This window comes from Molothrus aeneus, unplaced genomic scaffold (genome assembly GCF_037042795.1).
Source record: "Molothrus aeneus isolate 106 unplaced genomic scaffold, BPBGC_Maene_1.0 scaffold_79, whole genome shotgun sequence".
Lineage (NCBI taxonomy): Eukaryota > Metazoa > Chordata > Aves > Passeriformes > Icteridae > Molothrus > Molothrus aeneus.
In genome coordinates, this window is record NW_027099231.1 from 363,101 (window position 1) to 434,107 (window position 71,007).

A 71,007-nucleotide genomic window follows, 5' to 3' on the forward strand; every position below is an offset into this window, starting at 1 on the left:
GAACAGAGTATTTAACACTTTGAAATTCATCCAGTCACTGACCAGAAAACTGTGCTCGTATATACCGATAAAGGTTGCGTGTGCCCGAGAACTGCTCGTGCCGCTGTAAAAATTGATAACAACGATGTTATTTTGTCTAGCAGAAATCATTTTAATTTTTGTCTTTGTAATTCGTTAAGATTACCGAGTGCGGTTTTCGTACTTGGCCCGAGTGACATCCCACCAGTTGATTAAAACCAATTACACAATGTATCACAGACTATCACTTACTCCTATTGGAATGGACCTTACATTGGTACAACAATTAATTAAGCACCAAGACCTACTGGGGATCTTGAAGAAAAACGCAAGAAAGCGGAGAGAACTGTCCAACACGATACAAAAGGAAATAACCGTAATTCTGCAAAGAATAAAACAAAATGCAGATCATCACCGGTGGCATGTGATCTTTGGGTGGTCACCAACTGCAAATGCAATCTTTAATAAGTTGTGTCATCCCGTTGTAGTTTTGTTAATATTAGTTAGAAGAAGTTTAAGATTATCCATTATACAGCTAATTTGGAATTAGAGAACGCTACAGCGAGTAGCTGCATTAACCTCCTTATCAAACGTACACGGTAAAGCACTAAAGTACACTTATTGTCATAGGAATTTGCATGAAGTAAAAGAATTTACTTCTTCCTTTTAGGAAAGGGGGGAATGAGGCAGAGTGGAAATTTTCCAGGGTAGAAATCCATTTTGATTTAGATCAAATGTACATTTTTGAGTTGAGTCTGTGCTTAGAAAACATAGCCATTTAGCCTGACTGCAAAGCTGAGGCTCAGAGAAACTACTTCAGAGAAGGACAGAGATAAGGGGTGGGGGAGACAGAAGGTGATAGAGAGAGACAGAGAGACTGCTGTGAGAGCAGGTCAACCTGACCTAGGAATTCTTTCCGATAAAGAAAAACTAGCAGAAAATATAACGCAAAATTCGTAAAAATTAATACATACGAACCTATTGTGAAATTGTATGCATATGTATTTGAGAGGGGGATAAAAAGAGACCTGAAGTTCCCCGAGGTACACATGTCATTTTAGGGGAACGATACTCATATGCGTCCAGGGCTGTAATAAACATACAGGCTTTACAACTTTCACCAAAGTTGTGGAGTTTTGATTATCTCCGCAAAACACCGGCGTTCAGCAGCCCGTGCCCCCGAGCGGCCGGCAGGCTCCTGAAATTTCATATTGCGCAGGATGCCTCCGAGATCCAAGCTGCCACCTGTGCCAAGTCAAGCTGGTTTGAGAGTCCCAAGCGCCTCCTGCAATCTGCCATCAGGAACCTGCCCTGGTGAGTTTCGTTTACCTGGGAAAGGGGCAGCGTTGGTGTTCAGGGGGGCGGCCCTGAGCGGCCGGCTGGGTCCTGAACTTCCGCATTGCGCAGGATGCCTCCCAGACCCAAGCTGGTCCCAGTGCCCACTTGAGCTGCATTTAGAGGGCCAAGTGCCTCCTGCCATCTGCCATCATGAACCTGGCCTGGTGAGTTATGCTTACCTGTGTAAAGGGCTGACATTGGTGTTCATGGCTCAGGGGCCCTTAGTGGCCAGCAGACTCCTGAAATTGTGCATTGCGCAGGATGCCTCCCAGACCCGAGCTGGAATCTGTGCCAACTCAAGCTGGTTTTAGAGTCCCAAGCGCCTCCTGCAATTTGTCACCAGGAACCTGGCCTGGTGAGTTTTCTTCTTCTGGGAAAGGGCCAGCCTTGTCGTTCAGGGGCCGCGGTCCGGTGCGGCCGGCCAGCTCCGTAAATTCCGCATCGCGCAGGATGCCTCCTAGGCCCAAGCCGCCACCACCGCAAAGTCAGGCCGGTTTGACAGTGCCAAGCGTCTCTGCAATCTGCCACCAGGAACCTGGGATGGTGAGTTTTCCTATTCTAGGAAAGGGCTGGTGTTTTTTTCGGAAGGCCTGTGGTTGGAAGTGGCCTGCTGCCTGCTTAAATTCCGCACTGTGAAATATGCCTCCCAGACCCAAGCTGCCACCTGTGCCGATTCGGGCTACTTTTAGAGGGCCAAGTACCTCCTGCAATCTGATATCAGGAACCTGGACTGCTGAGTTTTGTTTGCCAGGGAAAAGGGCCAGTGGGTTTTTTTGGGGCCTAAGGCCTTGAGTGGCCTTCTAGCTGCTGAAATTCCACATTGCGCAGGATGCCTCCGAGACTCAAGCTGCCACGACCGCTAAGTCAGGCTGCGTAGACAGTGCCAAGCGCCTCCTGCAATCTGCCATCAGGAACCTGGCCCGGTGAGTTTCTTCTCTGAGAATATGCCGGCGTTGTTGTTTGGGGGCCTGCGGCCCGGAGCGGCCGGCCGCCTGCTGAAATTCAGCATTGCGCAGAATGCCTCCCAGACCCAAGCTGCCACCACTGCAAAGTCAGGCTGCGTAGGCAGTGCCATGTACCTCCTGCAAACTGACTTCAGGAACCTGGACTGGTAAGTTTTGTTTTCCAGGGAAAAGGGACGGAGTTATTGTTCGGGGGCCTGCGGCCCAGAGTGCCAGGCTGCCTGCTGAAAGTCTGCATTGCCAAATATGCCTCCCAGACCCAAGCTGGCACCAGTGCCAACTCCTGCTGCTTTGACAATGGCACGTGTCTCCTGAAATCTCCCATCAGGAACCTGGGTTGGTGAGTTACGCTTACCTGCGTAAAGGGCCGGCATCGGTGTTCAGGGCCAGGGCCCCCTAGCGGCCGGCTGGCTCCTGAAATTCCGCATTTCGCAGGATGCCTCCCAGAACCAAGGTGCCACCTGTGCCCAGTCGAGCTGGTTTGAGAGTCCCAAGCACCTCCTGCAATCTGCCATCAGGAGCCTGGGCAGCCGTGTTTTGCTTACTTGGGAAAAGCGTCAGCGCTAGCATTCAGAGGCCCGTGGCCTGGAGCGGCCGGCCGGCTCCTGAAATTCCAGCATTGCGCAGGATGCCTCCCAGACCCAAGCTGCCACCACCCCAAAGTCAGACTGGTTTGAGGGTCCCAAGTGGCTCCAGCAATCTTCCATCAGGAACCTTGACTGCTGAGTTATGCTTACCTGTGTAAAGGGCTGGCATTTGTGTTCAGGGCTCACGGGCCGGCTGGCTACTGACATTCTGCATTGCGCAGGTGCCTCCTAGACCTGAGCTGGAACCAGTGCCCACTCGAGCTGGCTTGACAGCGCCAAGTGGTTTCTGCAATCTGCCATCTGAAACCTGGGACGGTGAGTCTTAATTCCCAGGGAAAAGGGCTAGCGCGGGTGTTCAGGGGCCAGCGGTCCAGAGAGGCGGGCTCTCTGCTGAAATTCCGCATTGCGCGGGATACCTCCCAGACCCAAGCTGGTCCCAGTGCCCACTCGAGCTGCATTTAGAGAGCCAAGTGTCTCCTGCAATCTGCCATCAGGAACCTGGGCCGGTCAGTTTTGTTTGCCAGGGAAAAGGGTCAGCGTTGGTTTCAGGGACCTAAGGCCCGGAGCGGCCGGCCGCCTGCTGAAGTTCCACATTGCGCAGGATGCCTCCCAGACCCAAGCTGCCACCGCCGCAAAGTCAGGCTGCTTTGACAGTGCCAAGTCCCTCCTTCAAACTGACATCGCTAACCTGGGCCGGTGAATTTTGCGTACCTGGGAAAATGGACGGCGTTGTTATTCGGGGGCCTCTGGCCTGAAGCGACAGTCTGACCGCTGAAGTTCCACATTGCGCAGGATGCCTCCCAGACCCAAGCTGCCACCACCGCAAAGTCAGGCTGGTTTAACAGTTCTAACTGCCTCCTGCAAGCTGACCTAACGAATCTGGTCCGGTGAGTTTTGTTTCTCAGGGAAAAGGGCCGGCGTTTTTGTTCTGGGGCTCTGTGGGCCCGAGCGGCCGTCTGGCTGCTGAAATTGCGCATTGCACAGCATGCCTCCTCGATCTCAGCTGGAATCTCTGCCAACTCGAGCTGATTTGAGAGTCCCAAGCGCATCCTGCAATCTGCCATCAGGAACCTGGGATGGTCAGTTTTGTTTGCTGGAGAAAAGGGCCAGCATTTGGTTTCATGGGCACTAAGGCCTGGTGTGGCCCACTGCTTGCTGTAATTCCCTGTTGCACAGGATGCCTCCAACACCTAAGCTGGCACCGCTTGCAACTCGAGGTGGTTTGACAGTGCCAAGTGGCTCCTGTAATCTGACATCAGGAACATGGGACAATGAGTTTTGTTTTCCAGGGAAAAGGCCTGGCTTTGATGTTTGGGGGCCTGTGGCTGGAGCAGCCGTCTGGCTCCTGAAATTCCGCATTGCGCAAGACGCCTCACAGACCTAAGCTGCCACCACCACAAAGTCAGGCTGCTTTGACAGTGCTAAGTGCCTGCTTCAAACTGCCACCAGGAACCTGGGCTGGGGAGTTTTCTTCTCCCGGGAAAGGGCCGGCGTTGTTTTTTGGGGGCCTGTGGCCCAGAGCGGCCGGCTGGCTCCTGAAATTCTGCATTGTGCAGGATGCCTCCCAGACCCAAGCTGCCACCACCGCAAAGTCAGGCTGCTTTGACGGTACGAAGGGCCTCCTTCAAGTGGACCTTAGGACCCCAGGCTCGTGAATGTTGTTTGCCAGGGAATTGGGCCAGCGTTTTTTTTCAGGTGCCTCAGGCCCGGAGCGTCCGGCCGCCTGCTGAAATTCTGCATTGCGCAGGATGCCTCCAGGACCTAAGCTGGCACCACTTGCAGCTCCGGCTGGTTTGTGTGTCTTAAGGTGTTCCTGCAATTTGCCATCAGGAACCTGGTCTGGTGAGTTTTGTTTTCCAGGGAAAAGGGCTGGCTTTGGTCTATGGGGGCTTGCGGTCCGGAGCGGCCGTCCAGATCCTTAAATTCCGCATTGTGCGAGATGTCTTACAGACCCAAGCTGGCACCAGTGAAAACTCGGCCTGCATTAACAGTTCCAAGTGCCACCTGAAACCAGCACCAGGAACTGGGGCTGGTTAGATTTGTTAACATATGAAAAGGGCCAGCGTTTTTGTTAAGGGCCCAGGTGCCACGAGCGGCCAGCCGGCTTCTGAAATTCAGCATTGCGCAGGATGCCTCTCAAGCCCATGCTGCCACCACTGCAAAATCAGGCTGCGTAGTCAGTGCCAAGTGTCTCCTACAATCTGCCATCAGGAACCTAGTCCGGTCAGTTTTGTTTGCCAGGGAAAAGGGCCGGTGTTTGTGTTCACAGGTGTCTGTGGCCCGGAGCGGCCGGCTGCCTGGTGAAATTCTACTTTGCGAAATATGCCTCCCAGAGCCAAGCTGGCACCAGTGCCAACTCAAGGTACTTTGGTAGTGCCAAGTGCCTCTTGCAATCTGCCTTCAGGAACCTGGAGTAGTTAGTTTTGTTTGCCAGGGAAAAGGGCCAGCACTGGTGTTCAGAGGCCTGTGGCCCAGAGCGGCCAGCTGCATGCTAAAAACCGTGCATTGCGCCAAATATCTCCCAGACACAAGCTGCCACCATCGCAAAGTCAGGCTTGCCTTGTGAGTCTTAAGTGCCTCCTGCAAACCTTCCCCAGTTGTCCCTCCTTGTTAAGGGTTTTGATTGAGGGAAAAATTTCTGTTTTTTTCATCGCTGGAGGGATTGAAATTGAGGAGAACCCTTCTTTTCACAATATCTTTGCAGAATAAATTAAAGGGCAGAATTTGTTTATTTGTCATTTTATCAGTTTCAGTGGACCTAACTGCCCTGGTTTCTCATTTTTACACGTTCACTTGAAGGAAGCTCTGTCTTTTTCAGCATTTTTTAGGATGTAAATATTCATTTCTGGGCACTTCTTTCTGTGCCTTTGGACCAGCTATCTCAGAGGAGGGTGAGCCTGGCATGTACTTAACCCATACACTGCCAAGGAGGTTTTTTTTCTTTTTCTTATTTTTGTTTCTAATGTAGATAGGCCTAAGTAGGAGTCCCAAGGAGACTTAGACTATTTATATCATTAGTGTTCTTCTCCTCCCTACTTAGTCACACTTGATGTTCTACTTAGTAATCACCAAGGAATAATTATGTGAGTTAACAGCAAATAACTCAATTTATCTAGCTATGTAACTTTAACACAAAGTTTTATGTCTTACCAGTTTTCTGTTCTTCTCCTCTGAGTAGTTGCTGCAAAAAAGAAAGCACTGCTATTTTTCTGAAGAGTTTTCTTCTATAACAAACACTTTACTCCCCTTGAATTTGAGTCAGAGGAGCCAAACAGCTGTAGCTGCTCTGAGGGCTTTTATACCCGGTGGGATTAGCCCCCTCCCTTTTCCCGGGCATCATGGGAACGAGAGGCGGGCACCATCAGGGGTATATTAACCCCAGCTTTTGCTGAGGGGCTTCAGTCCCTTTCTGGGGTGTGCTGGGATAACAGCTCTCCCGTTACTTCAGTGAAGAGGCTCTTTCAGCTTATCTCAGCCTGTTTTCAGCAGGTGTTTCTGGGCATCTAAAGCAACAGAAGCTTGGAAGATACTGTGAAGAAAACAGCATGGAATACAGGGAGTATTTAAGTTCATGATTTTGGGTATTGCATTTAGGGGTGGTAAAATGCATTTGCAATTTCTGGTTTTGTTCTTATTTTGGTTTTTTTATTATTTTTAGGAGGAGCATAGCTTTCAGAGATTCCAGGTTGTGCCAAGCATAGCACTTCTTTCAGCAGATTCATCGTGTCACAAGAGGAATCTGCCCAGTGTCAAAAATGATGTTTGAGAGTGAGGCTTCAGATGAGTTGAGAGTTGTGACTAGGAGAGGGAGGGTGAGCAGGTATCCAGTTAGGAGTTATTGGGGGGCAGGGGGGTTTGCAGGCAGCAGGGTGAGAAAGGGTGTTTATTTGAGGGCCCCCCCACACAAGGCTTTTCAGAAGCATAGCAGAGGCATTCCCATGTTTTCCTCACACAAGGTCATCCACTGCACTCACAGGAATGCCATTTAACTTTGCTTTTCTCTAACCCAGGTGCCACTGATAATAAAGGTCACACCCTTGGAATCAGGATGAAGGTGGAGCCTGAAGGAGCCAGGCACACTCAGGAGAGGGCAAGTAGCTGACTTGCTGGGATTTGGCCCACATAACTCATACATTGGTTTTGGTTTTCTTTATTGTAGCTGACCGAGAGAGGCTAAGAGGCGATCACGGGGCCCTCCGAGGCAGACTCATTTCAGGTGCAACGTGGATTCACATCACCAATCATCCAAAAGATAAGTCAGGGGCCACGGCCCGGAGATGGGAGAGTAGCGGGTTGGGAGTTCTTGGGATAGATTGAAAAATTAGCAGAGGGAAAAGCAATCTTCTCCAAAAGGCCTCTTAGGACAGCTCAAGGGAGAGACTCCACATTTGATGGCAGCGTGCAGGTGGGCAGGGCAGAGCAGTTCCGGTCCATGTCATGTTGTCCGGTGTACCGTGTTACTTAGTGTGTCTTTGGGGTCCCTTTGGTCAGATATCTCTCCCTTTTCCCCTTGAGGCTCTCACCACAAGCCTAATGTGTCATGTTTAACGTCCCCCGGTTTGTCGCGTTCGGTGTCACGGGTGTCTGCACGCGTTTGTGCCGGAGCTGCTCTGCCCTGCCGCATAACCTGCTGCAACAGGAGAAGTCCCGGGGACTTGGAATTTGTAATGTGGGGTGTAGTTGGACTCTAGGTGGGATTTGTCGATGGACACAAGATATCTGGAGCTCTTAAGTTATCCCGCAGCCCTTTGACTTTTGTCCTAACTCTTTTTCAGATTCAGATAGATTAAATCTATGCCAGAGGTACCCATCCCGGGTGAGGGGTTTCTCCCAAGCAGGTGAGGCACCATTTGTCTCTGCCGAGGAAGTGTAAATGGTGTCTGTGTTACAGCACTGTTCTTTGTCTTTCTTTTTAGGAAGTCAAAGCAGAGAGCAGCAGTCAAGGCTGAGTGGGCAAGGTGAGCATTGAGTAGCGTACAGAAGCAGTGGTTATTGCTCAAGTCTCACTCTCTGGTGCAACTACAAGCATCCATTCTCGTTTGTGCGATTTAGGCAATCGACTCGGCGTATGTCCGGCCCCTGTCACCAACCGGCCGATGCACCGGGTTTCCTGCAAATATGAGCTCCATGGAAGTATTACAGGACTCTGTGATGATGAAGCCTTCAAATTTTCTATTTCACGGTCCCATCCGAGGAGCCCTCGGGAGCGGCCGAGGAGTTGCGGTGAGCGGAGGAGGTAGGGAGGAGGGGGGAGGCTCAACTCAGGTCACAGCAATGGCAAATCACCTCGTCTCCACTTTACCCAGGCGCACCCTGCGACAACGGCGTCGGCCTCCAAGCGAGCCCGAAGCGTGCAGCCCGAGGAGCCGAGCATTCTTAGGAGAAGGGTGAGTAGCAGACTTGTCGTGTTTTGGCTGCCATGCTGCTAAGATCGTGCACTCACGTTTGGTTTCCTTTCTCTTGGCAGACTAAGAGAACAATAGCCCGTGTCAGCAGGGACTTCCCAGACGGTGCATCCGCTTCCTATCGAAGCTGACACGCATCGGCACACCCACCCGTCCGAGAGATAAGTAGAGGGCTGCAACCCACATAGGGGCTGAAAGTGGGGTGCTGGGTTGGGACTCTCTGGGGGGGGGGGGGGGTGTTGAGTCAGCTCTGGAGATGAGGGTAGCCAAGAAGTGGGCCCTTAGGCCCATAAAAGGAAAGTCTCACTTTTGATCACAGTGCTGAGGTGCACAGGGCAGAGCAATCCCGACGTGTATCGTGTCACTTGTCTATCGTGCATTATGTGTTGTTTGCATATCTCGGGTCTTTTACCTTAGGCCTTTGAGGGGCCTAGCAGAAACCCTGGCATCATTCTTAGCATCTGTGATCTCAGCATTCCTTGCCCCGGCACCCAGGCCATAGATGCGATTCTGATACCTGTCTGAGCTCCGCAATCAAAAGTTCTCTCTTTGGAAGCATCCAGTCAGATGTCTTGTCTTGTCAGGTCTTTTTCTGAGCTGTATGGATAGCTATGCCCTGCCAGGATCCATTATGGTGGATTAGGACTTGTAAGAATCTGAGGTTAGGGAGAGGATTCTGACCATAGGATTCCTGGGCATTCATCTTTGCAGTTCTTGAAATAAATCATTCAGTTAGGATCTTCTTCCTCCAGGGTTCTCTGAGCCTCACCATCTCACCATCGGTCTCACCTCGATCATCTCCTTTTGCATTCTCTCAGTCCTTGCAGCCATTTTCCTCTCCAAGGGATTTCCGTCCGTGTCTCGTGCCCATTGTTTGTCACGTCCCGTCCGTCCCGCGTCACCGGTGTACGCACGCATTTGTGCCGGAGCTGCTCTGCCCTGCCGCATAGCCTGGTGCAGTAGGAGAAGTCCCGGGGACTTGATGTTTGTAATGTGGGGTGTAGTTGGACTCTAGGTGGGATTTGTAGATGGACACAAGATATCTGGAGCTCTTAAGTTATCCTGCAGCTCTTTGACTTTCGTCCTAACTTTCTTTCAGGTGCAGAAGGATAAAATCCAGGGCAGAACCCCCCATCCCGGGTGAGGGGATTCCCCCGAGCAGGTGAGGCACCATTTGTCTCTGCTGAGGAAGTGTAAATGGTGATTGTGTTACAGCTCTGTTCTTTGTCTTTCTTTTTAGGAAGTAAGTCCAGACACCAGTAGTCAAGGTGAGCAGTGGAGAGAAGTAGTTGTTATTGCTCCGGTCTCAGTGTCTGGTGCAGCTCTAAGTTTCCATTCTCTTTTTTGTGCTTTAGGCAATCCACTCGGAGCCTGCCGAGCTCCCGTCACCAGCCGGCCGATGCACCGGGTTCCCTGCACGTGTGAGCCCTGTGGATGCGTTACAGGACCTGGTGATGAAGCCCAGAACTTTTCTATTTAAAGGTGCCATCCAGGTGGCCTTGGGCACCTGCCAAGGAGTTGGGGTGAGTCGGGGAAGTAGGGAGGAGGAGTGATGGTCCCCTCAGGTTTCAGCCATGCCAAATCACCTCATCTCCTCTTAACCCAGGCACCCTCTGTGACGACGGCTTCGGTCTCCGAGCGTGCCCGAAGCATGCGGCCCGAGCAGCTGAGCATTCTTCGGAGAAGGGTGAGTAGCAGACTTGTGGGTTTTGGCCGATGGGCTGCCGAGATTGGGCACTGATGTTTGGTTTTCTTTAATACAGCTGTCTAAGAGACACCAGCCCGGTGCCAGCAGGAGCTTCCCGGCTGACGAGGTGGCCTTTCTTCGCACCCGAGACTGGCATCCCCAGATGTGCGAGAGATAAGTAGAGGGCCACGACCCACAGAGGGGATGAAAGCAGGGTGCTGGTTTGGGAATTACTGGGAGGGGTTTTTGTTTCCCCTTTGGAGGTGGCGGTGTCCCTGAAGCGGCCCCTTAGGCCCCATAAAAGCAAAGCCTGACTTTGGATCACAGTGCTGAGGTGCGCAGGGCAGAGCAGTCCCGGCGTGTATTGTGTCACTTGTCTTTTGTGTATTATGTGTTGTTTGCATATGTCATGTCTTTTCCCTGAGCCCTTTGAGGGGCCTGTCAGAAACCCTGGTATCTTGTTAGCATCTGTGATCTCTGCATTCCTCGGCCTGGCACCCAGGCCATAGAACTTTTGACTCGGGATCTCAGACAGGCATCAGACTCTCTTGTCTCTTTAGAAGCATCCGGTCGGATGTCTTTTCAGGTCTTGTTCTGAGCTGTATGGACAGCTATGCCCCGCCAGGATCCATTATGGCGGACAAGGACTTGAAAGAACATGAGTACAGGTAGAGGCTTCTGGCCGTAGGATTCTCGGGCATCCATCTTTGCAGTTCTTGGAATAAATCATTCAGTTAGCGTCTTCTTCCTCCAGGTTTCTCTGAGCCTCATCAGCTCACCATCGGTCTCCCCTCGGTCATCTCCTTTTGCATTCTCTCAGTCCTCGCAGCCATTTTCCTTGCCAGGAGATTTCTGTCCGTGTTGTGTCCCCGTTGTTTGTCATGTCCTGTCTGTCCTGTGTCACGGGTGTGCGCACACACATTTGTGCCGGAGCTGCTCTGCCCTGCCGCATAGCCTGGTGCAATAGGAGAAGTCCCGGGGACCTGGACTTTGTAATGTGGGGTGTAGTTGGACTCTAGGTGGGATTTGTAGATGGACACAGGATATCTGGAGCTCTTAAGAGCCAGACTGTTGCAGGATAACTTGTCCTAACTTTTTTTTCAGATTCAGATGGCTTAAATGTGTGCCAGAGGGCCCCATCCTGGGTGAGTGGTTTCCCCCAACCAGGTGAGGCACCGTTTATCTCTGCAGCAGAAGTGTATGTGGTGACTCTGTTACAGCTCTGTTCTTTGTCTTTCTTTTTAGGAAGTAAATCTGGGTACCAGCAGTCAAGGTGAGCAGTGGAGAGAAGTAGTTGTTATTGCTCAGCTCTCAGTGTCTGGTGCAGCTCTAAGTTTCCATTCTCTTTTTTTGTGGTTTAGGCAATCCACTCGGAGCCTGCCGAGCCCCCGTCACCAGCCGGCCGATGCACCGGGTTCCCTGCACGTGTGAGCCCTGTGGATGCGTTACAGGACCTGGTGATGAAGCCCAGAACTTTTCTATTTAAAGGTGCCATCCAGGTGGCCTTGGGCACCTGCCAAGGAGTTGGGGTGAGTCGGGGAAGTAGGGAGGAGGAGTGATGGTCCCCTCAGGTTTCAGCCATGCCAAATCACCTCATCTCCTCTTAACCCAGGCACCCCCTGTGACGACGGCCTCGGTCTCCGAGCGTGCCCGAAGCGTGCGGCCCGAGCAGCTGAGCGTTCTTCGGAGAAGGGTGAGTAGCAGACTTGTGGGGTTTTGGCCGATGGGCTGCCGAGATTGGGCACTGATGTTTGGTTTTCTTTAATACAGCTGTCTAAGAGACACCAGCCCGGTGCCAGCAGGAGCTTCCCAGCTGACGAGGTGGCCTTTCTTCGCACCCGAGACCGGCATCCCCAGATGTGCGAGAGATAAGTAGAGGGCCACGACCCACAGAGGGGATGAAAGCAGGGTGCTGGTTTGGGAATTACTGGGAGGGGTTTTTGTTTCCCCTTTGGAGGTGGCGGTGTCCCTTAGGCCCCATAAAAGCAAAGCCTGACTTTGGATCACAGTGCTGAGGTGCGCAGGGCAGAGCAGTCCTGGTGTGTATTGTGTCACTTGTCTTTTGTGTTTTATGTGTTGTTTGCATATGTCATGTCTTTTACCTTAGGCCTTTGAGGGGCCAGTCAGAAACCCTGGCATCATTGTTAGCATCTGTGCTCTCTGCATTCCTCGGCCTGGCACCCAGGCCATAGAACTTTTGACTCGGGATCTCAGACAGGCATCAGACTCTCTTGTCTCTTTAGAAGCATCCGGTCGGATGTCTTTTCAGGTCTTGTTCTGAGCTGTATGGACAGCTCTGCCCCACCAGCATCCATTATGGCGGACTTGGACTTGAAAGAACGTGAGGGCAGGTAGAGGCTTCTGGCCGTAGGATTCTCGGGCATCCATCTTTGCAGTTCTTGGAATAAATCATTCAGTTAGCATCTTCTTCCTCCAGGTTTCTCTGAGCCTCATCAGCTCACCATCGGTCTCCCCTCGGTCATCTCCTTTTGCATTCTCTCAGTCCTCGCAGCCATTTTCCTTGCCAGGAGATTTCTGTCCGTGTTGTGTCCCCGTTGTTTGTCACGTCCTGTCCTGTGTCACGGGTGTCTGCACACACATTTGTGCCGGAGCTGCTCTGCCCTGCCGCATAGCGTGGTGCAATAGGAGAAGTCCCGGGGACTTGAAGTTTGTAATGTGGGGTGTAGTTGGACTCTAGGTGGGATTTGTAGATGGACACAGGATATCTGGAGCTCTTAAGTTATCCTGCAGCCCTTTGACTTTAGTCCTAACTTTCTTTCAGATGCAGATGGATAAAATCCAGGGCAGAGCCCCCCATCCCAGGTGAGGGGATTGCCCTGAGCAGGTCAGTCACTGTTTGTTTCTGCAGAGGGAGCATAAATGGTGGCTGTTACAGCAGTGTTCTTTGTCTCTCTTTTTAGGAAGTCAAGGCCGAGTGGGTGAGGTGAGCATTGAGTAGCGTACAGAAGCAGTTGTTATTGCTGATGTCTCAGTTTTTGTGCAGTAGTAAGCATCTCCTCTTGTTTTTGTTGTCTTTTAGCTGGTCCACTTGCCATCTATCCTGGCCGAGCATATCCGTGCCAGGTGTGTGCAGGCTTAAGGTATTGTTGTGGCATCCTTGTCAGATTTGGGAGGTTGTGTTTTCACATTATCTCAGCAAATTTTCTGCTTTGTTTCTTTGCAGGTGCTGTCGCTGCCCTAGGCACGCCAAGGAACAGAGGAGGGCAGGTGAGTCGGAGTTTAGGCAGGCTGACTCCTAGGTGAGCGTTACACAGCAGCATGCTAAGCGTGTACCTTTTCTTTTCGCCGGTATCTTCCGGGCACCCTCTGGAGTCAAATCAAGATTTGAGGTGAGCCGGGGCAGTGGTGCGGAGGAGTCCCGGGGATTACTGTTTTTGAGGGCAATAGTCAGGTTTTCTGTTTTGTCTTAGGTACCCTGAGGAGGCTCGTAGCCAAAGCTTGGAAACGGCAGCACCGAAGCACACACGGAGAGCATCTCAACGTCCACGTCCGACCGAGGATGGATTTTGTCCGCTCCTCTTCCAAAAGCTAAGTGTCGGGGCCAGTGGCTGGGACAAGGGGAATAGCCTTTACTCTCACAGGAGGCAATTTGATGTCAGCTTAGTGGAGAGGTCTGTAGTGGGGCGGGCTCTCTGGAAGTAAAGGGAGAGGGTTTCCCCTCAGCCTCGCCAGAGCCTTTGCCGGGCAGGGCAGTTCCGACCCATCTCCACGTTTTCGCGTACTTTGTGTCGTCCGCCTCCCTCGACTCGACGTCGTCACGGATCTTTCCCCCGAGGAGCTCGCCTTCATGTCCGGAGCTACGGCCACGGTCACCCGGCAGTCGGCTTCCTTCTCTAGGCTCGCCGAGCCTCTCGAGCATCCTCTTAATTGCTGTGGCACTAACTTGTTTTAACGAGTTCCGTTTCATCATCACGTGCTCTCGTCATAGGGCTTTCTTTCCTTTGGCATCATCAGCCTCTGGCTCATCTTGCGTTAGGAATCTCGGGTCCCTACGGGGACAGTGCCAGGCAGTTGTCACTCGTCTCTGTGTTATGTCGTCTGTGTCTATGTTATGTCGTCTGTGTCTGTGTTATGTAGTCTGTGTCCATTGTCTTACGTGTCACAGGCCTTTGTCACGTCTCGATGCTTTATTGGCACTATTCCGTGCCACATTGCCCATATTCTAGTCACGTTCCTTTCCGGATATCCCTTATTCCGGCATCTTTACATTTTTACTCTTTGAGACAGGAATGTCTCAAAGGGACAAGATGTTCTCATCCGTCTTCCTTCTCACTACCGGCTTTGGTAGTGCCTTTTTTTCCACGCCATTCTCTTGGACTTCGCTTGGAGGAAGCGTCTTACACCCTCCTCACGTGACTGCAGAAGTTCTATAGGTTCTATCTTCTCAAAGGGTATAGGGCTCAAGAATTAGTATCTTCCAGAGAGTTACCTCAAGTCCTGGCTTATACTGTATGTGCTTACATTGCTTGTACCTATGCTGGCTTATACTGTATGTACTTATATTGTGTGTACCTATGTTGGCTTATACTGTATGTACTTACACTCCATGTACACTTGCACTGTATGCGTCGGCTTATATCGTGTGTACTTACGTTGTACCACTTATGGTCGGAGCTGCCCTGCCCTGGCACATAGTCACAGTTAGGTAGAACAGTTATAAAAACTTGACTGTTCATCTGTCTTTTATGGGATTTTGGGTAGAAAATTTATTGGTCCAGAGCGGGGACAAGTCCTAGCTGTCAGCCACTCATTGACCGCTTCCTGTCGTCTCACAGGTCCCCGAGGCTGCCGATTTCCCCAGAATCTACCATTTGACGTCGAGGAGCGGCAGCCAGAAGAAGCGTGGAAGCGCGTTCTTCAGCGTCTCGAGTAAGAGCCACAGGGAACGTTTAAATGGGAGGAGTGCGTGAGCATGTGTCTGTGTCTGTCTGTCTGCTCATCTCTGAGTGTGTGAGCGCATGCTGACTGGATTTAACCGTGTGACTTTTGCTTTTCAGGTTTTTCAACTCATTTGTAAATTTAGAGTAAAAAATCCCTAGCCTGGTTCCCCACCGCCACCCCCGGCTGGGTTTTTTTTTTCTTTTTTTTTTGCCCCCCGGCTGGGTTTTTTCCCCGGTCCCGGTCGGTCTGCGAGGCGACGTTCATCGCCAACGTTTGGGCGCGCACCGTCCAGGGACTGGGTATTTCGTCAGGCAGGAGGATTTTTTGGAGGCTCCTGGGAACCATGTTCCTGAGGACCAAGGATTGCTGGGGTGTAATTTAGCAGTTGTGAGGGGAGGGACGGTGAGTTTGTGTGTAATGTGACGGGGGTGTTAATGGTAGATGAGTGCTGTTTTTTGTGTGCTTTTGTTGTTTTGGGTGTCCTGTAACAATAAATCCACAAGTAATGAAAATAGAAAAAGGTTATAATCTTGTGTTAATGTGTGTGTTGTGTTGTATTGCTCTGTATTGCAGTGTGAGCACAGGGTGAACTCTCTCCTCCTTGCTGTGACACCTGGGCTGGCAGGGATGACACAGTGACCTCTGCCAGCCCATGCTGCCTGTGCCATCACCTGGCACTGACGTGTTTGATGAAAATCCTTTCGCTGGGATTTTTCTCCTGAGAAGCCTCAGAACAGAAATGGAACCAATAACAATCTGGTGGCTGTGGAGTGTGGGCTGGAGATGGTTTAGCAACAGGGGCATCTTGGGTTGGTCTCCTGTGCATTGTTTCTACTTGATGACCAGTCATGGTCCAGCGGTGTCGGGGCTGTGATCAGTCCCAGGTTTTTATTATTCATTCCTTTCCAGCTTTCTGATGTCTCCTTGCTCTTTTAGTGTAGTTCTACTATCTCATTTTCTTTTAATATAATAGAGATCATAAAATAATATTTCAGCCTTCTGAAAGGGGGAGTCAAGATTCTTATCTCCTCCCTTGTCCTGGAGGACCCTCAAACACCACCACAATCAGCGGCCGAGCGGGTTTGTGCGAGCCCCTCAGGAACCCTCGGCCGGTCCTGAGTCGGCAGCCCCGGCACGGCCGAGAGCGGGGAGACACTCTCTGTGCCCCGAGGGTACTGAGGGCACCTGGGCTGGGGGGAGACACTCTCTGTGTGTGCCCCGAGGGTGCTGAGGGCACCTGGGCTGGTCGCCTTTGCAGCACAAGAGACACCAGAGACAGCGGTAGATGATAAAGGGCCGACTCTTAGCAGGGGTTAATGCAAGGTTTTATTAGGAGTCCCATAGGAGCTCCTGCACCTCAGGGGGCTCCTGCCGAGAGTCCCGGGAGATGTGCCAAGGTTACATTTGAAGGGAGGTGGAAACCGACAGTAGATAACATCCTACCAACCATTAAGTGACCCTAAGGGATGGATGCTGGGGGATAGACATATAGGACAGCGTATGGGGCAAGGCCTGGGGGGCTGACCCCTAGCCTGTGGCTAATCACTTGAGGACTTGGACCGAAACTTCTGGATGGAGGGAATGGGAGGCTGAGTGATTGACAGAGAGCCAGGGTCGGGGTTTGGGGATGATCTCATCCCGGGAGAGGGATAACACAGGTAAAGGGAGGGGGGTACAGTTTGGGATAAACCATTTGGGAAAAATATGAGGATACAAAACAAAATTACTTCAAAGTATTACAAAGTATAAAAATGCACTACAGCAGGTTTGGGCAGCACCAAATAAAATGTAATAAAATGCTTTAAAAATAGAAAAATTAAAAATAAAAATAAATAAAATAACAAAATTAATTAAAAATAAATAATAAAAAAACCAAACTGTAAAGTGCTGTAAAGTGCCGTACAAGTTCCATAAAATGTAGTGCCGTAATGCAAGACCCTCAAACACCACCACAATCACCAGCTTAAATTGGTCTGGGCAGCACCAAATAAAATAAAATAAAAAGCTTTAAAAATAGAAAAATTAAAAATAAAAATTAAATTAAAAACGAAATGAAAAAAATAAATGCTTTAAAAATAGAAAAATTAGAAATAAAAAATAAAAATAAAATAAAAAAATAAAATGCTTTAAAAAGAGAAAAATTAAAAATAAAAATTAAATAAAAATAAAATTTAAAAAGTGCTTTAAAAATAGAAAAATTAAAAATAACAATTAAATAAAAAATAAAATTAAATAAATAAAATAAATGCTTTAAAAATATAAAAATTAAAAATAAAAATTTAATACAAACAAAATTAAAAAATATAATAAATGCTTTAAAAATAGAAAAAATAAATATAAAAATTAAATTAAAAATTAATAAAATTAAAGGGTTTAAAAAAAGAAAAATTAAAAATAGAAATAAAAAACTAAAATTAAAAAATAAAAAAAGGTTTCAAAATATAAAATTAAAAATAAAAAGTAAATTAAAAATAAAATTTAACAATAAAGAAGCTTTGAAAATAGAAAAATTTAAAAAATAAATGCTTTAAAAATAAAAAAAATAAGAATAAAAATAAATAAAAAATAAAATTTAAAAAATCAAAACCTTTGAAAATAGAAAATTTTAAAAATAAAAATTAAATAAAAAACAAAATTAAAAAATAAATGCTTTAAAAATAGAAAAAATAAATATAAAAATTAAAAAACCCCCAAAATTAAAAAATAAATGCTTTAAAAAGACAAAAATTAAAAAAAGAAAAATAAATAAAAAACGAAATTAAAAAAATAAATGCTTTAAAAATAGAAAGCTTAAAAATAAAATTAAAAAAATTAAAAGCGTTAAAAATAGAAAAATTAAAAGTAAAAACAAATTAAAAAAATTTAAAAAAGGTTAAAAAATAGAAAAATTAAAAATTAAATAAAAAAATTTTAAAAATCAAATAAATGCTTTTAAAATAGAAAAATTAAAAATAAACATTCAATAAAAAACAAAATTAAAAAATAGAATAAATGTTTTAAAAATAAAAGAATTAAATATAAAAATTAAATAAAAAATTAATAAAATAAAATGCTTTTAAAATAGAAAAATTAAAAATAAAAACAAATTTAAAAAATTTTAAAAAGGCTTTAAAAATAGAAAAATTAAAACTTAAAAAAAAAAAATTAAAAATCAGATAAATGCTTTAAAAATAGAAAAATAAACATTCAATAAAAAACAAAATTAAAAAATATAATAAATGTTTTAAAAATAAAATAATTAAATATAAAAATTAAATAAAAAAATAATAAAATAAAATGCTTTTAAAATAGAAAAATTAAAAATAAAAACAAATTTAAAAAATTTTAAAAAGGCTTTAAAAATAGAAAAATTAAAACTTAAATAAAAAAATTAAAAATCAAATAAATGCTTTAAAAATAGAAAAATAAACATTCAATAAAAAACAAAATTAAAAAATATAATAAATCCTTTAAAATAAAAAAATGAATTATAAAAATTAAATAAAAATTAACAAAATAAAAATCTTTAAAAATAGAAAAATGAAAAATAAAAATAAAAAAAAATTAAAACAGTAGTTTAAAAAGAGAAAAATTAAAAAAAAAAAAATTAAAAAAACCCGCTTTAATAATAGAAAAATTCAAAATTAAATATAAATATTTAATAAATAAAATAAATGTTTTAAAAATAAAAAAAATTAAAAAAATTTAAAAAATAAATATGTTTAAAAATAAAAATAAATAAAAAATAAAAAATACAAAGGCTTAAAAATAGAAAAATAAAAATTAAATAAAAAACAAAATTAAAAAATAAATGCTTTAAAAAAAGAAAAATTAAATTTAATAATAATATTTTAAAAAATTTTAAAAATAAAATAAAAAGCTTTAAAAATAGGAAAATAAAAAAACCAAAAAAATTAAAAAAATAAAATAAAAAGCTTTAAAAATAGAAAAATTTAAAAAACCCCAAAATTAATAAAATAAAATAAATTAAAAATACATGAAATACAAAATAAAAACTCTAAAGTGCTGTAAAGTGCCGTAAAATTTCCATAAAACGTCTTAAAACTGCCGTAAAGCGCGACTGTCGTAAAAGGTGCCGTAAAGCGCGACTGTCGTAAAAGGTGCCGTAAAGGGCGGCTGTCGTAAAAGGTGCGGTAAAGCGCGACTGTCGTAAAAGGTGCCGTAAAGCGCGACTGTCGCAAAAGTATCGTAAAAGGCGCCGTAAAGCGCGACTGTCGTAAAAGGCGCCGTAAAGCGCGACTGTCGTAAAAGGTGCCGTAAAGCGCGACTGTCGTAAAACTGCCGTAAAGCGCGACTGTCGTAAAAGGTGCCGTAAAGCGCGACTGTCGCAAAAGTGTCGTAAAAAGGTGCCGTAAAGCGCGACTGTCGCAAAAGGTGCCGTAAAGCGCGACTGTCGTAAAAGTGTCGTAAAAAGGCGCCGTAAAGCGCGACTGTCGTAAAAGGTGCCGTAAAGCGCGACTGTCATAAAACTGCCGTAAAGCGCGACTGTCGCAAAAGGTGCCGTAAAGCGCGACTGTCGTAAAGGTGCCGTAAAGCGCGACTGTCGCAAAAGTGTCGTAAAGCGCGACTGTCGTAAAAGGTGCCGTAAAGCGCGACTGTCGCAAAAGGTGCCGTAAAGCGCGACTGTCGCAAAAGTGTCGTAAAAGGTGCCGTAAAGTGCGACTGTCGCAAAAGTGTCGTGAAAGGTGCCGTAAAGCGCGACTGTCGTAAAAGGTGCGTTTTTTTCGACAGTCGCGCTTTACGACACTACCTTTTATGGAACTTTTACGGTACTTTACAGTACTTTACGGATTTTATTTGGTTTTTTAATTATTTTTAATTAATTTTTTTTAAATTTAATTTTTATTTAATATTTTTAAATTTTCCTATTTTTAAAGCTTTTTTTAATCTTTTTTTTAGTTTTAATTTTTCTATTTTAAAGCATTTATTTTATTTTTTAATTTTCCTTTTTATTTAATTTTTAGTTTAAATTTTTATATTTTTAAAGCATTTAAAAATTTTTCTATTTTTCTTTTTTTCTTAATTTTTAGTTTTGAGGTTTTTTTTAAAGCTTTTTTTCTTATTATTTTTGATTTAAGTTTTATTTTTGATTTATCTATTTTTAAAGGTTTTTATTTTATTTTTTAATTTTTTAATTTTAATTTTTTTTATTTTTTTAAAAGCATTTATTTTTTTTAATTTTATTTTTTAGTTTTTGGTTTTCATTTTTTATTTATAAACTATTTATTTTATTTTTTTAATTTTATTTTTTATTTCATATTTATTTTTGCTTTATCTTTTTTTAAAGCATTTATTTTATTTTTTTAGTTTTTATTTATTTTTATTTTTGATTTTTCTATTTTTAAAGCTTTTTATTTTATCTTTTAATTTTATTTTTAATTTCATTTTTTGTTTTAATTTTTTTATTTTTAAAGCATTTATTTTTTCAATTTTATTTTTTATTTCATTTTTATTTTTTGCTTTTTTCTATTTTTAAAGCTTTTTAAAAATTTTATTATTTATTTAATTTTTAGTTTTGATTTTTTTATTTTTAAAGCTTTTTTTAATTTTTTAGTTAATTTTAATTTTTGATCTTTCTATTTTTAAAGCTTTTTTAAATTTTTTATTTAATTTTTTATTTCTTTTTTAGTTTTAATTTTTTATTTTTAAACTTTTTATTTTATCTTTTTAATATTATATTTTCTTTCATTTTTATGTTTTGCTTTTTCCATTTTTAAAGCATTTATTTTATTTTTTTAATTTTATTTTTTATTTAATTTTTGTTTTGATTTTTTTATTTTTAAACAATTTTTTTAAATTAATTTTTATTTTTGATCTTTCTATTTTTAAAGCTTTTTAATTTTTTTTTTTCATTTTTAGTTTTAATTTTTTTATTTTTAAACATTTATTTTATTTTTTAATTTTATTTTTTATTTCATTTTTAGTTTTAATTTTTTATTTTTAAACTATTTATTTTATTTTTAAAATTTTCTTATTTATTTAATTTTTAGTTTTGATTTTTTTATTTTTAAAGCATTTTTATTATTTTTTATTTAATTTTTATTTTTGATCTTTCTGTTTTTAAAGATTTTTTTTTATTTAATTTTTTTAAATTTTTCTATTTTTAAAGCTTTTCTTTATTATTTAATTTTATTTTATATTTCACTTTTAGTTTTAATTTTTTATTTTTAAACTATTTATTTTATCTTTTTAATATTATATTTTCTTTCATTTTTATTTTTTGCTTTTTCTATTTTTAAAGCTTTTATTTTATTTTTTTAATTTTCCTTTTTATTTAATTTTTAGTTTTGATATTTTTATTTTTAAAACATTTTTTATTTTTTATTTTTTATTAATTTTTATTTTTGATCTTTCTATTTTTAAAGCTCTTTTTATTTTTTATTTAATTTTTAGTTTTAATTTTTTTATTTTTAAACATTTATTTTATTTTTCAATTTTATTTTTTATTTCATTTTTAGTTTTAATTTTTTATTTTTAAACTATTTATTTTATTTTTTTAATTTTCTTTTTTATTTAATTTTTAGTTTTATTTTTTTATTTTTAAAGCATTTTTTTATTATTTTTAATTTAATTTTTATTTTTGATCTTTCTGTTTTTAAAGATTTTTTATTTTTTATTTAATTTTAAAAATTTTTTCTATTTTCAAAGCTTTTATTTTATTTTTTAATTTAATTTTTTATTTTTAAACTATTTATTTTATCTTTTTAATTTTCTTTTTTATTTAATTTTTATTTTTTGCTTTTTCTGTTTTTAAAGCTTTTATTTTATTTGTAAAATTTTCCTTTTTATTTAATTTTTAGTTTTGATTTTTTTATTTTTAAACATTTTTTATTTTTTATTTTTTATTTAATTTTTATTTTTGATCTTTCTATTTTTAAAGCTCTTTTTATTTTTTATTTAATTTTTAGTTTTAATTTTTTTATTTTTAAACATTTATTTTATTTTTTAATTTTCTTTTTTATTTATTTTTAGTTTTAATTTTTTCTAATTTTAAAGCATTTCTTTAATTTTTTAAATTTTTTTTTTAATTTTTAGTTTTAATTTTTCTGTTTTTAAAGCTTTTTATTTTTTAAATTTTCTATTTTTTTATTTTCCCAGTTTTAAAGCATTTATTTTATTTTTTATTTTATTTTTTATTTAATTTTTATTTTTAATTTTTCTATTTTTAAAGCTTTTTTTTTTATTTTATTTGGTGCTGCCCAGACCAACTCAAGCTGGTGATTGGGGTGGTGTTTGAGGGTCTTGCAGTTACCCCGATTAATAGGTAGAGATGATGTTTGGAGGCCACAGTGTTACAGGTAGGGGTTAAACTGTTTTTTAGGGTCTTTCAGGTGATTTTTCAGGGATTTTTAGGGATATTTTAGGGTTTTTTTTTCAGGAGTTTTTTAGGAATTCTCTGGAAATGTTTAGGATACCTTTAGGGCTTTTTCAATAATTTTTAGGGTGTTTTAATGACTGTTTTACCCGGGCGCCCCAGCCACGCAAGGCACCCCATGCCAGCGCCGCGGCGCTCCAGCCCAGGCTCCCGTCAGCGCCGCCCGTGGTCGCTTCCCCTCTCCTGCCGCCGCCGCTGCATGGCGGGCCGAGCCGCGCCTTCCCCACCGCACCCTCCTGCTTCAGAGCTGCTGGATGGCATGGCTCCGCCGCCTCCTGCAACCACGGACGTCCCGGCGTTCCCTTCCACGGCCGCAGCCGCGGCCCCGTTCCCGTAGCTCCGCCGCCTCCCGCACGCCCTGTCCTGCCCGCCGCCATGATGACTGCCCGCACTGCGGTAGTGACAGAACCCACGCATGCGCAGTTGCTACAACCCCAGCACCAGCGATATCACTCCGCGCCGACTCATGGAACCACAGCGCTGCTTCCGGGATCAGCCGCACGCATGCGCAGTTCTATCTCCACGGCCCCGCCGCCAACCCCCACTGCGTTCACCACAGCTTTGGTACAGCCCGGTCCCGGTTCCGAGCCGCTGCATGCCGCTGTCCGGCCACAGCCGGCATCCCTGTGCCCTTTCACGCCACTTCTGCCACCACTGTGTTTATACACGGCACCACAGCAGGCAAAAACTGCAGCGCCTTGCATGTATCCCTCCGCGCCTCACAGAAAGGTGGTTCACATGTCCTTTAATATCATATGTGCAAATATTTCCAGTCTGCATTCTGCCTTATCAGAAGGCTAATTAATTGCTTTATTATACTATATTACATTACATCTAAACCCAATCTGCCAAGTACTCAACCCCGCACACAACTCATGACTGTCACCCAACAGTCCCAACACGCACACACACTTGGCCCCGACAGGCCAAGGAAACAAAACACCATCACTTTGGGTAAACAATCTCCATGCTGCATTCTACTTCGGCACAAACACAGGCACAGTAAATGAGATAAGAATTGTTTTTCCTTCCTCTGAGGTTCAGAGAATGTGAATCCCAGAAATATTCTTGGGAAGACTTGCGCCTTGCTTTTCTCTGTGAAGAGAAATGCGGTGCCAGGTGCACCCTTGCCTCCAGGGCAAAGAATCACGGAATGGTTTGGGTGGGAAGGGACCTTGAGGTTTATCTTTGATTTATCCAACACTTCAACAGGCAAGAGGGGGCTCATTTGCTTCAGAGCTGCTTGCTTTTCTCACACCTTTCACAAGCAAAGCCTGAAGCAAACCCTCCCAAGTTGCCCTATCGACCAGGGGACCCCTCAGCACTCGGCGACGCTGCCGGCAAAACCTCAAACTTTTACTCACACAGGGACGAGGCCGTGCACTCGGTTGTACTTTGAAGAATTGTTTTGGCGGGGGGGTTGGGTGTTTTTGGGGGTTTTTTAGGACTATTGAGGGTATGAGAAGGACTTTTTAGGGCTAGGGTATTCTTAGGGTTTTTCAGGGAATTTTTAGGTTTTTTTAGGGTCTTTTCATGGCACAACACATGGAGGATGAGGGGCAGCTTGAGGGGCACTGTGGGGGCTTGAGGGTGACAGAGGCTGGGGGCTGAGGGAGGAACAGGGAGAGGGGACAGCGGGTGACACACAGAGATGCTGAGGGTGGCAGGGGCAGCTGTAGGGTGACACAGAGAAGCTGGGGGCTGAGGGGCAAAGGAGAGGGGTCAAGGGTGACGCACAGGAGCTGAGGGCTGGGGGGCAGAGGGACCGGTTGAGGGGTAAAGAGAGAGGGCTTGAGGGCTGGACAGTCCAGTGGAGATCAGGGGTACAGGGTACAGCTGTACCACCCCTCACCCCAGCCCTAACCTCAGCCTAAGCAGCCCCCCTAAAAACAGCCTTTTCCCCCAACAGCAGCACAACACAGCAACCCTAACAGCGGGACCAGACAGCAACCCTCACACAGCAGCACAATGACAGAACCCTCAGAGGACAACGGACCCACTGCAAAAAGGTAGGAACGACATCTGTGGGCTAGACAGCAAGAGGTAGAGCTCAGAGACTGAGCATGTTTTTTTGAGTTTTTTTTTCCAGGACTTTTACAGGTATTTAGGGGATTTTGGAAGGGACTTTTCTGGGACTACTTAGGGTATTGTTGGGGCTTTTTCAAAGCCATTTTATGAGTCTTTAGCATATTTGGAAGATTACGGTCAGGGTCAGAGGAAACACCGTCTGAAAAGGCAGAGTTTTAGGACTGCAGGGGAATGCTTGAGCAAGGGGCCAGTGGCGGCACAGCGGGTCGGGTCCCATGCTGCCAGTCCGAAGGTTGTAAGCTTTAGACCCAGCTAAGTTGTTGCGGTTAGGGTTAGATGCTCTCAGCTTTGGTCTGGGAGAACTTCCGCACAGAAAAACTCACCCCCTGCGTCTCCCGACGCCAGTTCGCAGGAGGTGCTCGGCACTGCCAGGGCAGCCCGAGTTCTCGGCGGGGGCAGCTTTGCTCCCGGAGAAATCCTGCGCCGGCCCTCTTCCCCGTAAAGCCAAACTCACCCCCGCTGCGCGTCGACGTCCGTTCGCAGGAGGCACATGGCACTCCAAGGGCGGCAAGAGTTCTCGGCGTCGGCAGCCGCGGTCCGTGAGAAATCGTTCTCTGCGGTTTTGGAGGCCGAATCGCAGTTTCGGCCACGGGCACACAGAGAGGAAAGACCGTTAATTTCCTTAGAAAGGAAAGTCTGGCAGTCCATGGTTTAAGGGGCAGACGAAGGGCTGTGTAGGGGAAGGAACTCCTCACAGGACCTTTCTTCACCTCAAGCCCACTCCAAGGTCTAGCAGCCCCCCGTGTGCCCAGCTGCTTTCAGAGGGTTACCCAGGCACACCCGCACAGGGAGCTGCTAGTCCAGAGGGGCTAACAGGGGCATCCCAAGGGTCCCTCCAGGAACTACGGGCAGAGCATCCAGCACGGACTAGGGAGCAGCCGGACCCACCCGGGCACGGAGCAACACTTTGAGAAAATGCCAAGGGAAGAGCCCTTTTGCCAAGGGGCAGCATCTGAGCAGGCCAGGCAGCATGTGGGGTTCCAGGAGAGGGCTTTCAACTTTCCCCTTTTACTGTGCCAGTCCCTCCCAGAGCCCCCAGGCCCTCCACAGCACTCCCAGAAAGGAGAGGGGTTATTAGGAGAAAAAGGGTTTAGAAAAAAGGGAAAAAGCTTCCTTTTCCTTTATTTTTTGTGTTCAAACTGGGAGGGACTCTGCTTCCCCTGCAATTTTAGTGGTCTCAGTTGAAAGAATCCCTGCCTTTTCTGTGCTGTTCGGGGTATTAATTGACAGGGAGTCCTCATTTTTGATTATTTTCCTGTTTAAGTAGAAGGGGAAAACCTTGACAATGTTTCTTATGGGTTTGAATTAAGGGTAGCCAGCCCCTTTTTGTTGTCCTGAGGCCTAAATTAAGGGAGAAGCCCAGCTATACCCTCCATCTTAAGAGTTTGAACTGAGGGAAAAATCCCTCTTTTTTCATCACTGGAGAGATTTAAAGAGAGAGAAAAACCTCTGGATTCCACTGGAGAGGAAAACCCCTCTTTTCCCAGTACTTAAGGAGAATAAATTAAAGGGCAGAAGCTATTTATCTGCCATTGTATTAGTTTCAGTAGAGGTAGCTGCCCCATTTCCTCTGTTTAAGGGGTTCACTGGAAGGAAGCTCTGCTTTTTTCAGCATTTTAAGGGTTTAAAACTACATTTCAGGGCTCTTCTTTCTGTGCCATAGGACCAAGTATCTCAGAGCAGGGTAAGCCGGGCACGCACTTAACCCTTACACTGCCTGGGAAGCTTTTATTTTTCTTATTTTTACTTATAAAGTAGTTAGGCCTAATTAGAGGTCCCAAGGAGACTTAGACAATTTTCTCCACCCAGCTTAGTCACACGTGAAATACTACTTAGTAGCCACTAAGGAATGATTAGGAAAGTTAACAGCAAATCACCCAATTTATCTAGTTATGCTGTCTAAACAGAAACTTTTATTTCTTACCAGTTTTGTACCCTTTTGCTCCAAATAGATGTTGCAAAAAAAAAAGCACTGATATTTTTCTGGAGAGTTTTCTTCTATAACAAGCCCTCTACTCCCCTTGAAATCAAATTAGAAACGCCAAACACCTGCAGTCGCTCTGAGGGTTGTTATACCCCGTGGGACTCGCCCCCTTCCTTTTCCTGGGTGCCATGGGAACGAGAGGCGGGCACCATCAGGGGTATATTAACCCCAGCCTTTGCCCAGGGCCTTCGTTCCCCCTCTGGGATGTGCTGGGATAAGAGCTCTCCTCTCATTTCAGGTAAGAGGCTCTTTCAGTTTACCTCAGCTTGTTTTCAGCAGGTGTTTCTGGGCATCTAAAGCAACAGAGGCTTTGAAGATACTGTGAAGAAAACAGCCTGGGATACAGCGAGTATTTAAGTTCACAATTTTGGGTTTTGTGTTTAGGGGTGGTAAAGTGCATTTGTAATTTCTGATTTTGTTCTGTTTTTTTTTTTTTTTAGGAGGAGTGCAGCTTCCAGAGGCTCCAGGTTGTGTCAGCTATACCACTTTTTTCAGCAGATTCATCGTGTCCCAAGAGGCATCTGCCCAGTGTCCAAGATGATGTTTGAGATTGAGGCTTCAGGTGAGTTGAGGATTGTGACTAGGAGAGGGAGGCTGAGCAGGTATCCGGTTAGGAGTTATTGTTGGGGGCATGGGTTTGAAGGCAGCAGGGTGAGAAAGGGTGTTTATTTGAGCCCCCCACCCCAGGCCTTTTAGAAGCCGAGCAGAGGCATTCACACGTCTTACAGCACACAAGGTCACCCACTGCACTCACAGGAATGCCATTTCACTTTGCCTTTCTCTAACCCAGGTGCCACTCATTATAACAGCCCACCGCCTTGGAATCAGGATGAAGCTGGAGCCTGAAGGACTCAGGCACACTCAGGAGAGGGCAAGTAGCTGACTCGCTGGGATTTGGCCCACATAACTCTGTACTCATACATTGGTTTTGGTTTTCTTTATTGTAGCTGACCGAGAGGCTAACAGGCGATCATGGGGCCCTCCAAGGCAGACTCATTTCAGGTGCAACGTGGATCCTCATCACCGATCATCCAAAAGATAAGTCAGGGGCCACGGCCTGGAGATGGGACAATGGGAGAGTAGCGGGTTGGGAGTTCCTGGGACAGATTTAAAAAATAGCAGAGGGAAAAGCAATCTCCTCCAAGGGGCCTCTTAGGACAGCTGAAGGGAGAGGCTCTGATTTTGATGGCAGCTTTCAGGCGGGCAGTGCAGAACAGTTCCGGTCCACGTCGTGTTGTCCGGCGTACCGTGTTACCTAGTGTGTCTTTGGGGTCCCTTTTGCCTTTTCCCCTCAAGACCCTCACCACAAGCATGATGTGTTGTGTTTATCGTCCCCCTGTTTGTCACGTTCTGTGTCACGGGTGTCTGCACATATTTGTGCCGGAGCTGCTCTGCCCTGCCGCATAGCCTGCCGCAAGAGGACAAGTCCCAGGGACTCGCAGTTTGTGGGGTGTTGCCAGACTCTAGATGATATTCCTAGATAGATAGAAAATGTTTGGAGCTGTGAAGCTATCCTGCAGGCCTTTGACTTTTGTCCTCACTTTCTTTCAGACGCAGAAGGATAAAATCCAGGGCAAAATCCATCCACCCATCCCGGGTGAGGAGGTTCCCCTGAGCAGGTCAGTCACCGTTTGTCTCTGCAGGGAGAGTGTAAAGTGTGACTTTGTTACAGCTCTGTTCTTTTTCTTTTTAGGAGGTAAAGCTGGATATCAGCAGTCAAGGTGAGGTGGGCAAGGTGAGCATTGAGTAGCGTCCAGAAGCAGTTGTTATTGCTCCAGTCTCACTTTCCGGTGCAACTCTAAGCATCCGTTCCTGTGTTTTCATCAGCCTCGGAGCGCGGCCGAAGGGTGCGGCCCCAGGAGCCGGGCATTCTTAGGAGAACGGTGAATGGCAGAATTGTTGGGTTTTGGCCAGTGTGCTGCAGAGATCATGCATTGATATTTGCATTTCTTTCATGTAGCTGACTAAGAAACAACAGGAAGTTGTTGAACTATAGTGCCAGCAGGAACTTCCCAGATGTTGAGGCTGCCTTCTTTTGCACCTGACACGGACCTGCATCCCCAGATGTCTGAGAGATAAGTAGAGGCGTACAACCCACAGAGGGGATGAAAGCGGGGCGCAGGGTAGGGACCCACCGGGAGGGATTTTTGAGTCTCCTTTGGAGATGGGGGTGTCCATGAAGCGGACACCCTTAGGCCCCATAAAAGGAAAGCCTGACTTTTCATCACAGTGCTGAGGTGCGCAGGGCAGAGCAGTCCCGGTGTGTATCGTGTCACTTGTCTTTTGTGTATTATGTGTTGTTTGGGTATGTCATGTCCTTTACCTTAGGCCTTGGAGGGGCCTGTCAGGAACCCTGGCATCATTGTTAGTATCTGTGATCTCTGCGTTCCTAGAGAATGGCACCAATGCCATAGAGCTTTGGACTCAGGAGCTCAGACAAGCATCAGACTCTCTTGTCTCTTTAGAAGCATCCGGTCAGCTGTCTTTTCAGGTCTTGTTCTGAGCTGTGTGGACAGCTCTGCCCCGCCAGGATCCATTATGGCGGACTAGGACTCGAAAGAACGTGAGGGCAGGTAGAGGCTTCTGGCCATAGGATTCTCGGGCATCCATGTTTGCAGTTCTTGGAATAAATCATTCGGTTAGCATCTTCTTCCTCCAGGTTTCTCTGAGCCTCATCAGCTCACCATCGGTCTCCCCTCGTGTTGTGGTTTGTGTTTGGTTTGTTCCGTTCCCCCCTCTCCTAGCTTGGCAAGTTGGTCTGGCTCAAACCCCCAGTTATGTCAATCACGGTTTTCCCCTCCTCATTTTCCCTCATTATCCCTTATTTGTCCTTGTATCCCCTCCCCAGGCCTTCTGCCAATCACCGGCACCCCGCCCCAAGTTCCAGAATCTTCCAGCTAGGGTGTCGAGTGATTGGCTGGTAGGCCTGGGCTCCTCCCCTGACCTATCCCCATTGATCCACACCACCCATCAGTCTTCAATGTATGCAAATTTTCGTTCTGTGATTGGTTTCTTGTGTACCCACCCCTTCCCTGTAAAACCTGGTCCCCGGAGGGGCCCGGGGCTCCTCCTCCGCTCGCCACCTTTGGGTGGCCACCCTGCACTTCCCCTACCCTGGATTAAACCAAGTTAATTCACCCAGCAGAGGAGGGCCGTCTCTTTTCTTCACTCCTGCGGCGTGGTTGCTTCAATATCGGTGACTGTTTCCTCTCACCCCACCCACGGTCGGCACATGCTTCTGGCTTCGTGCCAGGGGAGTGCCGGTGTAGCTGAAGGTGGCTGGACTCTCTAAATCCCTTCAGCCGGGCCCCCCTTAAAAACAGCCACAGCTTCAGTTGCTGGCGCCCAACGTGGGGCCCCTCTGCATCGATTGCCTGCTCCTGGTCGGCCGGATTTGGGACCAGTAGAGCCTGGACTTACAATCTTCGCAAGGACCCTACGGATTTTGGACTCCGTCCTTTGGACGCAGCAGCACCCCGAGGTGAGCAGGCCCTCTGAGGCAGCGCTCCCCGGGGACCGGACGGGACCTCGAGCACCCCGAGCCGTCCGGCCGCAGGACCCGCTTCGCCGCGCTTTCCTTTGATAGCCCACCGGACACGTGAGTGTTTCGCCGCTCTCCCTGTCGTCCTCCCCAGTCCCCAGGGTGTTCTGCCGCCCTCCCTTGATTTTACAGGCAGGGGCCGGTGGGTGGTCACCTTTTAGTTTTCGTTTTTCCTTTTGCGTGGCAGATTGGGCTCGAAGTTCTTAGTAGTGGACATTTGACTTCGTGGGAAGTCTCTACTAGCTATGGGTGCTAAGCTGTCCACTGCCCAAAAGAGACTTATTATCCAAGTTGAGGGAATCCTTGTTGGGGGGGGAATTGTTTATGAAAAACCTGTTGTTGAAAAATTAATAAAATGGGTCTCTTCTGAGTTCCCGGAGGTTTCGCCTGACCTGATCAAAAATCCGGCCTTTTGGCGGAGGGTTAAAACTCGACTCTCGGAGTTGTTCAGGCCAGGCGACGCTTCCCTCATACAATTGGCCAGGCTTGTTGCCCAAATTAGAAAAATATTAAAAGAAGAAGGGAGCTCAGAACAGGCCACAGTTCGAGTTAAACGTTGCCCCAGTTCGGTTTCGCACCCCAGTTCAGTTTCCTCACCCTCTGTCCCGAATACCCCTTCCCGTACGCCCAAACTTAAAACCGGGATTCTGAAGGGGGCACCCCCCCAGACCAGCCAGGCGCAGGGAGTTCCATCATCCCCTGGCCCTCTCCAGAATACCCGGTCCCCCCGCCCCGAGAGTTCTGGCCAAACTCTCGGGGGCTCCTCGACTTGTCCTGCCTCCCCTGCTCCTGTCCCCAAACCCCAGAGTTATGTACCCCAGTTCGTTGAATCCCCAGTTTGCCCCGGGTCGCCTCTGGTTTCACAAGATGGCCGCGGCGTGGCCCAAAATGGAGGCGACCGCATGGTCGAGATGGCGGGAAAACCCCCATCCTCATCCCAGAATCCTTTTCTTCCAAGTTCCAACCCCTTCCTGCCTCTCGGCCACTCCCCTTTCCCCGCCCCTTCCCTCCCGACCTCCCCCCAGCTCCACCCTCTATCTGACCCCTCCCATCTCGTTTCCCCGCCTCCCTTTCCCATGATAGCTCCTCTCATCGTTCCTCCCACAATCCCGCCCCTTTCCCCGCCCACTGCTTGCCACTGTGCCCCGCCTCCTGCTCCCGCCTCCGGGGACGGCCCCTCGTCATCGGGCCACCCAGTCTCCCGCCACGCCCCCTCCTCCCCTTCTTCTGGTTCCCACGCCCCTCCCTCCGGTTCCCACGGGTCGGGGCCCGGGGGGGGGGGGGCCAAGGGCCGGGAACCGGAGCCGGCCATGGTACCATCGGTGGCTCCGGTTGTTTACCAGCCAGAAGCGGGTGGGGGAGTGCGTCGCCAATGGGTCCCATTGAGTCATTCACAAATTAAGGAACTGGTCAAAGCCCAAAAGGAGTACGGCCGGGAGAGTGAATACTTCCGGGGAGTGTTGGAAGCAACACTCTCCGAAGCAGAGATCACCCCCTTCGATGTCCGGCGGCTTTTCACTTGCCTGCTGAATCCATCCGAGCGGGTAATGTGGGAAGCCGCCTGGAGGAGGGGGGTGACTGAAGCCCTCCCGAGCCTGTGGAGTCAACCCCAATCGGGAGTTGATTTCACAGGTCGCCCTTTGGCCATCGACCAGCTCCTGGGGACCGGGGACTGGGAAGATGGGCACTCCCAGGCGAGTACCCTTCCCCGGGAGGCTCTTAAAGCGTCGGCAGCTGCCGCAGAAAAAGCCTTTTTGTTGCTGCCGGGGGGCGCGCCCCCAACTGCCTTTTCTAGAATCTTTCAGGGTCCAGACGAGGCCTTCCTCGACTTCGTGGAGAAGTTGAGGAAGGCCATTGAACATCAGGTGTCGGACGAAGGAGCTAGAAGCACCATCTTGCGGGAGGTGGCGTCCTCAAATGCCAACCAGGCATGCAGGGATGCCATCCTCAGCCTGCCCCTCCACCCGGCACCGCAGATGGCTGATATGTTGGAAGTGTGCGCGCGCAAGGTCCCGCTATTGACCACCAGGGACAGCGAAAAGAGGAGGACTCAACCTCCCCGGGTCGCCGCGGCAGAAGAGCCCTCCACCGAGCAGGGTGTTGCAGCAGCTGTTTCGTCGAAGTCCTCCGCACCCTGCCATTTGTGTGGGAGGACTGGACATTGGATGCCGGACTGCCCCCTACGGGCAGAATTTTACAAATTTAAAAGGGAGCAGGGACAGTTGGGGGCCAACCCCCCAAAAAACTAAAATCGGAGCGCAGTGCCCCCCTGCGCGCTGACAAAAATCAGGCGGGCCATTTATCATCATCGCGTAGGGGGAAGGGAGATCAGGGACCGCCGCCAACTAAATGTGACCAATACTTACCGGACTTGACTTCTGTTTTACCAATTCAAACAAGACCTGTGTTAACGACCGCTTCTGCTTTTGCACCCTATAGGTTGCGGCTCTCGGAGGCTCTCCACCTGAGGACCTCCGACTTTCAACTCGTTGCTGTCGACCCGGAGTGCCCAGGTAACTGGGGACGGATTCGCTGCAAGTATGTTGTGGTCGGTGATACTAAGCACACACCACCAGCGGTGAACATTATCCCGGGCCTCTTACCATCGGACCCGGGGGTATTCGCCGTCGGCCTGCACTGTGTCCAGCCCCCCATCTTTTTGCCTAAAGGGCAGATTGTAGCTCAGGCAATCCCAGTGCCTGAAATAACCTGGGATTTACATCAAACACCAGGAAGCTCCACGCCAACCATCGCATGGGCCCAGGTTTTGGGGCACGAAAGACCTCACCTCGATTGTTATATCACAAAAGGGGGGGAAGGCAAACAACTAAAAGGCCTGTTGGACACTGGGGCGGATGTCACGGTCATTCCTTCTCGGGAGTGGCCGTCGCATTGGGAGTTGCAAACCGCGCCTGGACACGTCCGTGGTGTTGGGGGTTTACAATTGGCCAGACAATCTAAGAGCATCATGCAAATCACGGGGCCGGATGGGCAATTGGCTTCTATACGCCCATTCGTTTTGGATTATACGGAGCCCCTGTGGGGGAGAGACCTCCTAGCCCAGTGGGGAGCCCGAATTGACCTTCCAGCGGCTCCCCAGGTTTTTCGGGCGGCGGTCACTGATGAACGCCCTACCTGGAAGCTCAATTGGAAATCAGATAAGCCTGTCCAGGTAGTGCAGTGGCCGCTCAATAAACAGAAATTGGCGGCGCTCAGGGAGCTCGTTGAGGAGCAACTACTTAAGGGCAATATCGTGGAGACCACGTCACCGTGGAATTCTCCCGTGTTTGTCATCAAAAAGCCCAATAAGGACAAGTGGCGGCTCCTCCACGACCTCCGCCAAATCAACAACATTATAGAAGACATGGGGCCTCTCCAACCAGGGATGCCCTCCCCAACGATGCTCCCACAAAATTGGGAATTGGCTGTGATAGATATAAAGGATTGTTTTTTTCAAATTCCCCTCCACCCGGACGATGCCCCGCGTTTTGCGTTCACGGTTCCTTCCATCAACCGTGAGTCCCCAAGCAAGCGCTACCATTGGCGGGTTCTCCCGCAAGGCCTAAAGTGCAGCCCAGTGATCTGCCAATGGTACGTCGCTTCCTTGCTGTCCCCAATACGTGCAGTGGTAAACGATGCCATCATTTACCATTACATGGATGACATCCTGGTGTGTGCCCCGACCGCTGACATACTTGGCCACGCCCTTGACCTGACAGTCGATGCGCTGGTTGCTGCAGGGTTCGAGCTCCAGCAGGAAAAAATTCAAAGAGTGCCGCCTTGGAAGTATCTGGGTCTGGAGATTACTAAGAGGACCATTGTTCCTCAGAAATTGGCTATCATAACAACTATTAAAACCTTGGCGGATGTCCACCAGCTGTGTGGATCTTTGAATTGGGTAAGACCTTGGCTGGGCATACCAACAGAAGACCTGGCCCCCCTTTTCAATTTATTGAAAGGGGGAGAGGAGCTAAGTTCTCCCAGGACCCTTACCCCAGAGGCAAGGGTTGCACTGGAGAAAATCCAGAGACTCATTTCGGCTAGGCAGGCCCACCGTTGTCATCCGGGCCTGCCATTTAAATTCATTATTTGCGGCAAACTACCACACCTCCACGGGGTGATTTTTCAGTGGGACAACACCGTTAAAGGCAGGGACCGAGGCTCGAGTGACCCCCTCTTAATCATAGAGTGGGTGTTCCTCAGCCACCATCGGTCCAAGAGAATGACACAGCCCGCTGAACTGGTGGCAGAGTTGATCCGGAAAGCTAGGCTGAGGATCAGAGAGCTGGCAGGTGTTGATCTTGCATGCATACACATTCCTCTTAAATTAAATTCGGGCCACCTAAAACAAAAGGTAATTGACAGCCTCCTGCAAACGAATACATCTTTGCAGTTCGCTCTGGACAGCTACCCCGGCCAAATTAGTGTTGATCGGCCGGCCCATAAATTATTCAATCAGGAATTTGTGTTATCTACAAAATCGATCCAGAGTAGAACCCCTCTAAAGGCAATGACCATTTTTACTGACGCGTCCGGAAGATCCCACAAGTCAGTCATGACTTGGAGAAATCCCCAAACTCGGGAGTGGGAGTCCGATGTCACCGAGGTTGAAGGTTCACCTCAAATTGCCGAGTTGGACGCAGTCGTCAGAGCCTTTGAGAGGTTCCCTGGACCTTTCAATTTAGTTACGGATTCAGCCTATGTAGCGGGTGTAGTGTCCAGAGCTGAGAATGCTGTGCTGCAGGAGGTGTCAAACCCAAAATTGTACGACTTGCTCTCCAAATTGGTTCAATTGGTCTCCCACCGAGAGCAACCCTTTTATGTCATGCACGTGAGATCACACACCGATTTGCCGGGGTTCATAGCGGAGGGCAACCGGCGTGCCGATGCCCTTGCCGCCCCTGTTCAAGCGGCCCCGCTCCCTGATCTCTTCAGTCAAGCCAAGATCAGCCACCAGTTGTTCCATCAGAATGCGCCTGGCCTGGTTCGGCAGTTCCATCTGACGCGCGAACAGGCCAAGGCCATTGTGGCTACATGTCCTCACTGCCAGTCCCACCAGCTCCCTTCCGTCCCTCTCGGAGCTAACCCCCGTGGTTTGTCCAGCTGTGAGGTGTGGCAGATGGACGTAACCCATTATCCATCATTCGGCCGCTTTAAGTTTGTACATGTCTCGGTGGATACTTTCTCTAGTGCTGTCTTTGCCTCTGCCCACACAGGTGAGAGGGCTGCAGATTGCAGGAAGCATATGCTTCAGGCATTCGCGGTCCTGGGCATCCCTAAGGTAATCAAAACAGATAACGGCCCAGCTTACAAATCCAAGGAACTGCGGAGCTTCCTGCAGCAATGGGGAATAGAACACAAGACCGGCATCCCCTATTCCCCGACAGGCCAAGCCGTGGTGGAGAGGACCCACCAGAGCCTTAAAAGGGTTTTGGAGCAACAGCATTCGGCAGTGAAGGTGGAGTCCCCTCACATCCGTCTCGCACGGGCGTTGTATACTATCAACTTTCTAAATTGCTCCTTTGAAAATCTCAACCCGCCCATAGTGCGACACTTCGGGAAGCACGAGGAGCTGCGACCTAGGGCCAGGCCCCCGGTCCTCATTAAGGATCCGGAGACCTGGAAAACGGAAGGGCCATTTGATCTCGTGACCTGGGGTAGGGGATACGCTTGCGTGTCCACTCCCTCAGGTCCGAGATGGATTCCATCAAAGTGGGTCAAGCCCTTCCGCCCTAAGCGGGGTGCAAGACCAGAACCGGTCCCACAGGTAGCAGAGGCGTGTTGGCGGCGGAAACGGAGGAACTGGTGGGCGAGCCACCATTGACCACGGTCCTGACCCCCCCCCCTCTCTCAAGCCAGACCTTCTTAATTTATATTTCTGTTTCTTTTTAGTTGATCTCCCGCCTCCGTCTTATATTTTGTTTTAGTTATATTCGCAATTGTCATCGCCTGCTCCCTAATGTGGGGATTGGTTAAGAGACTTCTGCTGAATGCCTCAGCGGCCAACATAAACCATCTGGAGCTTTCAGATGTCGAGGAGGACCCTGCCTCGACTTCAGACTCTGAAAGCATGAGCGGTGGAAGCCTGGACTTTAAAACAGCACAAGAGACAACTGCCGCCTGATTATAAGGGACTGTTTGTTTTCTCCCTTCCTTTTCTTTTTAAAACAAAAAAGGGGGAGATGTTGTGGTTTGTGTTTGGTTTGTTCCGTTCCCCCCTCTCCTAGCTTGGCAAGTTGGTCTGGCTCAAACCCCCAGTTATGTCAATCACGGTTTTCCCCTCCTCATTTTCCCTCATTATCCCTTATTTGTCCTTGTATCCCCTCCCCAGGCCTTCTGCCAATCACCGGCACCCCGCCCCAAGTTCCAGAATCTTCCAGCTAGGGTGTCGAGTGATTGGCTGGTAGGCCTGGGCTCCTCCCCTGACCTATCCCCATTGATCCACACCACCCATCAGTCTTCAATGTATGCAAATTTTCGTTCTGTGATTGGTTTCTTGTGTACCCACCCCTTCCCTGTAAAACCTGGTCCCCGGAGGGGCCCGGGGCTCCTCCTCCGCTCGCCACCTTTGGGTGGCCACCCTGCACTTCCCCTACCCTGGATTAAACCAAGTTAATTCACCCAGCAGAGGAGGGCCGTCTCTTTTCTTCACTCCTGCGGCGTGGTTGCTTCAATATCGGTGACTGTTTCCTCTCACCCCACCCACGGTCGGCACATGCTTCTGGCTTCGTGCCAGGGGAGTGCCGGTGTAGCTGAAGGTGGCTGGACTCTCTAAATCCCTTCAGCCGGGCCCCCCTTAAAAACAGCCACAGCTTCACCCTCGGTCATCTCCTGTTGCATTCTCTCAGTCCTCGCAGCCATTTTCCTTGCCAGGAGATTTCTGTCCGTGTTGTGTCCCCGTTGTCTGTCACGTCTTGTCTGTCCCGTGTCACGGGTGTGCGCACACACATTTGTGCCGGAGCTGCTCTGCCCTGCTGCATAGCGTGGTGCAATAGGAGAAGTCCCGGGGACTTGAAGTTTGTAATGTGGGGTGTAGTTGGACTCTAGGTGGGATTTGTAGATGGACACAGGATATCTGGAGCTCTTAAGTTATCCTGCCACAGTTTGACTCTTGTCCTGACTTTTTTTTTCAGGTTCAGATGGATTAAATGTGTGCCAGAGGGCCCCATCCTGGGTGAGTGGTTTCCCCCGAGCAGGTGAGGCACCATTTGTCTCTGCAGCAGAAGTGTATGTGGTGACTCTGTTACAGCTCTGTTCTTTGTCTTTCTTTTTAGGAAGTAAATCTGGATACCAGCAGTCAAGGTGAGCAGTGGAGAGAAGTAGTTGATATTGCTCCAGTCTCAGTTTCTGGTGCTGCTCTAAGTTTCCATTCCCTTTTTTGTGCCTTAGGCAATCCAATCAGAGCCTGCCAAGCCCCCGTCACCAGCCGGCTGATGCACCGGGTTCCCTGCACGTGTGAGCCCTGTGGATGTGTTACAGGATCTGGTGAGGAAGCCCTGATCTTTTCTATTTAAAGGTGCCATCCAGGTGGTCTTGGGCAGCTGCCAAGGAGTTGCGGTGAGTAAGGGAAGCAGGAAGGAGCAGCGAGGGTCCCGTCAGGTTTCAGCCATGCCACATGACCTCGTCTCCTCTTACCCCAGGCTTAACCCGTGACAACGGCATCAGCCTCGGGGCGCGGCCGAAGGGTGCGGCCCCAGGAGCTGGGCATTCTTAGGAGAACGGTGAGTGGCAGAATTGTTGGGTTTTGGCCAGTGTGCTGCAGAGATCATGCATTGATATTTGCATTTCTTTCATGTAGCTGACTAAGAAACAACAGGAAGTTGTTGAACAACAGTGCCAGCAGGAACTTCCCAGATGTTGAGGCTGCCTTCTTTTGCACCTGACACGGACCTGCATCCCCAGATGTCTGAGAGATAAGTAGAGGCGTACAACCCACAGAGGGGATGAAAGCGGGGCGCAGGGTAGGGACCCACCGGGAGGGATTTTTGAGTCTCCTTTGGAGATGGGGGTGTCCATGAAGCGGACACCCTTAGGCCCCATAAAAGGAAAGCCTGACTTTTCATCACACTGCTGAGGTGCGCAGGGCAGAGCAGTCCCGGTGTGTATCGTGTCACTCGTCTTTTGTGTATTATGTGTGTTTGGATATGTCATGTCTTTTATCTTAGGCCTTGGAGGGGCCTGTCAGGAGCCCTGTCATCATTGTTAGTATCTGTGATCTCTGCATTCCTCGGCCTGGCACCAATGCCATAGAACTTTCGCCTCAGGAGCTCACACAGGCATCAGACTCTCTTGTCTCTTTAGAAGCATCCGGTCGGATGTCTTTTCAGGTCTTGTTCTGAGCTGTGTGGACAGCTCTGCCCCACCAGCATCCATTATGGCGGACTTGGACTTGAAAGAACGTGAGGGCAGGTAGAGGCTTCTGGCCGTAGGATTCTCGGGCATCCATCTTTGCAGTTCTTGGAATAAATCATTCAGTTAGCATCTTGTTCCTCCAGGTTTCTCTGAGCCTCATCAGCTCACCATCGGTCTCTCCTCGGTCATCTCCTTTTGCATTCTCTCAGTCCTCGCAGCCATTTTCCTTGCCGGGAGATTTCTGTCCGTGTTGTGTCCCCGTTGTCTGTCACGTCCTGTTCTGTGTCACGGGTGTGCGCACACACATTTGTGCCGGAGCTGCTCTGCCCTGCCGCATAGTGTGGTGCAATAGGAGAAGTCCCGGGGACTTGAAGTTTGTAATGTGGGGTGTAGTTGGACTCTAGGTGGGATTTGTAGATGGACACAGGATATCTGGAGCTCTTAAGAGCCAGACTGTTGCAGGATAACTTGTCCTAACTTTTTTTTCAGATTCAGATGGCTTAAATGTGTGCCAGAGGGCCCCATCCTGGGTGAGTGGTTTCCCCCAACCAGGTGAGGCACCGTTTATCTCTGCAGCAGAAGTGTATGTGGTGACTCTGTTACAGCTCTGTTCTTTGTCTTTCTTTTTAGGAAGTAAATCTGGGTACCAGCAGTCAAGGTGAGCAGTGGAGAGAAGTAGTTGTTATTGCTCAGCTCTCAGTGTCTGGTGCAGCTCTAAGTTTCCATTCTCTTTTTTTGTGGTTTAGGCAATCCACTCGGAGCCTGCCGAGCCCCCGTCACCAGCCGGCCGATGCACCGGGTTCCCTGCACGTGTGAGCCCTGTGGATGCGTTACAGGACCTGGTGATGAAGCCCAGAACTTTTCTATTTAAAGGTGCCATCCAGGTGGCCTTGGGCACCTGCCAAGGAGTTGGGGTGAGTCGGGGAAGTAGGGAGGAGGAGTGATGGTCCCCTCAGGTTTCAGCCATGCCAAATCACCTCATCTCCTCTTAACCCAGGCACCATCTGTGACGACGGCTTCGGTCTCCGAGCGTGCCCGAAGCATGCGGCCCGAGCAGCTGAGCGTTCTTAGGAGAAGGGTGAGTAGCAGACTTGTGGGTTTTGGCCGATGGGCTGCCGAGATTGGGCACTGATGTTTGGTTTTCTTTAATACAGCTGTCTAAGAGACACCAGCCCGGTGCCAGCAGGAGCTTCCCGGCTGACGAGGTGGCCTTTCTTCGCACCCGAGACTGGCATCCCCAGATGTGCGAGAGATAAGTAGAGGGCCACGACCCACAGAGGGGATGAAAGCAGGGTGCTGGTTTGGGAATTACTGGGAGGGGTTTTTGTTTCCCCTTTGGAGGTGGCGGTGTCCCTGAAGCGGCCCCTTAGGCCCCATAAAAGCAAAGCCTGACTTTTGATCACAGTGCTGAGGTGCGCAGGGCAGAGCAGTCCTGGTGTGTATTGTGTCACTTGTCTTTTGTGTTTTATGTGTTGTTTGCATATGTCATGTCTTTTACCTTAGGCCTTTGAGGGGCCAGTCAGAAACCCTGGCATCATTGTTAGCATCTGTGCTCTCTGCATTCCTCGGCCTGGCACCCAGGCCATAGAACTTTTGACTCGGGATCTCAGACAGGCATCAGACTCTCTTGTCTCTTTAGAAGCATCCGGTCGGATGTCTTTTCAGGTCTTGTTCTGAGCTGTATGGACAGCTCTGCCCCACCAGCATCCATTATGGCGGACTTGGACTTGAAAGAACGTGAGGGCAGGTAGAGGCTTCTGGCCGTAGGATTCTCGGGCATCCATCTTTGCAGTTCTTGGAATAAATCATTCAGTTAGCATCTTCTTCCTCCAGGTTTCTCTGAGCCTCATCAGCTCACCATCGGTCTCCCCTCGGTCATCTCCTTTTGCATTCTCTCAGTCCTCGCAGCCATTTTCCTTGCCAGGAGATTTCTGTCCGTGTTGTGTCCCCGTTGTTTGTCACGTCCTGTTCTGTGTCACGGGTGTGCGCACACACATTTGTGCCGGAGCTGCTCTGCCCTGCCGCATAGCGTGGTGCAATAGGAGAAGTCCCGGGGACTTGAAGTTTGTAATGTGGGGTGTAGTTGGACTCTAGGTGGGATTTGTAGATGGACACAGGATATCTGGAGCTCTTAAGTTATCCTGCAGCCCTTTGACTTTAGTCCTAACTTTCTTTCAGATGCAGATGGATAAAATCCAGGGCAGAGCCCCCCATCCCAGGTGAGGGGATTGCCCTGAGCAGGTCAGTCACTGTTTGTTTCTGCAGAGGGAGCATAAATGGTGGCTGTTACAGCAGTGTTCTTTGTCTCTCTTTTTAGGAAGTCAAGGCCGAGTGGGTGAGGTGAGCTTTGAGTAGCGTACAGAAGCAGTTGTTATTGCTGATGTCTCAGTTTTTGTGCAGTAGAAAGCATCTCCTCTTGTTTTTGTTGTCTTTTAGCTGGTCCACTTGCCATCTATCCTGGCCGAGCATATCCGTGCCAGGTGTGTGCAGGCTTAAGGTATTGTTGTGGCATCCTTGTCAGATTTGGGAGGTTGTGTTTTCACAGTATCTCAGCAAATTTTCTGCTTTGTTTCTTTGCAGGTGCTGTCGCTGCCCTAGGCACGCCAAGGAACAGAGGAGGGCAGGTGAGTCGGAGTTTAGGCAGGCTGACTCCTAGGTGAGCGTTACACAGCAGCATGCGAAGCGTGTCTCTTTTCTCTTTGCAGGTCTCTTCTGGGCACCCTCTGGAGTCAAATCAAGATTTGAGGTGAGCGGGGGCAGCGGTGCGGAGGAGTCCCGGTAATTACTGTTTTTGAGGGCAATAGTCAGGTTTTCTGTTTTGTCTTAGGTACCCTGAGGAGGCTCGTAGCCAAAGCTTGGAAACGGCAGCACCGAAGCACACACGGAGAGCATCTCAACGTCCACGTCCGACCGAGGATGGATTTTGCCCTCTCCTCTTCCAAAAGCTAAGTGTCGGGGGCCAGTGGCTGGGACAAGGGGAATAGCCTTTACTCTCACAGGAGGCAATTTGATGTCAGCTTAGTGGAGAGGTCTGTAGTGGGGCGGGCTCTCTGGAAGTAAAGGGAGAGGGTTTCCCCTCAGCCTCGCCAGAGCCTTTGCCGGGCAGGGCAGTTCCGACCCATCTCCACATTTTCGCGTACTTTGTGTCGTCCGCCTCCCTCGACTCGACGTCGTCACGGATCTTTCCCCCGAGGAGCTCGCCTTCATGTCCGGAGCTACGGCCACGGTCACCCGGCAGTCGGCTTCCTTCTCTAGGCTCGCCGAGCCTCTCGAGCATCCTCTTAATTGCTGTGGCACTAACTTGTTTTAACGAGTTCCGTTTCATCATCACGTGCTCTCGTCATAGGGCTTTCTTTCCTTTGGCATCATCAGCCTCTGGCTCATCTTGCGTTAGGAATCTCGGGTCCCTACGGGGACAGTGCCAGGCAGTTGTCACTCGTCTCTGTGTTATGTCGTCTGTGTCTATGTTATGTCGTCTGTGTCTGTGTTATGTAGTCTGTGTCCATTGTCTTACGTGTCACAGGCCTTTGTCACGTCTCGATGCTTTATTGGCACTATTCCGTGCCACATTGCCCATATTCTAGTCACGTTCCTTTCCGGATATCCCTTATTCCGGCATCTTTACATTTTTACTCTTTGAGACAGGAATGTCTCAAAGGGACAAGATGTTCTCATCCGTCTTCCTTCTCACTACCGGCTTTGGTAGTGCCTTTTTTTCCACGCCATTCTCTTGGACTTCGCTTGGAGGAAGCGTCTTACACCCTCCTCACGTGACTGCAGAAGTTCTATAGGTTCTATCTTCTCAAAGGGTATAGGGCTCAAGAATTAGTATCTTCCAGAGAGTTACCTCAAGTCCTGGCTTATACTGTATGTGCTTACATTGCTTGTACCTATGCTGGCTTATACTGTATGTACTTATATTGTGTGTACCTATGTTGGCTTATACTGTATGTACTTACACTCCATGTACACTTGCACTGTATGCGTCGGCTTATATCGTGTGTACTTACGTTGTACCACTTATGGTCGGAGCTGCCCTGCCCTGGCACATAGTCACAGTTAGGTAGAACAGTTATAAAAACTTGACTGTTCATCTGTCTTTTATGGGATTTTGGGTAGAAAATTTATTGGTCCAGAGCGGGGACAAGTCCTAGCTGTCAGCCACTCATTGACCGCTTCCTGTCGTCTCACAGGTCCCCGAGGCTGCCGATTTCCCCAGAATCTACCATTTGACGTCGAGGAGCGGCAGCCAGAAGAAGCGTGGAAGCGCGTTCTTCAGCGTCTCGAGTAAGAGCCACAGGGAACGTTTAAATGGGAGGAGTGCGTGAGCATGTGTCTGTGTCTGTCTGTCTGCTCATCTCTGAGTGTGTGAGCGCATGCTGACTGGATTTAACCGTGTGACTTTTGCTTTTCAGGTTTTTCAACTCATTTGTAAATTTAGAGTAAAAAATCCCTAGCCTGGTTCCCCACCGCCACCCCCGGCTGGGTTTTTTTTTTCTTTTTTTTTTGCCCCCCGGCTGGGTTTTTTCCCCGGTCCCGGTCGGTCTGCGAGGCGACGTTCATCGCCAACGTTTGGGCGCGCACCGTCCAGGGACTGGGTATTTCGTCAGGCAGGAGGATTTTTTGGAGGCTCCTGGGAACCATGTTCCTGAGGACCAAGGATTGCTGGGGTGTAATTTAGCAGTTGTGAGGGGAGGGACGGTGAGTTTGTGTGTAATGTGACGGGGGTGTTAATGGTAGATGAGTGCTGTTTTTTGTGTGCTTTTGTTGTTTTGGGTGTCCTGTAACAATAAATCCACAAGTAATGAAAATAGAAAAAGGTTATAATCTTGTGTTAATGTGTGTGTTGTGTTGTATTGCTCTGTATTGCAGTGTGAGCACAGGGTGAACTCTCTCCTCCTTGCTGTGACACCTGGGCTGGCAGGGATGACACAGTGACCTCTGCCAGCCCATGCTGCCTGTGCCATCACCTGGCACTGACGTGTTTGATGAAAATCCTTTCGCTGGGATTTTTCTCCTGAGAAGCCTCAGAACAGAAATGGAACCAATAACAATCTGGTGGCTGTGGAGTGTGGGCTGGAGATGGTTTAGCAACAGGGGCATCTTGGGTTGGTCTCCTGTGCATTGTTTCTACTTGATGACCAGTCATGGTCCAGCGGTGTCGGGGCTGTGATCAGTCCCAGGTTTTTATTATTCATTCCTTTCCAGCTTTCTGATGTCTCCTTGCTCTTTTAGTGTAGTTCTAATATCTCATTTTCTTTTAATATAATAGAGATCATAAAATAATATTTCAGCCTTCTGAAAGGGGGAGTCAAGATTCTTATCTCCTCCCTTGTCCTGGAGGACCCTCAAACACCACCACAATCAGCGGCCGAGCGGGTTTGTGCGAGCCCCTCAGGAACCCTCGGCCGGTCCTGAGTCGGCAGCCCCGGCACGGCCGAGAGCGGGGAGACACTCTCTGTGCCCCGAGGGTACTGAGGGCACCTGGGCTGGGGGGAGACACTCTCTGTTTGTGCACCGAGGGTGCTGAGGGCACCTGGGCTGGGGGGAGACACTCTCTGTGCCCCGAGGGTGCTGAGGGCACCTGGGCTGGTCGCCTTTGCAGCACAAGAGACACCAGAGACAGCGGTAGATGATAAAGGGCCGACTCTTAGCAGGGGTTAATGCAAGGTTTTATTAGGAGTCCCATAGGAGCTCCTGCACCTCAGGGGGCTCCTGCCGAGAGTCCCGGGAGATGTGCCAAGGTTACATTTGAAGGGAGGTGGAAACCGACAGTAGATAACATCCTACCAACCATTAAGTGACCCTAAGGGATGGATGCTGGGGGATAGACATATAGGACAGCGTATGGGGCAAGGCCTGGGGGGCTGACCCCTAGCCTGTGGCTAATCACTTGAGGACTTGGACCGAAACTTCTGGATGGAGGGAATGGGAGGCTGAGTGATTGACAGAGAGCCAGGGTCGGGGTTTGGGGATGATCTCATCCCGGGAGAGGGATAACACAGGTAAAGGGAGGGGGGTACAGTTTGGGATAAACCATTTGGGAAAAATATGAGGATACAAAACAAAATTACTTCAAAGTATTACAAAGTATAAAAATGCACTACAGCAGGTTTGGGCAGCACCAAATAAAATGTAATAAAATGCTTTGAAAATAGAAAAATTAAAAATAAAAATTAAATAAAAAATAAAATTAAAAAAATAAATGCTTTAAAAAAAATTAAGAATAAAAATAAATAAAAAATAAAATTTAAAAGATCAAAAAATTTGAAAATAGAAAATTTTAAAAATAAAATTAAATAAAAAACAAAATTAAAAAATAAATGCTTTAAAAATAGAAAAAATAAATATAAAAATTAAAAAAACACCAAAATTAAAAAATAAATGCTTTAAAAATACAAAAATTAAAAATAGAATAATAAATAAGAAACGAAATTAAAAAAATAAATGCTTTAAAAATAGAAAACTTAAAAATAAAAAAATTAAAAATAAAATTGAAAAAAATTAAAAGCTTTAAAAATAGAAAAATTAAAAATAAAAACAAATAAAAAAATTTTAAAAAAGGTTAAAAAATAGAAAAATTAAAAATTAAATAAAAAAATTTAAAAATCAAATAAATGCTTTTAAAATAGAAAAATTAAAAATAAACATTTATAAAAAACAAAATTAAAAAATATAATAAATGCTTTAAAAATAAAAGAATTAAATATAAAAATTAAATAAAAATTAATAAAATAAAAAGCTTTTAAAATAGAAAAATTAAAAATAAAAACGAATTTAAAAAATTTTAAAAAGGCTTTAAAAATAGAAAAATTAAAACTTAAATAAAAAAATTTTAAAAATCAAATAATTGCTTTAAAAATAGAAAAATAAACATTCAATAAAAAACAAAATTAAAAAATATAATAAATCCTTTAAAATAAAAAAATGAAATATAAAAATAAATAAAAATTAACAAATAAAAATCTTTAAATATAGAAAAATGAAAAATAAAAATTAAAAAAAATTAAAACAATAGTTTAAAAAGAGAAAAATTAAAGAAAATTAAAAATAAAATTATAAACAAAAACCCTTTAATAATAGAAAAATTAAAAATTAAATATAAATATTTAAAAAATAAAATAAATGCTTTAAAAATAAAAAAAATTAAATAAAAAAATTTAAAAAATAAAAAGGTTTAAAAATTAAAAGAAATAAAAAATAAAAAAATACAAAGCCTTAAAAACAGAAAAATAAAAATTAAATAAAAAACAAAATTAAAAAAATAAATGCTTTAAAAAAAGAAAAATTAAATTTAAAAATTAAATTTAAAAAAATTTTAAAAATAAAATAAAAAGCTTTAAAAATAGGAAAATTTAAAATAAAAACAAATAAAAAATTAAAAAAAAAAAAATAAAAAGCTTTAAAAATAGAAAAATTTAAAAACCCCCAAAATTAATAAAATAAAATTAATTAAAAATACATGAAAAACAAAATAAAAATGCTAAAGTTCTGTAAAGTGCCGTAAAATTTCCATAAACGTCGTAAAACTGCCGTAAAGCGCGACTGCCGCAAAAGGCGCCGTAAAGCGCGACTGTCGTAAAAGGTTCGTTTTTTCGACAGTCGCGCTTTACGACACTACCTTTTATGGAACTTTTACGGTACTTTACAGTACTTTACGGATTTTATTTGGTTTTTTAATTATTTTTAATTAATTTTTTTTAAATTTAATTTTTATTTAATTTTTTTAAATTTTCCTATTTTTAAAGCTTATTTTTATCTTTTTTTTTAGTTTTAATTTTTCTATTTTTAAGCATTTATTTTATTTTTTAATTTTCCTTTTTTTTTAATTTTTAGTTTAAATTTTTATATTTTTAAAGCATTTAAAAATTTTTTCTATTTTTATTTTTTTCTTAATTTTTAGTTTTGAGGTCTTTATTTTTAAAGCTTTTTTTCTTATTATTTTTGATTTAATTTTTATTTTTGATTTATCTATTTTTAAAGCTTTTTATTTTATTTTTAAATTTTTTTAATTTAATTTTTGTTTTATTTTTTTTAAAGCATTTATTTTTTAATTTTATTTTTGAGTTTTTAGTTTTCATTTTTTATTTATAAACTATTTATTTTATTTTTTAAATTTTATTTTTTATTTCATATTTATTTTTGCTTTATCTATTTTTAAAGCATTTATTTTATTTTTTTAGTTTTTATTTATTTTTAGATTTGATTTTTTTATTTTTAAAGCATTTATTTTATTTTTGATTTTTTATTTAGTTTTTATTTTTGATTTTTCTATTTTTAAAGCTTTTTATTTTATCTTTTAATTTTATTTTTTATTTCATTTTTTGTTTTAATTTTTTATTTTTAAATCATTTATTTTTTAATTTTATTTTTTATTTCATTTTTATTTTTTGCTTTTTTCTATTTTTAAAGCTTTTAAAAAAATTTTATTATTTATTTAATTTTTAGTTTTGATTTTTTTATTTTTAAAGCTTTTTAAAATTTTTTAGTTAATTTTAATTTTTGATCTTTCTATTTTTAAAGCTTTTTAAAATTTTTTTATTTAATTTTTTATTTCATTTTTAGTTTTAATTTTTTATTTTTAAACTATTTATTTTATTTTTTTAATTTTATTTTTTATTTCATATTTATTTTTGCTTTATCTATTTTTAAAGCATTTATTTTATTTTTTTAATTTTATTTTTTATTTAATTTTTAGTTTTGATTTTTTCATTTTTAAGACTTTTTTTTAAATTTAATTTTTATTTTTGATCTTTCTGGTTTTAAAGATTTTTTTTATTTTTTATTTAATTTTTAAAAATTTTTCTATTTTTAAAGCTTTTTTTTATTTTTTAATTTTATTTTATATTTCATTTTTAGTTTTAATTTTTTATTTTTAAAGTATTTATTTTATCTTTTTAATTTTATTTTTTAATTTTTTTTTGCTTTTTCTATTTTTAAAGCTTTTATTTTATTTTTTTAATTTTATTTTTTATTTAATTTTTAGTTTTGATTTTTTTATTTTTAAAACATTTTTTTATTTTTTTAATTTCATTTTTATTTCATTTTTAGTTTTAATTTTTCTATTTTTAAAGCATTTCTTTTATTTTTTAAATTTTTTTTTAATTTTTAGTTTTAATTTTTCTGTTTTTAAATCTTTTTATTTTTTAAATTTTCTATTTTTTTTATTTTCCCAGTTTTAAAGCATTTATTTTATTTTTTTTATTTTATTTTTTATTTAATTTTTATTTTTAATTTTTCTATTTTTAAAGCTTTTTTTTTTTATTTTATTTGGTGCTGCCCAGACCAGCTCAAGCTGGTGATTGGGGTGGTGTTTGAGGGTCTTGCAGTTACCCCGATTAATAGGTAGAGATGGTGTTTGGAGGCCACAGTGTTACAGGTAGGGGTTAAACTGTTTTTTAGGGTCTTTCAGGTGATTTTTCAGGGATTTTTAGGGATATTTCAGGGTTTTTTTTTCAGGAGTTTTTTAGGAATTCTCTGGAAATGTTTAGGATACCTTTAGGGCTTTTTCAATAATTTTTAGGGTGTTTTAATGACTGTTTTACCCGGGCGCCCCAGCCACGCAAGGCACCCCATGCCAGCGCCGCGGCGCTCCAGCCCAGGCTCCCGTCAGCGCCGCCCGTGGTCGCTTCCCCTCTCCTGCCGCCGCCGCTGCATGGCGGGCCGAGCCGCGCCTTCCCCACCGCACCCTCCCGCTTCAGAGCTGCTGGATGGCACGGCTCCGCCGCCTCCTGCAACCACGGACATCCCGGCATTCCCTTCCACGGCCGCAGCCGCAGCCCCGTTTCCGTAGCTCCGCTGCCTTCCACACTCCTAGCACCCAGTGGGACTACTTTGTGTCACGATTTGTCTGCACAGCCACATCCATGCACACAAACCGTGCGAGGAGGAGGAGGAGGAAGAGGAGGCTGGAATATGACAGCTGCTTTAATAAATACAGGACAGAGAATTATTTTGCCCCTGCAAATGCCAGCCCTTTGATCCCAATACCAAAGAATTTTGAAAAAGAACTGTTCCCAAATAGCTCCAGAGTCCCTTCAGTGTTTGGGACAGATTTCTCGACCCAAAATGAGATAGTAAACCCTGAAAATTTGCCAGCATTAATGCCAAAATTAGAAAACTCACAAAAATCTTTTGATAATTTTCACCTAACAGACTGGTGTGAAAAACGCCAATCACTTGCTTTTAAAATTTTTGAAAGTTTAATAGTAATAAAATGGTTATAAAAATAGTCATACAATTAGAGTAATAATAATTTGGACAATTTGAATTAGGACAATATGAGACAACAAAAACAAAGAGTTATGGACATCGGGGTACCTTTTTCTGGGCAGCATGAGCCCGAAAAAGGACCCCTGTTAACAAAGGATTAACCCTTAAAAGCAATAGCCTGTTGCATAGTCATACACTTCATACATGGTGCATAAATTCCATTCAAACACAGGATTCTGTCTGGTCATCATCCACTTCTTCCTTCTAATCCTAACAGCGCTTTGGAGGCGGGAACAAGTTTGTTTCTTCTGATAAGAGGGCAATAAATTCTTTTTCTCTGAAAGATCCAGGTGTCCTGTGGCCGCTATCTCGCTGCAAGTCCTTTCTTTAAAAAAAGTATCTTACATAGCATCGTTTCTATTTTAACAGTTTTTGTAACCTATACTTAACACGCTACTTAAGAGAATTAATACAGCATTACTTTCTAACACAACACATATAATATTCGTTTTAATATTTCCAAAAAGCCAATCATAAAATACACGCATTTTTCACAATCCCCACTCTTATTCTTTGTAAATCCTTTGGCTTGAGCAATATTTCTTATCTACTTGCACCTTCTGGACTATGCGGGCAAAATAAAACAGGGGATTACACAAGGAAGAAATATAAAAATAGTTGCAACACATAAAATGAAAGATCTTAATTTCTTCTAATACATTACCTACCAGCTAGGTTTTAACATTGTTTTCTAATTTTTGGACCGGTACCTCGGTTATTATATACATATGTATTTTTTTCTTCTTTGATTTCTTTTGCTTTTTTTAGAATGACTTTTCTGTGCTCATCAATTTTCTACAATTTGATATATTAAACTTTCCAAAAAACACCCCCTTCTTTGGCCAATAAATAGTGTAAAGCCAACCTATTCTGATACACTACAGTTTTTGTTTGGCTTAGCTGACTTGGTATTAACTCCAATGCCTGGGCAGCTCCATTTGCTATCATTTCTATAACTGCTTGGAGTCTTGTAATACGACTCAATAGATAATTTGGGGTCAATACAGAGTTAAGTTGCTGTGCTGGTTTTACCTTTTCCTTTATTATTTGTTTTTTTACCAAATCTCGAACCGTATCTTCAAGATTAAATGTAAAACAAATCCATCTCTCTCCTTTTGGACATTCAATTCCAAATCTATTACCACTTTTTCCTAAGTTTCTTGTAATCCAATAATTTACTCCATTTTGCTTACAGGTTCTTAATTTGGATGTGTTATAACAGTGGCTGTTGACGTAGGTGTGTGTAATTAAAGAGGAACTTTGGTTTCTTTCCACGTGATGCTTTCTGCAGCATTTGTGACACAATCTTGCTGGTATCCCGAAAGGGAAAAGAGAACAAATGAGTGCCAGAAACAGGAATAACAGAGGTCCAGTATGGCTTATACTCCCACCTCCCAGGCCTGTGAGGTTGCAACCCACAGCAGGTGTATTTGATCTTCTCGGTGGCGAAATACAGAGGCCAATCTGCACTTGCCCTCTATTTCCTTGTCACTTTCTCTTAACTAATTTCCAGGCAAATTGGTTTGGACACCCTTTAACTGCGGTCTCTTACGGTTCTTCAGGTATCTCTCATTCACCAGGCACTAATAATTCCCATCCACAAAGCTAAGTTATTACTTTAACACTTTTTGCAATAAAAGCATAAATTTTGTGAACTACAATACTAATTATTCTCACAATTCAAGCATTTACTTATAACCCAGCTAGCATGTCCAGTATTGGAATGAATCAAATAAAGTTTACTGATGGAAATGGTAATTTCCCTTCTCCCCTGTACAATTCTCAGGCTAAGGTCAGAACACAAAAACAGTCTTGATCCTTCTATCTGGAGTATTCCTCCCCTAAGGAGATGTTTTATTCAGGCAGTGCTTGAACCTAGTGGTATAAGCATTGTCTTACTTCTGAATTCAGTGTTATTCTTTGTACATTTCTTGGATCATTTGGCTTTTCCCAAACTATTACCACTCAGTCCCCATTGGAAAGTCAGTTTGGTATCACCCGGTTTAAATGTGATAGTCCTTTGATTCTGCTGGCATGAATTCACCCTCTTTCTGTGATTCTGATTGTTGCTTCAGTAGTACCTGGAAAGGACTTCTTAATAGCATAGTAATAAAAGAAAGACAATACTGCATTAACTTTTACCATTCACTTTTCTTCCAAACTTTCTGGGTTTAGCTAAAAGCTTTTTCCACAGCAGCCTCTTCTTCTTCTATCCAGCTGTGCTAATAGCTGCAGAGGCAAATTCTTCTTTCTGTGAGTTACAGTTAGTTAAATAAGAAAAGCTAGACCAATTTTAACACGAGATGTATCACATCTATTGCTTTTTACTTTTTGGGCCGCATTTAATTGTTTTAGCCTTACAAACCCATTCTTCAGGAAAAAAAAAACAAAAACAAAAAAAACTTCTTTTTAATAGCAAACAAAACACACAAAAGAAAAAACCAAAAACCTTCTTACTTAAGAACAACAACCCACTTTGTGAGGTTTGGAGAGTCAGCAATCTCTGCTTTGATTTTATCTTTTAGTGCTAGCACCCCTCCCGCTCTTTTCACGGCCTTGCTGTCAATGCTGTGCTGCCACTTCGCTGCAGGGCCGGAGCAGGGGAGGGCAGCCAGGGGCATGGGGACCCTGGGGGCAGCCTTGGGTCCCTTTTGCCCTCTCTCTTCCCTAACCAAAGTAGACATTTCACAGAAAAGCACTTTCTATAGGAATATTGAAAAACTATAGATTGAGGTAAAAGCATCAAGTTTCTGCCGTCACTGGTGCAAAGTCACATGTTGTTTGAAGAGCATCCCACTGAATTTTCTAAAGATGTGTGAATGTGTCATCTGGACCACAGGAGATAAAGCAGGGTTAAAACACTGAGCAAAACTGAAGTTAACAAACACAAGGTTCATCAACCTTGCAATAGAAACTTGCAGAAACCTTTCAAGGCTCATCCAATAAAGCCCCGTGGCACTTTGTTCTTCCCCCTCCTCCCAAATCTCCATCCGTCTGAGCCAGCATAAGCAGGAAACTTTGCACGGAAGCTTGCCAGATAAAATAGCTATATCATCTGCCATTAGTTTTAGAGAGTTCTTCAAAAATAGATTAAAAATTATTTTATCTATTATTTTTTAGCTCTGTCCTAAGTTAGGGATGGGCCAAGTCTCGTGTCTTTGTCTCACAGAAAGGTGGTTCACGTGTCTTTTAATATCATATGTGCAAATATTTCCCATCTGCATTCTGCCTTATCAGAAGGCTAATTAATTGTTTTATCATACTATATTACATTACATCTAAACCGAATCTGCCAAGTACTCAACCCCACACACACCGCACACAACTCATGACTGTCACCCAACAGTCCCGACACACATACACACTTGGCCCTGACAGGCCAAGGAAACAAAACACCATCACTTTGGGTGAACAATCTCCACGCTGCATTCTACTTCAGCACAAACACAGGCACAGCAAATGAGATAAGAATTGTTTTTCCTTCCTCTGAGGTTCAGAGAATGTGAATCCCAGAAATATTCTTGGGAAGAATTGTGCCTTGCTTTTCTCTGTGAAGAGAAATGCGGTGCCAGGTGCACCCTTGCCTCCAGGGCAAAGAATCACGGAATGGCTTGGGTGGGAAGGGACCTTGAGGTTTATCTTTGATTTATGCAACACTTCAACAGGCAAGAGGGGGCTCATCTGCTTCAGAGCTGCTTGCTTTTCTCACACCTTTCACAAGCAAAGCCTGAAGCAAACCCTCCCAAGTTGCCCTATCGACCAGGGGACCCCTCAGCACTCAGTGACACTGCCGGCAAAACCTCAAACTTTTACTCACACAGGGACGAGGCCGTGCACTCGGTCGTAACCCAGATTCTCTTTTTCCAGCAGTAGCCTCGAACTTCCTTTGTTCTCTCTGCAGGCCTTTTTGCTAGCACACCGATTAACAGACTACAGAAGTTTCACCAGCAGACTTCAGCTAAATCCAAAATTGGTTTCTACCCCAAGTAAAATTTCCAACCCCCTGTCTCACCTGCGATGTTTGGAATTTTAGGAGGTGGCAGCCCACTCGAGATCAAAGGTCCTGGGCAGGGTGCAGACCCAGGGACACAAATCCCATCCCTTTTCCAAGGGAAACAAAACTCATCACCCCAGTTTCCTTACATCAGTTTGCCGAAGACGTTCAGCACTCCCAGGTCACTCAGAGTTTTCGTCGGCCGCAGACTCGGTCTCGGAGTTACGCTTCCTCCTAACACTCACCTCCCCACCTCAGCCCCCTGCTGCTGCGTCCCCTTCTCCGCCCCTAACCCTACTCTATTTTCCAGCCCGCCCTTGCTCCATCCCTCACTCCGCCCTTAACCCGTCCCACCACACCTCCCGCTCCATCCATTACTTCACCCACCGCCCACCCGTGAGTCCCCTCCAGCAGCACGCAGGAGCCCGAACCCTCGGAGGACGGCGCAGCTCTCGCAGCAGGACAACACCCAGGCGAGACAGGCAGGGACAACGTCTGTGGGCTGCAGGGTGTCACAAGGGGCTGTGGGCTGAGGGGAGGGGGCTGGAGAGTGACACAGAGGATGGGGGGAGCTGAGAGGCAGAAGGGGGCGTTAGGAGCAACTGGGGGGCTCCAGGGTGGCACAGAGATGCTGGGAGTGGGGAACTTGAGGGCGACAAGAAAAGGGTGAGGGGGAGCAGATGCCTTGAGGGGCAAAGTGGGGGCTGCTTGAGGGTGACAGGTAAACCAGCCCTCACACCACCCCTAACCAGGCGGAGAGTGCACGGTGGAGGCCAGGGGGCCAAGGGACAATGTCAGAGGTCTCGGAGTGGCACGCAGACATTGCGGGCTGAGGGGCAAGGAGGGGGAGGCTTGACAGACGGAGAGCTCACACCGAGGGTTAGGGGTACAAAGGACACAGGGTACCAGGTAGGGTTAGGGTACAGGTGCAGCAGCCCTCAACCCAACCCCAAGGTAACCCTAAAGAGCACCCCTAGGACCCCAGTTTTCCCCAACAGCAGCACAAGGCAATAACCCCAATGCTGGGACAGCCCCAGAAGTCTCCCAGCAGCTGCAGGCAGCAACCCTAATAAAAAGGTAGCAATGATGTTTGTGGTCTAGAGAGTGACAGGTAGGAGTTGGGGGCTGAGCAGTTTTTTAGGGTTTTTTTTAGGGTTTTTCTCATGGCTTTCAAAGGATATTTTAGGGCTTTTTTGGAGGAGTTTTCCAGGAAATTTCTGGGAACACTTAGGATACTTTTAGGGCTTTTTCAGGGCTTTTAAAAGATTTTGTTAGGGTATTTTAAGGGCTTTCTTAGTACTTTTAAGAATTGTTTGGGGGGGGGCTTTGTGTGTTCTTGGGGCTTTTTTAGGACTATTGAGGGGATGTGGAGGACTTTTTAGGGCTTGGGTATTTTTAGGGTTTTTGAGGGAATTTTTAGGCTTTTTTAGGGTCTTATCAGGGCATTTTAAGGATTTTTGGGGTACTTTTAGAGCTCTTTTTGGACTATTTAGGGTATATTTACGGATTTCTAAAGGTTCTTTGGGGATTTTTAGGGGTTTTTTAAAAGTAGGGTATTTCCAGTGTATTCTAACAGCATTCTGAGGCTGTTTTTAGGTTTTCATGGGGTTTTTAGGACATTTTGAAGATTAGGAGTTTTTCAGGGAATTTTTAGTTTTTTTTAGGGTTTTTCATGGCACAACACATGGAGGCTGAGGGGCAGCTTGAGGGGCACTGTGGGGGCTTGAGGGTGACAGAGGCTGGGAGCTGAGGGAGGAACAGGGAGAGGGGACAGCGGGTGACACACAGAGATGCTGAGGGTGGCAGGGGCAGCTGTAGGGTGACACAGAGAAGCTGGGGGCTGAGGGGCAAAGGAGAGGGGTCAAGGGTGACGCACAGGAGCTGAGGGCTGGGGGGCAGAGGGACCGGTTGAGGGGTAAAGGGAGAGGGCTTGAGGGCTGGACAGTCCAGTGGAGATCAGGGGTACAGGGTACAGCTGTACCACCCCTCACCCCAGCCCTAACCTCAGCCTAAGCAGCCCCCCTAAAAACAGCCTTTTCCCCCAACAGCAGCACAACGCAGCAACCCTAACAGCGGGACCAGACAGCAACCCTCACACAGCAGCACAATGACAGAACCCTCAGAGGACAACGGACCCACTGCAGTAAGGTAGGGATGACATCTGTGGGCTAGACAGCACGCGGTAGAGTTCGGAGACTGAGCATGTCTTTGTGAGGCTTTTTTTCCAGGACTTTTACAGGTATTTAGGGGATTTTGGAAGGGACATTTCTGGGACTTCTTAGGGTATTGTTGGGGCTTTTTCAAAGCCATTTTATGAGTCTTTAGCATATTTGGAAGATTACGGTCAGGGTCGGAGGAAACACAGGGTAACAGGGGCATCCCAAGGGTCCCTCCAGGAACTACGGTCGGAGCATCCAGCACGGACTAGGGAGCAGCCGGACCCACCCGGGCACGGAGCAACACTTTGAGAAAATGCCAAGGGAAGAGCCCTTTTGCCAAGGGGCAGCATCTGAGCGGGCCAGGCAGCATGTGGGGTTCCAGGAGAGGGCCTTCAACTTTCCCCTTTTACTGTGCCAGTCCCTCCCCAGAGCCCCCAGACCCTCCACAGCACTCCCAGAAAGGAGAGGGGTTATTAGGAGAAAAAGGGTTTAGAAAAAAGGGAAAAAGCATCCTTTTCCTTTATTTTTTGTGTTCAAACTGGGAGGAAGTCTGCTTCCCCTGCAATTTTAATGGTCTCAGTTGAAAGAATCCCTGCCTTTTCTATGCTGTTCGGGGTGTTAATTGACAGGGAGTCCTCATTTTCTATTATTTTCCTGTTTAAGTAGAAGGGGAAAATCTTGGAAATGTTTCTTATGGATTTGAATTAAGGGCAGCCACCCCCTTTTTGTTGTCCTCACGCCTAAATTGAGGGAGAAGCCCAGCTATCTCTCCATAAGAGTTTGAACTGAGGAAAAAATCCCTCTTTTTTTCATCACTGGAGAGATCTAAAGTGAGGAAAATCCCTCTTTTCCCAGTATTAAGGAGAATAAATTAAAGGGCAGAAACTATTTATTTGCTATTGTATTCGTTTCAGTAGAGGTAACTGCCCCCTTGCCTCTGTTTAAGGGGTTCACTGGAAGGAAGCTCTGCCTTTTTCAGCATTTTAAGGGTTTAAAACTGCATTTCACGGCCCTTCTTTCTGTGCCATAGGACCAAGTATCTCAGAGCAGGGTGAGCCTGGCACCTGGCATGCACTTAACCCTTACACTGCCTGGGAAGCTTTTATTTATCTTATTTTTACTTATAATGTTGATAGACCTAATTAGAGGTCCCAAGGAGACTTTGACTATTCATATCATAAGCATTCTTTTCCACCCAGCATAGTCATATATGAAGTACTACTTAGTAGCCACTAAGGAATAATTATGTAAGTTAACAGCAAATCACCCAATTTATCTAGATATGCTGCCTAAACAGAAACTTTTATTTCTTACCAGTTTTCTGCCCATTAACTCCAAGTAGTTGTTGCAAAAAAAGAAAGTGCTGTTATTTTTCAGAAGAGTTTTCTTCTATAACAAGCCCTTTACTCCCCTTGAACTAGAGTCAGAGGAGCCAAACAGCAGCAGCTGCTCTGAGGGTTTTTATACCCGGTGGGATTCACCCCCTCCCTTTTCCCAGGTGCCACGGGAACGAGAGGCGGGCACCATCAGGGGTATATTAACCCCAGCCTTTGCCCAGGGCCTTCATTCCCCCTCTGGGAGGTGCTGGGATAAGAGCTCTCCTCTCATTTCAGCGAAGAAGCTCTTTCAGCTTATCACAGCTTGTTTTCAGCAGGTGTTTCTGGGCATCTAAAGCAACAGAGGCTTTGAAGATACTGTGAAGAAAACAGCCTGGAATACAGCGAGTATTTAAGTTCACAATTTTGGGTTTTGTGTTTAGGGGTGGTAAAGTGCATTTGTAATTTCTGGTTTTGTTCTTATATTGTTTTGTATTTTTTTTAGGAGAAGTGCAGCTTCCAGAGACTCCAGGTTGTGTCAGCTACAACACTTTTTTCAGCAGATTCATCGTGTCACAAGAGGCATCTGCCCAGTGTCCAAGATGATGTTTGAGACTGAGGCTTCAGGTGAGCTGAGGATTGTGACTAGGAGAGGGAGGGTGAGCAGGTATCCGGTTAGGAGTTATTGTTGGGGGGGTGATTTTGAAGGCAGCAGGGTGAGAAAGGGTGTTTATTTGAGGCCCCCCCACCCCAAGGCTTTTCAGAAGCATGGCAGAGGCATTCACACGTCTTGCAGCACACAAGGTCATCCACTGCACTCACAGGAATGCCATTTAACTTTGCCTTTTTCTAACCCAGGTGCCACTCACAATAATGGCCACAGCCTTGGAATCAGGATGAAGCTGGAGCCTGAAGGAGCCAGGCACACTCAGGAGAGGGCAAGTAGCTGACTTGCTGGGATTTGGCCCACATAACTCTGTACTCATACTTTGGTTTTGTTTTTCTTTATTGTAGCTGACCGAGAGGCTAACAGGCGATCACGGGGCCCTCCGAGGCAGACTCATTTCAGGTGCAACGTAGATCCTCATCACCGATCATCCAAAAGATAAGTCAGAGTCACAGCCTGGAGATGGGACAATGGGAGAGCAGCGGGTTGGGAGTTCCTGGGACAGATTTAAAAATTAGCAGAGGGAAAAGCAATCTCCTCCAAGGGGCCTCTTAGGACAGCTGAAGGGAGAGGTTCTACTTTTGATGGCAGCTTTCAGGCGGGCAGCGCAGAACAGTTCCGGTCCCCGTCGTGTTGTCCGGCGTACCGTGTTACCTAGTGTGTCTTTGGGGTCCCTTTTGCCTTTTCCCCTCAAGACCCTCACCACAAGCATAATGTGTTGTGTTTATCGTCCCCCTGTTTGTCACGTTCTGTGTCACGGGTGTCCGCACATATTTGTGCCGGAGCTGCTCTGCCCTGCCGCATAGCCTGCCGCAAGAGGACAAGTCCCAGGGACTCGCAGTTTGTGGGGTGTTGCCAGACTCTAGATGATATTCCTAGATAGATAGAAGATGTTTGGAGCTGTGAAGTCATCCTGCAGGCCTTTGACTTTTGTCCTCACTTTCTTTCAGACGCAGAAGGATAAAATCCAGGGCAAAATCCATCCACCCATCCCGGGTGAGGAGGTTCCCCTGAGCAGGTCAGTCACCGTTTGTCTCTGCAGGGAGAGTGTAAAGTGTGACTTTGTTACAGCTCTGTTCTTTTTCTTTTTAGGAGGTAAAGCTGGATATCAGCAGTCAAGGTGAGGTGGGCAAGGTGAGCATTGAGTAGCGTCCAGAAGCAGTTGTTATTGCTCCAGTCTCACTTTCCGGTGCAACTCTAAGTATCCATTCCTGTTTCTGTGCTTTAGGCAATCAACTCGGAGTATGCCGAGCCCCCGTCACCCACCGGCCTACGCACCGGGTGCGCCGCTCTCCCGAGCCCTGCGGAGGAATCAGGGGACTCGTTGATGAAGCCTCTGCCTTTTCTATTTAAAAGTGTCACCAGGGTAGCCTTGGGCACTGGATGAGGAGTCGCGGTGAGTCGGGGAAGTAGGGAGGCGGAGCTAGGGTCTGCTCAGGTTTCAGCAATTCCACATCACCTCGTCTCCTTTTACCCCAGGCTTACCCCGTGACAACGGCATCAGCCTCGGAGGGTGGCCGAAGGGTGCGGCCCCAGGAGCCGGGCATTCTTAGGAGAACGGTGAGTGGCAGAATTGTTGGGTTTTGGCCAGTGTGCTGCAGAGATCATGCATTAATATTTGCATTTCTTTCATGTAGCTGACTAAGAAACAACAGGAAGTTGTTGAACAACAGTGCCAGCAGGAACTTCCCAGATGTTGAGGCAGCCTTCTGTTGCACCTGACACAGACCTACATCCCCAGATGTCTGAGAGATAAGTAGAGGGGTACAATCCACAGAGGGGATGAAAGCGGGGCGCAGGGTAGGGACCCACCGGGAGGGATTTTTGAGTCTCCTTTGGAGATGGGGGTGTCCATGAAGCGGCCCCTTAGGCCCCATAAAAGCAAAGCCTGACTTTTGATCACAGTGCTGAGGTGCGCAGGGCAGAGCAGTCCCGGTGTGTATCGTGTCACTTGTCTTTTGTGTATTATGTGTGTTTGGATATGTCATGTCCTTTACCTTAGGCCTTTGAGGGGCCAGTCAGAAACCCTGGCATCATTGTTTGCATCTGTGATCTCTGCATTCTTCGGCCTGGCACCAATGCCATAGACCTTTGGATTCAGGAGCTCAGACAGGCATCAGACTCTCTTGTCTCTTTAGAAGCATCCGGTCAGATGTCTTTTCAGGTCTTGTTCTGAGTTGTATGGACAGCTCTGCCCGCCAGGATCCATTATGGTGGACTAGGACTTGAAAGAATATGAGGGCAGGTAGAGGCTTCTGGCCATAGGATTCTTGGGCATCCATCTTTGCAGTTCTTGGAATAAATCATTCAGTTAGTATCTTCTTCCTCCAGGTTTCTCTGAGCCTCATCAGCTCACCATCGGTCTCCCCTCGGTCATCTCCTTTTGCATTCTCTCAGTCCTCGCAGCCATTTTCCTTGCCAGGAGATTTCTGTCTGTGTCGTGTCCCCGTTGTCTGTCATGTCCTGTCCCGTGTCACGGGTGTCTGCACACACATTTGTGCCGGAGCTGCTCTGCCCTGCCGCATAGCGTGGTGCAATAGGAGAAGTCCCGGGGACTTGAAGTTTGTAATGTGGGGTGTAGTTGGACTCTAGGTGGGATTTGTAGATGGACACAGGATATCTGGAGCTCTTAAGTTATCCTGCAACAGTTTGACTCTTGTCCTAACTTTTTTTTCAGATTCAGATGGCTTAAATGTGTGCCAGAGGGCCCCATCCCGGGTGAGTGGTTTCCCCCAACCAGGTGAGGCACCGTTTATCTCTGCAGCAGAAGTGTTTGTGGTGACTCTGTTACAGCTCTGTTCTTTGTCTTTCTTTTTAGGAAGTAAGTCTGGATACCAGCAGTCAAGGTGAGCAGTGGAGAGAAGTAGCTGTTATTGCTCAGGTCTCAGTTTCTGGTGCTGCTCTAAGCTTCCATTCTCATTTTTGTGATTTAGGCAATCCACTCGGAGCCTGCCAAGCCCCCGTCACCAGCCGGCCGATGCACCGGGTTCCCTGCCCGTGTGAGCCCTGTGGATGCATTACAGGACCTGGTGATGAAGCCCAGAACTTTTCTATTTAAAGGTGCCATCCAGGTGGCCTTGGGCACCTGCCAAGGAGTTGGGGTGAGTCGGGGAAGTAGGGACGAGGAGCGAGGGTCCCCTCAGTTTTCAGCCATGCCCAATCACCTCATCTCCTCTTAACCCAGGCACCCCCTGTGACGACGGCCTCGGTCTCCGAGCGTGCCCGAAGCATGTGGCCTGAGGAGCTGAGCATTCTTAGGAGCATGGTGAGTAGCAGACTTGTGGGGTTTTGGCCGAGGGGCTGCCAAGATCAGGCACTGATGTTTGGTTTTCTGTAATACAGTTGTCTGAGAGACACCAGCCTGGTGCCAGCAGGAGCTTCCCAGCTGACGAGGTGGTCTTTCTTCGCACCCGAGACCGGCATCCCCGGATGTGCGAGAGATAAGTAGAGGGCCACGACCCACAGAGGGGATGAAAGCAGGGGGCTGGTTTGGGAATTACTGGGAGGGGTTTTTCAGTCCACTTTGGAGGTGGGGGGTGTCCATGGGGCGACCCCTTAGGCCCCATAAAAGCAAAGCCTGACTTTGGATCACAGTGCTGAGGTGCGCAGGGCAGAGCAGTCCCGGTGTGTATCGTGTCACTTGTCTTTTGTGTATTATGTGTTGTTTGGATATGTCATGTCCTTTACCTTAGGCCTTTGAGGGGCCTGTCAGAAACCCTGGCATCATTGTTAGCATCTGTGATCTCTGCATTCCTTGGCCTGGCAGCCAAGCAATGGAACTTTTGGCTTGGGAGCTCAGGCATCAGACTCTCTTGTCTCTTTAGAAGCATCTGGTCAGATGTCCTTTCAGGTCTTGTTCTGAGCTGTGTGGACAGCTCTGCCCCGCCAGGATCCATTATGGCGGACTAGGACTCGAAAGAACGTGAGGGCAGGTAGAGGCTTCTTGCCATAGGATTCTCAGGCATCCATGTATGCAGTTCTTGGAATAAATCATTTGGTTAGCATCTTGTTCCTCCAGGTTTCTCTGAGCCTCATCAGCTCACCATCGGTCTCCCCTCGGTCATCTCCTTTTGCATTCTCTCAGTCCTCGCAGCCATTTTCCTTGCCAGGAGATTTCTGTCCGTGTTGTGTCCCCGTTGTCTGTCACGTCCTGTCCTGTGTCACGGGTGTCTGCACACACATTTGAGCTGCTCTGCCCTGCCGCATAGCGTGGTGCAATAGGAGAAGTCCCGGGGACTTGAAGTTTGTAATGTGGGGTGTAGTTGGACTCTAGGTGGGATTTGTAGATGGACACAGGATATCTGGAGCTCTTAAGTTATCCTGCCACAGTTTGACTCTTGTCCTGACTTTTTTTTCAGGTTCAGATGGATTAAATGTGTGCCAGAGGGCCCCATCCCGGGTGAGTGGTTTCCCCCGAGCAGGTGAGGCACCATTTGTCTCTGCAGCAGAAGTGTATGTGGTGACTCTGTTACAGCTCTGTTCTTTGTCTTTCTTTTTAGGAAGTAAATCTGGATACCAGCAGTCAAGGTGAGCAGTGGAGAGAAGTAGCTGTTATTGCTCAGGTCTCAGTTTCTGGTGCTGCTCTAAGCTTCCATTCTCATTTTTGTGGTTTAGGCAATCCACTCGGAGCCTGCCAAGCCCCCGTCACCAGCCGGCCGATGCACCGGGTTCCCTGCTCGTGTGAGCCCTGTGGATGCGTTAGAGGACCTGGTGATGAAGCCCAGAACTCTTCTATTTCAAGGTGCCATCCAGGTGGCCTTGGGCACCTGCCAAGGAGTTGGGGTGAGTCGGGGAAGTAGGGAGGAGGAGCGAGGGTCCCCTCAGTTTTCAGCCATGCCCAGTCACCTCATCTCCTCTTAACCCAGGCACCCCCTGTGACGACGGCCTCGGTCTCCGAGCGTGCCCGAAGCGTGTGGCCCGAGGATCTGAGCGTTCTTAGGAGAAGGGTGAGTAGCAGACTTGTGGGGTTTTGGCCGAGGGGCTGCCAATATCGGGCACTGATGTTTGGTTTTCTTTAATACAGCTGTCTGAGAGACACCAGCCCGGTGCCAGCAGGAGCTTCCCGGCTGATGAGGTGGCCTTTCTTCACACCTGAGACCGGCATCCCCAGATGTGCGAGAGATAAGTAGAGGGCCACGACCCACAGAGGGGATGAAAGCAGGGGGCTGGTTTGGGAATTACTGGGAGGGGTTTTTGAGTCCACTTTGGTGATAGCGGCTGTCCATTGGGCGACCCCTTAGGCCCCATAAAAGCAAAGCCTGACTTTTGATCACAGTGCTGATGTGTGCAGGGCAGAGCAGTCCCGGTGTGTATCATGTCACTTGTCTTTTGTGTGTTATGTGTTGTTTGGATATGTCATGTCCTTTACCTTAGGCCTTTGAGGGGCCTGTCAGACACTGTGGCATCATTGTTAGCATCTGCGATCTCTGCATTTCTTGGCCTGGAACCCAGGCCATAGAACTTTTGCCTCAGGAGCTCAGACAGGCATCAGACTCTCTTGTCTCTTTAGAAGCATCTGGTCAGATGTCTTTTCAGGTCTTGTTCTGACCTGTATGGACAGCTCTGCCCCGCCAGGATCCATTATGGCGGACTAGGACTTGAAAGAATGTGTGGGCAGGTAGAGGCTTCTGGCCGTAGGATTCTTGGGCATCCATCTTTGCAGTTTTTGGACTAAATCATTCAGTTTAGCATCTTCTTCCTCCAGGTTTCTCTGAGCCTCATCAGCTCACCATCGGTCTTACCTCAGTCATCTAATTTTCTGTCCTTGTGCTCCTCGCAGCCATTTTCCTTGCCAGGAGATTTCTGTCTGTGTTGTGTCCCCGTTGTCTGTCACGTCTTGTCTGTCCCGTGTCACGGGTGTGCGCACACACATTTGTGCCGGAGCTGCTCTGCCCTGCCGCATAGCGTGGTGCAATAGGAGAAGTCCCGGGGACTTGAAGTTTGTAATGTGGGGTGTAGTTGGACTCTAGGTGGGATTTGTAGATGGACACAGGATATCTGGAGCTCTTAAGTTATCCTGCCACAGTTTGACTCTTGTCCTAACTTTCTTTCAGATGCAGAAGGATAAAATCCAGGGCAGAGCCCCCCATCCCAGGTGAGGGGATTGCCCTGAGCAGGTCAGTCACTGTTTGTCTCTGCAGAGGAAGCATAAATGGTGGCTGTTACAGCATTGTTCTTTGTCTGTCTTTTTAGGAACTCAAGGCTGAGAGCAGCAGTCAAGGCCGAGTGGGTGAGGTGAGCATTGAATAGCATACAGAAGCAGTTGTTATTGCTGAGGTCTCAGTTTTGGTGCAGCTCTAAGCATCTCCACTTTTTTTTATTTTAGGTGGTCCACTTGCCATCTCTCCTGGCTGAGCATGCCTATGCCAGGTGGGTGAGAGCTTAAGGTATTGGTGTGGCATCCTTGTCAGATTTGGGAGGTTGCATTTTCACCGTATCTCAGCATGCTTTTCCGCTTTGTTTCTTTGCAGGTGCTGTTGCTGCCCTAGGCACGCCCTGGATCAGAGGAGGGCAGGTGAGTCGGAGTTTAGGCAGGCTGACTCCTAGGTGAGCGTTACACAGCAGCATGCGAAGCGTGTCTCTTTTCTCTTTGCAGGTCTCTTCTGGGCACCCTCTGGAGTCAAATCAAGATTTGAGGTGAGCGGGGGCAGCGGTGCGGAGGAGTCCCGGTAATTACTGTTTTTGAGGGCAATAGTCAGGTTTTCTGTTTTGTCTTAGGTACCCTGAGGAGGCTCGTAGCCAAAGCTTGGAAACGGCAGCACCGAAGCACACACGGAGAGCATCTCAACGTCCACGTCCGACCGAGGATGGATTTTGCCCTCTCCTCTTCCAAAAGCTAAGTGTCGGGGGCCAGTGGCTGGGACAAGGGGAATAGCCTTTACTCTCACAGGAGGCAATTTGATGTCAGCTTAGTGGAGAGGTCTGTAGTGGGGCGGGCTCTCTGGAAGTAAAGGGAGAGGGTTTCCCCTCAGCCTCGCCAGAGCCTTTGCCGGGCAGGGCAGTTCCGACCCATCTCCACATTTTCGCGTACTTTGTGTCGTCCGCCTCCCTCGACTCGACGTCGTCACGGATCTTTCCCCCGAGGAGCTCGCCTTCATGTCCGGAGCTACGGCCACGGTCACCCGGCAGTCGGCTTCCTTCTCTAGGCTCGCCGAGCCTCTCGAGCATCCTCTTAATTGCTGTGGCACTAACTTGTTTTAACGAGTTCCGTTTCATCATCACGTGCTCTCGTCATAGGGCTTTCTTTCCTTTGGCATCATCAGCCTCTGGCTCATCTTGCGTTAGGAATCTCGGGTCCCTACGGGGACAGTGCCAGGCAGTTGCCACTCGTCTCTGTGTTATGTCATCTGTGTCTATGTTATGTCGTCTGTGTCTGTGTTATGTAGTCTGTGTCTGTCATCTTCCATGTCACAGGTCCTTGTCTTGTCTCGACACTTTTATTGGCACTATTCCGTGCCACGTAGGCCATATTCTACTCATGTTCCTTTCCGGATATCCCTTATTCCAGCATCTTTACATTTTTACTCTTTGAGACAGGAAGGGATAAGATCCTCAAAGGGACAAAATGTTCTCATCCGTCTTCCTTCTCACTACCGGCTTTGGTAGTGCCTTTTTTTCCACGCCGTTCTCTTGGACTTCCCGAGGGAGCGTCTTACACCCTCCTCACGTGACCACAGGAGTTCGATAGGTTCCATCTTCCTAAGGGGTATAGGGCTCAAGAATTCATCTTCCAGAGAGCTATCTCAAGTCCTGGCTTACATTGCATGTAGCTATGTTGGCTTATACTGTATGTACTTATATTGTGTGTACCTATGCTGGCTTATACTGTATGTACTTACATTGTGTGTACCTGTGTTGGCTTATACTGTATGTACTTATATTGTGTGTACCTGTGTTGGCTTATACTGTATGTACTTATATTGTGTGTGCCTATGCTGGTTTATACTGTATGTACTTTTACTGTATGTACTTACACTGTGTGTACCTCTGCTGGCTTATACTGTATGTACTTGTACTGTATGTACTTACACTGTGTGTATGTGTGCTGGCTTATACTGTATGTACTTGTACTGTATCTACTTACGCTGTGTGTACCTATGCTGGCTTATACTGTATGTACTTATATTGCGTGTGCCTATGCTGGTTTATACTGTATGTACTTACACTGTACCACTTATGCTTGGAGCTGCCCTGCCCTGGCATGTAGTCACAGTTAGGTAGAAGAGTTTTAAAAACTTTACTGTTCATCTGTCTTTAATGGGGTTTTGGGTAGAAAATTTATCGGTCAGAGCAGGGACAAGTCCTAGCTGTCAGATAGCCACTCATTGACTGCTTCCTGTTGTCTCACAGGTCCCCGAGGCTACCAATTTCCCCCGAATCTACCATTTGATGTCAAGGAGCGGCAGCCAGAAGAAGCGTGGAAGCGCGTTCTTCAGCGTCTCGAGTAAGGGCCACACCAAGCATGTAAATGGGAAGAGCGTGAGTGACAGCATATGTCTGTCTGCGTGTGTGAGTGCATGCTGACTGGATTTAACCTTGTGTGTGTGACTTTTGCCTTTCAGGTTTTTCAACTCATTTTTAAATTTAGAATAAAAAATCCTCAGCCGGGGGGTTTTTTTTTTCCCCCCCGGCTGGGTTTTTTTTTCCCCAGTCCCGGTCGGTCTGCGAGGCGATGTCCATCGCCAAAGTTTGGGCGCGGACCCTCCAGGGACCGGGGTTTTCGTCAGGCAGGAGGATTTTTTGGAGGCTCCCGGGAACCACGTTCCCGAGGAGGGGCGTGAGCGTGTGCTGAGGGTTAGCAGAGCAGTCGAGGTGTGATTTAGTGTGGGTTTGTGTGTAAGCTGAAGGAATTGTGTGTATGTTGAAGGGTTCTAGGGTTGTCACCTTGTATGACTTTTGCTTTTCAGGTTTTTCAACTAATTTTTAAATTTAGAATAAAAAATCCCCAGCCGGGGGTTTTTTTTTTTTTCCCCCCGGCTGGGTTTTTTTTTCCCCGGTCCCGGTCGGTCTGCGAGGCGACGTTCATCGCCAAAGTTTGGGCGCGGACCCTCCAGGGACCGGGGTTTTCGTCAGGCAGGAGGATTTTTTGGAGGCTCCCGGGAACCACGTTCCCGAGGAGCGGTGTGAGCGTGTGCTGAGGGTTAGCAGAGCAGTCGAGGTGTGATATAGTGTGGGTTTGTGTGTAAGCTGAAGGAATTGTGTGTGTGTTGAAGGGTTGTAGGGTTGTCACCTTGTATGACTTTTGCCTTTCAGGTTTTTCAACTAATTTTTAAATTTAGAATAAAAAATCCCCAGCCGGGGGGTTTTTTTTTTTTCCCCCCGGCTGGGTTTTTTTTTCCCCGGTCCCGGTCGGTCTGCGAGGCGACGTTCATCGCCAAAGTTTGGGCGCGGACCCTCCAGGGACCGGGGTTTTCGTCAGGCAGGAGGATTTTTTGGAGGCTCCCGGGAACCACGTTCCCGAGGAGCGGTGTGAGCGTGTGCTGAGGGTTAGCAGAGCAGTCGAGGTGTGATATAGTGTGGGTTTGTGTGTAAGCTGAAGGAATTGTGTGTGTGTTGAAGGGTTGTAGGGTTGTCACCTTGTATGACTTTTGCCTTTCAGGTTTTTCAACTAATTTTTAAATTTAGAATAAAAAATCCCCAGCCGGGGGGTTTTTTTTTTTTCCCCCCGGCTGGGTTTTTTTTTCCCCGGTCCCGGTCGGTCTGCGAGGCGACGTTCATCGCCAAAGTTTGGGCGCGGACCCTCCAGGGACCGGGGTTTTCGTCAGGCAGGAGGATTTTTTGGAGGCTCCCGGGAACCACGTTCCCGAGGAGCGGTGTGAGCGTGTGCTGAGGGTTAGCAGAGCAGTCGAGGTGTGATATAGTGTGGGTTTGTGTGTAAGCTGAAGGAATTGTGTGTGTGTTGAAGGGTTCTAGGGTTGTCACCTTGTATGACTTTTGCCTTTCAGGTTTTTCTACTCATTTTTAAATTTAGAATAAAAAATCCCCAGCCGGGGGGTTTTTTTTTTTCCCCCCCGGCTGGGTTTTTTTCTCCCCGGTCCCGGTCGGTCTGCGAGGCGACGTTCATCGCCAAAGTTTGGGCGCGGACCCTCCAGGGACCGGGGTTTTCGTCAGGCAGGAGGATTTTTTGGAGGCTCCCGGGAACCACGTTCCCGAGGAGCGGTGTGAGCGTGTGCTGAGGGTTAGCAGAGCAGTCGAGGTGTGATTTAGTGTGGGTTTGTGTGTAAGCTGAAGGAATTGTGTGTGTGTTGAAGGGTTCTAGGGTTGTCACCTTGTATGACTTTTGCTTTTCAGGTTTTTCAACTAATTTTTAAATTTAGAATAAAAAATCCCCAGCCGGGGGGTTTTTTTTTTTCCCCCCCGGCTGGGTTTTTTTCTCCCCGGTCCCGGTCGGTCTGCGAGGCGACGTTCATCGCCAAAGTTTGGGCGCGGACCCTCCAGGGACCGGGGTTTTCGTCAGGCAGGAGGATTTTTTGGAGGCTCCCGGGAACCACGTTCCCGAGGAGCGGTGTGAGCGTGTGCTGAGGGTTAGCAGAGCAGTCGAGGTGTGATTTAGTGTGGGTTTGTGTGTAAGCTGAAGGAATTGTGTGTGTGTTGAAGGGTTCTAGGGTTGTCACCTTGTATGACTTTTGCTTTTCAGGTTTTTCAACTAATTTTTAAATTTAGAATAAAAAATCCCCAGCCGGGGGGTTTTTTTTTTTCCCCCCCGGCTGGGTTTTTTTCTCCCCGGTCCCGGTCGGTCTGCGAGGCGACGTTCATCGCCAAAGTTTGGGCGCGGACCCTCCAGGGACCGGGGTTTTTGTCAGGCAGGAGGATATTTTTTGAGGCTCCCGGGAACCACGTTCTTGAGGACCAAGGATTGCTGGGGTGTAATTTAGCAGTTGTGATGGCAGTGATGGTGAGTTTGTGTGTAATGTGACGGGGGTGTTAATGGTAGATGAGTGTTGTTTTCTGTGTGCTTTTGTTGCTTTGGCCGGCCTGTAACAATGAATCAACCTGTAATGAAAATAGAAAAAGGTTATCATCTTGTGTTAGTATGTGTTGTATTGCTCTGTATTGCATTTGCATTAACTGCTGTATTGCCTTTGCTGTATTGCCTTTGCTGTATTGCCTTTGCTGTAGCTGCTGCATTGCCCTGTATGTAATCTAGACTTTTACCAGCGCGTCTTTGGATTGTATCTGCACTTGCATTTGTATATACTGTTTCCATGTATTTTGCTGCTGTATAAATAAAAACATTATTTTAATAAAGTTGAGTCACCCCTAATAAAGATACCCCCTGCCCTTCCTTCCCCCACCGTGGCTCCTGTCCTTTTTTTGGTGTGGTTTTGTCATTTCTTTACACTGTATTTCCTCCTTTTGATCCTCACTATACTGTTCTATTTCTAACTTAACTTCCATCTATCTCTAACCATTTGTTTCTGTTTTGTTTTTAACTGCCAATGTCAGTCTTCTCGCTTCTCTTTCTCTCCGTGTTCTCCTTTTCCTGGGTTTGTGTTTTTTCCTCTTAGTCTTTTCCTTTTTCACCCCACTCCTCAGTTTTCACTTTCACTCTAATCCTAACCACTTTCTTTTCCCTCTAAGTCCTGTCCTTCTTCAGTTTTCCCACCCTCCTTTTCCTGTTTCACTCTGTCTTCCTGTTTTATTTTGTTCTCTGTCTTCTTGTCAGTTCTCTGTCTTTTCCTCTCTGTCTCTTCTCCTTCTCTCTGTCTCACACTGTCTCCTCTGTCTCTGTTCTCTTCTCTTCTTTCTCTGTCTTTGTCCTTGTTCTGTCCTCTATTCTCTCTGTCTTTTCTTCTCTCCCTCTGTTTTCCAACTCTTTTCTCTCTCCCTTTTTTCGTTTCTGTCTTTTCTTCTTGCTTCTCTCTCTCTTTGTGCTTCTCTCTGTCTTTTCTCTTTGCTTCTCTCTCTTCTCTCTGCTTTCTCTCTGCTTTCTGCTTTTCTCTGTTTTCTCTCTGCTTTTCTCTGTTTTCTCTCTGCTTTTCTCTCTGCTTTCTCTCTCCTTCTCTCTCTCTTTTCTCTTGTTTTTCTCTCTCCTCCTCTTTCTAGCTTTGTTTTCTAGCATTAGATTAGTTTAGTTTAAAAAAGCAGCAGTAGAAACTTTCAGGCTCCCTGGGAGTAAAAGAAAAAAAAAAAAAATTTAAAAAAGCAAACCATTTACTCCCCGGGAGCCTGAAATTTCCTACTGCTGCACTGGACATATAGTTTTTCTTCTTTTTACTATATACAGTACCTAGGGATCCCACCTGTCATCAATCAGTACTAATCACTAGTCCCCACCCCCGTGCACACCGACCCACCCCCTGCAAGCCCGCACCCCACCCCATGCCACCCACCCATAGACAGTGCACTCACAGCACCCCCTACCGTTTACTCCCGAGTACTGCACTCACAGCGCCACCTGGTGTTTGCCGGCCGGTACTGCACTCACAGCGCCACCTGCCGTCTGCCAATTGGTACTGCATGCACAGCACCCCCTGCCGTCTGCCTCGACGCACTGCACCCGCGGCGCGCTCCCAATGACGTCATCAGCGCGACCCGCCCTAAAAAGGACCCCAGTGCACAGGCGTCCACGCCAGACGCCCGATCAAAACGGCGCCACCCACCCCACGCCCCGCAGACCCCCACGCGCGCCGCCGCCGGCCCCACGCGAACCGGAACGCCATTCCGGCCACACACAACCCACAAAAACCCCGCAAAACCCCCGAAAACCGAGAAAAAAAATCCCGGTCCCGGCGGCCGCCATTTTGTCCCAAATGACGTCACCCCCCACCGCCGCCATTTTGTCCCCCGCACCACGTGACCCCCTCGCGGCCGCCATATTGCTGCCGTAAATGACGTCACCCCCGCGGCCGCCATTTTGCCGTAAATGACATCACAGAGCACTCGCCGCCATCTTGTCTCTCGGGTCACATGACCCCTCGCGGCCGCCATCTTGTCCCCCGTACCACGTGACCCCCTGGGCGCCGCCATCTTGTACGGCATCACGTGACGACCAGGAGGCCGCCATCTTGGATGACATCACAGGGTCCGCCATCTTGGTTCCCGGTCACATGACTCCATGGACGCCGCCATCTTGGAACCTCGATCACGTGACTGCATGGGCGCCGCCATCTTGGACGACATCACAAGGGCGGCCATCTTGGACCTGAGTCACATGACCACATGGGCGCCGCCATCTTGGAACCTCGATCACGTGACTGTATGGGCGCCGCCATCTTGTACGACACCACGTGACCACCAGAGGGCCGCCATCTTGGATGACATCACAAGGGCGGCCATATTGGATCTGAGTCACATGACTCCATGGGGGCCGCCATCTTGGTCCTCGGTCACATGACTCCGTGGAGGCCGCCATCTTGGCTATGTGTCATGTGACCGTCTGGGCGCCGCCATCTTGATGAGTCACCATGACGTCACGGCGGCCGCCATTTTTTAGGGTTAGGGTTAGGGTTAGGGTTAGGGTTAGGGTTAGGGTTAGGGTTAGGGTTAGGGTTAGGGTTAGGGTTAGGGTTAGGGTTAGGGTTAGGGTTAGGGTTAGGGTTAGGGTTAGGGTTAGGGTTAGGGTTAGGGTTAGGGTTAGGGTTAGGGTTAGGGTTAGGGTTAGGGTTAGGGTTAGGGTTAGGGTTAGGGTTAGGGTTAGGGTTAGGGTTAGGGTTAGGGTTAGGGTTAGGGTTAGGGTTAGGGTTAGGGTTAGGGTTAGGGTTAGGGTTAGGGTTAGGGTTAGGGTTAGGGTTAGGGTTAGGGTTAGGGTTAGGGTTAGGGTTAGGGTTAGGGTTAGGGTTAGGGTTAGGGTTAGGGTTAGGGTTAGGGTTAGGGTTAGGGTTAGGGTTAGGGTTAGGGTTAGGGTTAGGGTTAGGGTTAGGGTTAGGGTTAGGGTTAGGGTTAGGGTTAGGGTTAGGGTTAGGGTTAGGGTTAGGGTTAGGGTTAGGGTTAGGGTTAGGGTTAGGGTTAGGGTTAGGGTTAGGGTTAGGGTTAGGGTTAGGGTTAGGGTTAGGGTTAGGGTTAGGGTTAGGGTTAGGGTTAGGGTTAGGGTTAGGGTTAGGGTTAGGGTTAGGGGTTAGGGTTAGGGTTAGGGTTAGGGTTAGGGTTAGGGTTAGGGTTAGGGTTAGGGTTAGGGTTAGGGTTAGGGTTAGGGTTAGGGTTAGGGTTAGGGTTAGGGTTAGGGTTAGGGTTAGGGTTAGGGTTAGGGTTAGGGTTAGGGTTAGGGTTAGGGTTAGGGTTAGGGTTAGGGTTAGGGTTAGGGTTAGGGTTAGGGTTAGGGTTAGGGTTAGGGTTAGGGTTAGGGTTAGGGTTAGGGTTAGGGTTAGGGTTAGGGTTAGGGTTAGGGTTAGGGTTAGGGTTAGGGTTAGGGTTAGGGTTAG